The sequence below is a fragment of the Uranotaenia lowii genome, chromosome 1, assembly GCF_029784155.1.
Source record: "Uranotaenia lowii strain MFRU-FL chromosome 1, ASM2978415v1, whole genome shotgun sequence".
Classification (NCBI taxonomy): Eukaryota; Metazoa; Arthropoda; class Insecta; order Diptera; family Culicidae; genus Uranotaenia; species Uranotaenia lowii.
The window spans coordinates 214,151,522-214,223,610 of NC_073691.1; the positions used below are offsets into that span (position 1 = coordinate 214,151,522).

The window sequence follows — 72,089 nt, forward strand, 5'->3', positions numbered from 1 at the left end:
CCGATCACGCACTTTTGCATCTTTCCCATCACTATAAAAGCTGTTCCAAGCTCGTGTGTGTTGCCGCAGCTCTGGTAGATGGCACGACCATCTGGATACGTTTGTACCGTGGAGCCCTTCCAGCATACCTCCTGCAGCGCTACGATGTCGAATTTGCGGCTCTTCAATTCGTTGGAGAGCACGTGGGTACTGCCCACAAAATTTAGAGATCGGCAGTTCCATGTTCCAAGTTTCCAATCGCTAGTCCCTTTTCGTCGCGTGGGTCTTTGCCGATTTCCATCCGAAATTTGTTGTTCGTTATTCGTTGCTTATGTTTTTTAGTAGTCACAGGCTCGCAAGGCCCGCAGCTAACCCCACTATCTCGCAGGAGGACCGTCGTGATGTTGCTGTTTTGGGTCCCGAACACCACCAGGACGTTGTTGCACTCCGCACGCCGCCCCTAACATGGAGAACAGACGCGTACGAGGCCCCCTAACTCATTCTGCATGCGACCAAAGCATCCACCGGGGTTGAGTACCCGATCTCCGCTAAGGTTGCTCGCACCCCAGCTAGTACCACGGGGAGGTAGAGAATCGGAGTTGAAGACAAGAGGTGATATGACCACTACCCGAAGGTTGGGTGTATGGGGTCTCGAGTTGCACATTGTCTACTTCACTAGCCAACTTCAACTTCTACGGCAACGATACGGTGTAGCTTGAATTCGAGCTCAGTCCAACAGTGAGTCTTTAGGGTTTTTTTTAACAAAAAAGTTACTGTGTCCATACTATTTAATTTCCAGACAAACTTTGAATTTTTGCTGAAGTCCATTTCAAATCCTAGAGCCACCAAAATTTACACAGTTGTTGTTGGGCCCAAAAGGAAACCAAAACTGTTTTTATTTACTTTGTTGGCGCGAGCCTGACCAGTCTAATGTTCAATACACTGGTCAAAGATGGTCCAAAAAAGCATCAAACGGTTTTGGGTACCCTTTAAGCCAATAACAACTGTGCAAAGGATTTGACGTGGGCAGTGAAATTATATTGAATTTGTTTCTTTATATACTGTTAAGAACATCGAAAAGTATATCTTGGCCTACTGCATACATCTGAAAACATAAACAAAAATATCAAAAGTCTTGATTCAAGATATTCGGAAATCTAAAAACTAATTGGACTTTCCAGAATACAAGTAAAGAGAACTTGAGTTATCATAACTTGAACATATCCAACAGAGCGAACAATTTTAAAATCAACCCATCAACCCAACAACGAAAAACTTTTACATGGATGCATTTAATAAACGTTTCACACATGCTGCTCCCGAATGAAAATTGAATTCTTTTTGTTTTCCACTCGCAACCCATGGGGAGGGCAGATTTCATATCCATTCCTAGCCAGACACAGTGCAGCGCTTCCATTCTTTGCTCACTCTGGGAACGCTTCTGGGAGCTTGATACATACATAAGTGGGAAAACCCGTAGCCACCTCCCCGATTCGTAATTTTCATTTGCAGCTCCCCCTTCTGCCACATCCATTCTGTACCTTGTTGGCTCCGGAGAAAAATGAGGAAAACCCAAGCAGCGCTAGCAGGAAAACGAGAAAGATGATTGAAATTAAAAACTCTGGAGAAACATTACCCAGCGACCATAATTGAATGCATAAAGCTGAAAAATTTCCCAACGTTTTCCCCAGGCTGGGTGAATCCCTGGAGCGGCCAGGAGGACAACAAAACCGGATAATCGTAATGAAAATACGAGCCCGAAGAGTGCAGCGAGCTGGAATTTCAGTTCAGTGGATAACGGTAATTAACCTCAAAATAAAAAAAAAATTAAAACAAACCCCTTGGTCCAATTGTGTTTCCATCAGTTGTTTTTCTCCCTGCTGGCTTGTGTCATTTGGTCTATTATCGGAGGTCGTTTCAACGAATTAATTTGAGAAAATTAACCATAGCTTAATCATCGAGCAGCAACAGCAAGGGTGGAATCAAACCATTTCGAAATAGATTTACATTCAAAAAACAACAAAAGGACGACTCAAACGACTGGTTCGTCCAAATGGCACCAGCTGTTGGAAAAAATCATATTAAAATTTCCGGAAAAAAGGAAACCAATCCAAATCTGAATGAGTGGCGCCGAAACGGAATGGCAAAGGCGGGGAACGTAATTTCATTCATTACACCCCACCCCCTCGTGTGGTGTTTGTTTTGAACTGGCGACCGACAGGGAAAACCCCTCGGAACACTGGGTAGCCCCTCGATGGCATTGTTCCGAGTAAACAAAAACCACACCACATCGGATTGCTGTGATTGCATTTTCATAAACGTGGGCGAGGACAAATTATAATGGGACAAATAATGGATAGGGTGGGCCGATTTGCGTTCGGTTGGAACTTCGTTCGTACGGTGAAAAAAAGGCTGCGCTCAACCCTAGCAAATGTAATTATGACGTTTGAACGGGAGTCCTTATTTTCTGATTCCAACGAAAGAATAACACATAATGAATGTGAACACGATTTTGAAGCATTGTTGGTGGCTTTTAAAATGCTTTTGGGTGATTGATTAAATTCAAGTGTGCTCGACTTTTTTTTCGAGTTACTTTTGTTCACATTTGTAAACCAGATATATAATTTTTTTAAAGTTTGAGAGATTTTTTCTCAATGGATTTCAAGCATTAATTGATTATTCATCCTGGAAGTTTGGAGATGCGCCTCGATTTGAAATATCAAGTTCCTAGTTAAAAAATATATTTTCAACGGAGTATGCCTTGACTTATGTACCCCATACGTCATTCATTGATTGATGGCAGGCCCACGAAAACGACCTGGTTTAAAATTGTAGCCTAATCTTGATTCTTATTTTGTTGCCAAAGTTCTATAGAATGTTGCTTGAATTTCAGGTGATTCGGTTTGATAAATCATAAAGCACGGCTTTGGTAACGGCTTTGGCGCAGTTTTAAAAAGTACGGGAACTTCAAAAGTGGTATCTACTTCTTATTTATTTTCACGTCACTATCAATTAATAGTGATAGTAATTTTATTTTCGTCGATATTCTTCCCCAATCCAAGCAAACTTTTAACGCAAAATAATACCTTATTTTGCTATCATGCCTTGAAAGTAAAATTTGGTATCATTTTGCGCCAATTCAAATGAATTTTAAAAGCACAGTGCCATTTTTTGGTGTACAATGCGATCAAAATTTGGCACCATTGCAATTGTGCTTTCAAAGTTCCTTAAAAATGGCTTGCCAAACGAAGAATCAAAATACTTTCAGTGTAACCAGAATTTGGCAGATTTGTGCAATCCGCATAAAAAAATGAACGCCAAATATTGAATTGACATTGAATAACCTTTACTAGGGCGAAATTTTATCTAACTTCGTTAGGAAATCATGATAGCAAAACATGATACACAGAAAATTATTTTGACTATTACGTGTCACAGAAACTGCAACCTTTAAAAAAATCAACCTGTTATTAACAAAACCCGTAATTTTAAATTGTTTTCCTTGAAAGTTAACGAAGATTCATTTATTATTACAGCAAATGTCCTGTAAAAAAGTTGTACACTAAAAATTAAATGTCACGTAATTTGTTTTTCGGCCTGTAAAATTATGGTAAATGTCCTGCTCCTTTTTGTTACAGGTCATTTGCGTAATTTTACAGGAAATAATTTTTGCTGTGTGGTTTGCTCAAAATTTGCAAAAAAATAATATTTTTGTTGATTATGTCTAGTTGACTAAAGTCTATGTGAAAAGTGCGTTGTTTAAAAACTAATTTATAAACCATAGAATTGAAAAAAAGAACTTTATCAATTTTACTAAGGTTTAGGAAATGAACAAAAATGTATATAAAGATGCTTCTTCTTCTTCTTCTTCTTCTCCTTCGTTTTCTTCTTCTTCTTACATCAACATGGCCAAAACATGTTGGCATCCTGGGAAATGGAAGACTTGCGTCTTTCATTTTTCTTTTCAGCGTATTACCTGTTACATATTACCATGCATTTCAGATTTTACTACGGCCAGGTCAACCATGTGATGAAAACCGCGAAAGATACAGGAACAAGGGAGGAATTAAGCGTGGAGTTCCCTGTCAAACGCTTCATGTGATATTTTGCTAAAATTTAAACACTATTGGAAAAATTCTGAAACGAATTAGGTTTAAATGAGTAATTTTAAAAAGAAACGATCTCACCAAACTTCAAAGGTTTCCGCTGGTGCTATCTCCCTATTTTTCCTGGTTCCGGTCATCGTCAAATTGGTTGCACTCACATATTCTCAACATAACTGTTCCCTTGATTTCAATCGCCTAACATAAACCTCCAATTGGTTGCTCGCGTTTACCTTAGAACGTAATTAGTAGGCTCTGTCAAGAACCAGAAAAAAGCAAATCGCGCCGAAAGAAAATGTTGCTCATAACTCCAGTTTGTTTTTTTTCGTTCTTCTGCTCGGAGAAATCTACATGAGCATTTTACGAGAACCAAAATTTTAACGGAAGTACACTAATCGATTGATGTACAATCATAAGATCATTAATATTTCTCCAACCGAGACTCATTTGATTTCAAGTATGAAAATCACGACGACCAGAAATAGAATTCCTTTTTTCTATAACCAACGATTGATTTTCTTCTCGCACGATTCGCCGAGCACAACAGAACACCAAATTTGGAAATGAAAAGCATCTATTTCAATTATTTGGATGCTGTTCAATTACTTGTAATATGTATCTTTCTAAACAGGAGTTTTAAACACCTTAAATTCACCAAAATTGATATTCGCGAAAATAAAAACGAGAAAAAAGCGACTTTGGAAAAAAAAAACACGTCCGTTCTCGAGCACGGCTTGCTGCGATCTCCAAACAAAAATTTATATAAAGATGCATTTATTTACTTTAGGTTCGAAGGCTTAAATAAAGCCAATCCAAATAATTATGTCAACTCAAATGAAAACAACTTTTATTATTGAGCACTAGAGTGCCCCAAATGACCCGATATTTGAAGAAGTTATGTGCTGCAGGCTTAAATTGACCCTAGACCTGGTACAAGGTCTCATGCCAAATTTGGGCCAAATCGGAACACGGTAAGAGGTTGCTCAACGAGCTTGAAGTTTGTATAGGATTTTAAGACATTTTGTTCGGAAGGAACATCAAAATCCAGTTTTTCATAAATAACTTTGGTCCTCTTCGGCCGACTTCTTTTGAAAATGGTTTTTCTCAATGCCTAAAGTATGAAAAATATTTCAACGGAAGACTGCATTACGATGTACTAGGCCTAGGATCTATTAAAGCATGCATCGCATAGAATTTCACAATCTTGAAATTTTCCATACAAATTTGGGGAAGTCTATTGGGAACCTTGTATATTTGATAATTATTATGTTTTTTTTAATTTCATTTCCATAATATTTTTTTTCTACTAGAAAATCAGGCTGTTTAGAAAAGATGTTCCAATCAGTATCTTGTTTGTCGACAATGTTAGGGAAAACATCCTTTTGTGAAAATGAAGTTTACCCCCTTGGTGCCTAATTTTGCTATTGATGATTTTTTTTCCAAAATATGTTTGAAACTTATTTTGATCTTTACTTTGAATTTCATAAATTTCAGGATACTCTAATGATGCCTGTTTTTGCCTAAATTCAACATTAACTGTGGCACTAAGCTGATGTTAGTTTTTTTATTTTTCTACAAAACGCAAGCGAATGAGCCTTGCTGATACCTAGATTTGCTGTCTTGGAAAAATCTGCAGCTAATGATGCTATCATTTTGCTGTTGACTCCTTATTTTCGTTATACTTTGCTAAACAAATTTGAATATTTTCATGATGCCTTTGCCTGTCCAGCCTTTGCCACATTCTGGATACTGAGTTTGCCGTAGAGTCGCTGGAGCTCGTGGTTCATACTTCGCCTCTACGCTACGTTCTTCTACACGCCACCAAAGATGGTTCTTAACACTCGTTGCTCGAACATTCCGAGTGTGCGCAGGTCCTACTTGAGCAATATCCACTTCATTATTGAAGTTGAAGTTTTGCAAAACCTAGCATATGATGGCTGTTCTGGAACGAACGAGGCTCATTGAACCACCCTAAAGTTAGAAAAGGCTCAGTAGCAACATGGCGATGCTGCGCACATTAACGGCAGCAATGCGCGCCAAAACATCCGGGTTTTCCTCGGACACGAAGAGGATTTTCCCAAAGGTCGAGTCAAAGGTAGGTCAATTGTTTCCTAAGCTCGATCTCTTTTTCCAACCAACCAGCAGCGAAGACGGATCACGGTAACACTATCAGCGGCCCGTGCGGCCTGAGTCAGAGGCCCGAGCGGCCAAGTCAGAGGCCGGAATGGCCATAGTCGGAAGTCCAAAAGGAACAAGTTTGTGTGGGAATAGCGTCGTTATTGTAACTAGTTGTAAGTCGTCTATACAGTCCACTAAAGTTTGTAATGTTGTGTGAAAGAATGTGTACGGTATTCATTTCATTGACGAAGGTTTGATGCTATCAATCCAAGCCAAGGGGCGATCATGAACAATGGCTCTGAAGATCGGGATCTTAACATCTGGTAACCCCGAAACAAGTTGTTGCTTTTGATAGAAAATATAAAGCGGATTAATTCATCAGAACATTTAGAAAGCGATATGAAAAATGTTTTGGTCAAAAGCTTAATATCTGTTAGGAAATTAAAGGAAAGGACAGGTTTAGGTCTTTATTGTAGCATAGCTCTGATGTAATTTAGGTTTATTTAAATTCCTTCATAAAAAAAAAAAAAATAAAAACATCTAATAACACTGAAATCAATAATTTTCAGTAAGCTTCATTTATTGATTATTTCGGCATCGCATGAGATGAAAATTTTTAAAGCGAAATCAAAACAATAACTTTTTCCGAATAAATTGTCTCTTTTTCAAAACTCGGGTGCCGAATTCTCTTATTAGAATCGGCAAAAAATTTGTCAATCATTTCGACCAAAAAAGAGACTTAAAAAAATACGGTAGTTTCGAATTTGGAAGGATAGTTGCAATTTGACACACCCTCTTGTGAATCAATTCGAGGAATTTTTGAAGGAGTTTTAAATCAAAACTGAATGTTTTTTTTTTTCAAGCATAAATAAAACCGTTCACCGCGTCAAACTTTTTCTTCAAAAACTCAAAATCAATTTTTTTTCGGTGATTAATTGGCCGTTAATCAGTTATCATTAACTGATTAGGCTAAAAAATGATTATTTTCCGATTTCTCAAAGGTCCTCTACCTAAAACTTGAGGAGGTAATCTTATGAATTTTCATATGATTTAAACAATATAAATACTATAAAAACTAAATTTGATCCCTTTTTTTTTTTTTTGTTTCGATTATAGTCGTTTTACCATCTTTATGGCATTCGCGACTTTATCAACGTTACAGTTGGCGGATCGATATTGAAAAACTTATCCGGTACAACTGTGTTCGATGTTTACTCTTGGGCTCGAACTCGCGGACATCGGCTCAGGAGACAACAGACTTGCCAACTGAGCTATATCACAAGCCCATAAATTTGATTCCATGGAGTGAATTTTGTTTTGCAAATCATGAACTTCAGATGCAGTTATTCTAATGCGATTTTGGGTATTTTGGAATTTTCAATTTAAGAATCACAGTTAACATCATAAATAAAATAACAAAAATTTCTGTAAAATCAAGGATCAAATTGAAAAACAACTCATTTTAAATTTCATGTCCATATTAAACATTTTTGTCGTTCCGACCACTGATTTCGTTCCATTTTAAAGCACAACCAGTTATGTATTTTATTTTAAAAGAAGATTTTAATTCCAAAAAATGCTTCAATCAGATAAAGGCAAAGCTCGTGCACCTAGTCAATTGCAGTCCTCCAGTAGAAAAAATTATTCAAAAATGGATGGTATTATTGAGCAGCTCGGAAACCAATCAGTTAATATCGTCGAAAATATTAATAACGAGATCAAAAAGTTCGGATTTCGGAGGCTGACTGGTAGAGTTGGGAAAAAGCTTCCAATGCAATTCATTTCGATTGAAAAATTCCATTATGAATATCATTAAATGATTCGGCGCTTGATCCGATGGAAGAGAGAGAAAGAGAAAAATAGAGTTATTCAACTAGCAAAGCAGAGCGCGGAATTTCGTTTCCGTTTCAACGCCCCATGACAAATAGAAATGCAAACAACAACACTCTGGCCACCTTGCTGAGCAAGGAGCGAGGGAATTGAAATTTTTTAATCAGTTAAGTAACACTCTTCCATGATTTCTGAAATTCCTGTATACATTTAAGAGCAGAAGGAGGCTGCCCTCCAACATCATCCCAGCAACAACGATTCGAATAGTGAAATGCTACCACCACACCGGTGATTATGATGAGATGCTGATGATGATTACCTTCCGTGTCAGTTCGTTAACCGGTCGTTTTGAATGTGAATTTTTCTCCGCTCAGCCATGTGCGAAATTTTGCCAGCATTTTTCGCGCGCCACTGCCGACGAAACAAAGAAAAGTCTCAATAAGAGTAAAGGTGTAAAAATATTAGTAGTTCTGGAGAGGAGAAATAAAAGGTGGTATCATCTGGATTACGATTACACGGCAAGCCGTCCTGCAGCGGAAAACGCGATACTTACTGAAAGGTGTGAAAGCAACACCTCGGGCGACGTTTCATGAATGGATCACTTTTTACAATTAATTTGACCAACAACGGTTTCGCTTTCCTTACACATCAATAAACGAACTGCACATTAAAACTGAGATATCCATTATGATTAATCACTTTTTTATCCTGATTATTATCTGAAAATCCACCAGTTGTCAAAAAAAAATCTTACCCCTTTCCCATGTAATTATAAAAAACAAAGCCACCCGTCATAAATCTGATATTGTTCCAAGCTGCCCCAAGCTTTCATTTCATTACAGAACATTCGTCGTAGCAATCGGCGGAAAAACTCATTTCTTGCAACGAACAGGAGCCATCTTTGATTGTACCGGGGTTCGTGTTTTTTGTTGTTGATTTTCGGGGCACAAAAAACATTCGCAAAACTGAAAGATGATTACTTTACCTTTGCATAACAACAACAACTGCGGAAAACACCCACTATTCTGTCTCGCTTTGCCTGACGTGGTCTTCTGCCTCGTGTTTGTGGAACCCAGTCAAGCCACGTGGGAAGCAGGGGTGGAACGAAACGCCAGCAGTATTTTCCGTAATTCTGCCGAGCAAACGAGTTTGCGTTATTGTTTTGGAAAATGATTAAAATTACTTCATATACGCTGACAAAGGATGCGCACGCTGTTGTTGATGCTATTTGTTCGCTTGCAGGGGAAAACGAAACGAAATAAAAGAATGAAATATACCACCTTCCTACCTTCCTACTTCTGTTCCGTGCAGCTTCATCTTCTGTGACGGTTGGTGGAAAACCATTCTACCTTCATCACTGTGAACCACCTGCCACCCTTTTTTCCATGGCCTCCTTGGCCATGGGGATTGGAATAATGATTCCGTGTATTTCACTTTTAGTCTCGGTGGAACGCCTGATGAGATTGTGTTATGATTATGAATCCTGTTTGGATTGTTGTTGCCAGAGTTGCCGTTGTTTCGTGCTCCCCATTGAATTGAAGGAAGGAAGGATGGGTACTTCCACTGCATCATCTGTGACTATTTTTGTTAGCTGGAGCTTCGTTGAACGTTGAGATCGTACGATTACAGGTTTGCCAGATTTTATCATGTAACCTGTTTTTGAGATCAAGTATCCCGAGTTTTGATTCCCATCCTTGAATTTAACGATCTAATTATTTACGATTTCGAATCTCACACATATTTCAACTTGGGTGTTAAATGTTAATCTTAAGTTGTCCACGTCATTTATTTAGTCTGTAAAGCCTAAATCGGCTAAGACGGTGTATGTCTTTTATCTGATCCAAACAATCATTTCATCACATTTTTCAATTTTTCTCAGGGATTTTAAACCAAGTTGCTCATCATTTCATCACGAATACCATATTTATCCTAACAAAAATTGAAAAGTCAAGATGTTGACGCATCTTATCTAGAATAATTATCTAATTTAAAAATGAATATTTTCAAATGACTTGTTACATACATATGTACCAAAAATTACTTTAGAAAATCTAACTTTTTGTTGGCATCCCTGATGAATTCCGACAACATTTCACAACAAAGTAAGCAACACATTGTTGGAACCGCTAGTTTTTTTTTTCGTTGCCTCTTCCATTGCATCCCACTCCTTCTGGTGGCATGGATTTGATTCCATTTTCCGCAAATCCAACTCTATACCACCCGCCTCGACGTCACGGATGTCGAGACTAGTACGAACAGCGTATTTCTACGGCTCAGCCCAGCCAGCCAGATTCGCCCTGGAGGCGGCAGCAGATGAAAATGAGAAAATCTTATCCAATCATGGAGCTCCACCAAAGGGAAAAACCGTGGAACACAACTCCATTTTATATTGTTTGGCCTCGATGGGAAAGAGGAGAGCAAAGCTGTGTGGGTTGAGAGTAGCGGGAAAATATGAACTGTACACAACAAGTCGGTACGGGAATAATATTTTAAAATTATGTTGGCATCCCATGTTTCCCGCCTGCAGCAGCAGCAGCAGCAGCCTTCACGTTTCCTCCCGGTTTGCACGCGTTTTCATAATTTACAAATGAATAAACTTTTTATCCTGACAAAGGCAGCAAACTGATGCGCACCGGATGCACAACGAGTTGTGCAGTAGCGATAGATCCTGAAGGACGAAACTATTTCAGCACAATTTTCTGAATTAATCAAATGAAAGTTGTTTTTAAGTTGATTAAAACATTTTTTTCTAATTTGGTTCACGAGTGATCGAAGCAAGCCTTGCTCGGAAACGGTCGTGTTTTTTTTCGGTCGTCGCGTTCGATATTTTCGTTGGCAATATCTTACAAAGAGAAAATATGGCGAAATGTTTCGTTGCATTAATTTGTAATGTGTAAAAAATAGAGTCTCCATAGAAATCCTTTTCTGGTGGTGTGTGAAGTAACGAAATATGAGAGTAGAATTCAAAATCATCGATACATTAACGATATATACGGGCCCAGTTTCTTTTTTCGGCTGCTGTTGTACGTTAACTCGATAAAGAAAATATGTTTTATGCAGTGTTTTCGAGGTTCCGCGAATCAAACGAAGTGCTTCCTACTGGCAGTGCAATTTAGAAAAATGTTATTCCATATAAAAAATAATAATAAAAAAGGAAAATTTGGAACGGGATGTGAGAAAAATGACCGCTGCAATTCGTTGGACCGAAAAGCTGTTCATCACTCCTTGGACTTTCACTTGTGCTTTATTTGGTTTCAAGTTCAAGATGAAGCACACACTTTATCCTGTTGAATTGTTGAACGGACGCGTGAAGTGCCGAAATCGGTTAGGATGTGTTATAAAAGTGAAAAAATTTCAAAATGAGTGTTCTGAAATGAAAGGAAAATGTGAGGAGAAAAACTGTGAGCGCTGGAAAAAGCTAAATTGGCGATTTTTGTTTAGCTTGGTTGCGCGATATAGTAGTACAAACCACTAAAGTGCACTGTGTGGAATTGAGAAGGGAAGGAAAATGATGGTGATGATGGTAGTTATCTTAGAGCTAGAGAAATGCCAAGAAATGGAAAACGGAAGAAATATTGACTAGATTAGTGTAGGTTACAGAAACAGAGTGTGGAAGAGGAAAGAACATGTTTGCTGTTTCGGCTGTGCTACATGCTGATGTCAAGTTGGCCACAAACCCTGGTGATTTTAAAACTTGGATTGCTTCGATTATATTTCCTGAGATTTGCCGTGGGAAGTATATTGAAACGACATAAAAGCTAAGTATATTTTTCCTATATGTACCTTAATTTACCATTGAGAGGCCGGGGCTGGGGTTATTTTTTTCTCATTCTGAACTATTGACACAGATTTGTATCTTAGCACAGTGTGGCAATGTGGGAAGGTGAGGGCACATTTTCCTTGTGAAACAATCTTCAGAATACATCGTGTTGTTAAATGTTTGTTCGTGTTTACGGTGCTGTAAAATGATGGTGGGGGGGGGGGGTGGTTTTTTTGATATTAATTATGTTTTTTGTTCTTCTAATATTTCTTTTCAAGAGCGAGCAAAGGCGCTATATCCAAGGTCAAAGACCAGAAATGGTAGTGCATTGAAATCCGGAACTGTCAATATTTATTTTTATATTAACTAACGTGAATAATGAACTGAAGTCGAATTTTTTTTAACATAATGGTTCTTATTAAAAATTTTCAAAAATTTGTAAGTTTCTTACTATATTCATATTTAGGGTTTAGGATTTCTATGCAAAAAAAACATCATTTCCATCCCCAGAAGGACGAATTCCTCGGATCACCATCAAGGAGCACAGGAAGTTTAACATAAGTGCTCCCAACGTTAGAATCTTAGTTGTAGCAATGGAAACGTATGGTACTGTTGTCCACGTTTCTTCTTCCCTGTGTTCCTGTTGTCTCTGCGTCCAATACTGCACAGTGGGCCCGGCCAAGTTAAGATGAGTAGTAAATGTACTTTTACTACTCACCGGGATGCTGACAAGATCTGGCTGTGTATGTATCATAAGCATAAGCATAAGCATTAAAACATTTTTTTCTAATTTTTTTACTGAACCAAACATGAAGGTGTAAAACCGAAGCCCAGAAAAAAGAGTCATCATTATTAACGTTTCACTATTTTTGCGATTTGCAGGTTGTTCGATTGGACAGGACTTGGTAGGCTGTGGCCGAACCTGACAGTTGGTATTTTTTTTTCGGGCAGAAAATCAAATCTTTTAATAGTGATAACTTTATTAGAAGAAAAATATTTTGACTGAAGAAGCTGAAAGAGTTTTTTGAAGCAGAGCGAAGAAAGACCGCAAACTTGTTCTAAAATTTTGTTAGTACAAGCAAGAAATCGGTAACCAGAAGGGAGTCCCTTGATTCCTATAGACGCTTCCCGATTCTCCAAAAAGCATCTGATGTGCCCTTTCTAGTGATTGAACTAAAATAGCTGTAGAAATTTTTTTGTGAGATGTACCCTTTTTAATATTTATTTTTATAATGTTGTGTTGTGTACATTCTATAATTTTAAATATCGTTATGGATTATTAGGCACATAAAAATGACCTTACGAACAATAATGCTAATGGATGCGTGTCCAAAATGACCAGATTATTTAGTTATAATGATTGCTGTTATGATATTAAGCCCGTTTCAATTAGAATTGGAACATACATACTTTAGCTCATATTGTGGTGCTTATGCAGGACGGATTTGCATGTATTAACGTATATATTTTGTTTCTCTAAAAATCGACTGTACTTTGTAAACAATCAACATGGAAGCTGAAAAAAGGGTAAAAATGTGCACAGATATTTGGAAAATTACCGTATGGTGCGCTATCGGAAGCGTGGTAAGATTTTGAAGACGATTAAGGGGAATTCCAATCTATCGAACCGTCGGTGTGCACCGCCTAAAGATCCGTTTTACAGGAAAAAATCGAGAATTCCTTCGAAACCGTGACGAATTTTATCCGTGTAATTTCTAAAAATTATAAAGAAAACTCCATATTTGAATAAAAAATATCTTGAATTTAATAAGAAATAACTGAAATACAAGCAATTGTTTTTCTTCGGTTCTATCTGAAGCAAGCTTAACTTTTAAATTCCAATTTTACAAATCTAATTCATGATAAACAGTTTGATGGGTGTTATTTTTTTTAAATTTAAATCGTTGGTATTGAACTCCTCATTGCGAAATCAGAAAAGTAAGGCATGAAATCGTTGGTATTGAACTCCTCATTACGAAATCAAAAAAGCAAGGCATGATATCTCAACAACCAAGAAATAAATAGGTACGCAATTTTAAGTTTAAAATCCAAACATTTTTGGAGCGAAAAGTTACCTTTCTTCATTTCTCAGTAATTCAGAAATCAAATTGTATGTTAGATTTTATCAGATGTTTAAGTTTTAATTTAAGAGACCATATATTGTAAACTCAGCTTAAGTGATGTAGAATTGTGTGATGTCCGTTTGAAGTTTCTAGTAAAATCCGTTTGGAATCATTTAAAAAGAACTATTCACTTTACGCAAATTAGCATGGTCTCAGAGCCATTTAACTAGCTACTAACCACGATTTTTTCTAATAAATAGGAGAAAAATTAAGTGTAAGCAGAAAACTTATTTTGAAAAAAATAGTTCAATAAATTGCCTCTTGCACATTATCTCATAAAAATACCAGAACATAAATTTTACTGTGTTTAAAATATCAGCTTGGAAGTGCTTTTTGCAACTCCGTAGCAAAATATTTGTTTTAAGAACAAGTTCTCTGGTGTTGGGAAAACGTGATAGAAATGTCACTTTTAGCACATTTAAAAAAAAATTGCCGTGTAAAAATGTTTTCAAGATCTTTGGGCGTTGTATTTTTTTACAGAACTTTTTCTATTTCAGCCATATGTGATAGAAATATTGTTATTTTTGCATCACAGCATGCGAAAATACAACACGTGTTGTAAAAAAACTTCAAGGCCGCTGATCTTGAAAAACTTTTTGCATGGTAAAGTTTCCAAAATGTGCCAAAAGTGTCAAAATTTCTACCACTTTTTCCCAACACCAGTGAACTTACTCTAAGTTACGTAGTTTGTTTTTGAAAAGGCCTGCTTTTTCTACCGAAAAAACAATGTTAAAAAGTATTACTATCAAATACAGCGGAAGGCCTAGTCGCCGAAATCCGAACTGTTAACCAGAACCTTGGCTAGGTCCAAGTGAAGAAGCTGATTCCGGATCGTCTACATTGGAGGTCTTTTACCACGGCCCTACGCGTCGGAGAATTGACGTGGGATTATTAAGTGAGTAAGTACAAATTACGAAAATACATATGTACTCACATTAGCCATTCTATTACTTAACAAAGTTCTTTAGCAGTAAATTTCCTCAAAGCTTTTTGTGAATAATACACAAATTTTTACATACAAAAAAAATAGGGCCCAAGATTAGGATTCACTTGTGAAAATTAAGATTTACTTGTGAAAACGTTGTTTAAAAATTGTGCAAAACATCAAGCATGAGTTTTGAACCTAAACAATCTATTTGGATCTCAGTGCCGGGTAATTGTACAAAAATGTACAAAAATCGATGATTACTGGAAAGTTTCCTGCAAAACAAAATGTAGATAGCCAATTTCAAACAAGAACTAAAGAGCTCTGCTATTAACTAAACGTGCTAGTCGAATAAAATAATAATAATCTAAAAGAAAGAACTCAAATTCCTATTGAGCAAAGACAATTATTACAGTTCCTCATAATCAATTATGATTGGCTTCCATTAGCTCCGCCCTTTTTTCATAACCACTCACCCGAGGGGCAAACATACGAACGGTTCGGAAACCAACGTGGATATAACAATAACGTCAGCCAGATAATGAAGATGATAAATAAAAACCGCAAATTATCTCCTCACACAACACCGGTCGTCGTGGCACCCTAATTTTCGTAACCGAATGAAAACAGTAGAAGCGAACAGGAGGAAAAAAAAATGGTACATCCTCACAAACAACAATGGCTGATTATCGCCACATTTGGGTGCGATGAGTTTGATATACCAACAGTTAGCATATCGTTCTCTGTTTCATTCAGGCTACCAGCACCCGGTGAAAGAAAAGAGACGGCAGCCAACCGCAGATCGGTATCATGTCGGAAAAACAACAATAGGAGCGCAAGCGCTAAATGAAATTATATTTTCCCAACCACGCGACATGACTGGCTGAGTGGGTGGCGAAAGGACTGGAAGGAGGCAAATATAATCAAATTAGATATGCACTGGCGCGCTCTGGGTTTCCATTTCTGTCTGTTGGTCGGGTCGTAGTTTTCTTGTTGGCTCTTTATTGCTTCTTACTCGCTACTTTCTCGATCTCGTTTTACTGAAATCAGCTGAAATTTAAAAGAAAATTAAGTGAACTATCCTAGGTTTAGAATGGAAGCTTTAGATATTTCCGGCAAGACCTTAAAATATTGTTATAGGTCTTATATAGTACAGTGGCATGATATTCACGGGGTGCATGATTTTGTTTATGAATTCTCGCGTGAGCTTTCATTACGTCGTATGGAACATCTTAAGAATTCACATAACACTGCTGCAAAAGTTATCAAAACAACTTTAAATTTTGTGTTTAACATATAGAATATGTTGTCAAGGCTACAAATATTCTAAATGGAAATAAGTTGTGACTAGTTTATGCCAGTTTTTGTATTTTTACATAATAAAACTGTTCGTTTACCAGTTGTTTCATATGACGTAATGAAGCTCATGCGAGAATTGTTTATTTTTTAACAAAGGGTAAGTTATGAGGGGAAAACTGTACAAGAAGCACCAGTTAAGCATAATCGCTATATACAGCGATATCATTCATATAAGAACCAAATTGAAAGTTTACTACGATTTAGGGATCAGATTTACGTGTTATAAAAAGAAAAGAATATGATAAAAACACGATTTTGACAATATTTAAAAAAAACCAAAACAGCCAGAAAACTAGTGAACAGAACGCACCATACCGGAAAAGTGGTGAGAAATGGAACAATGATTAAACGGAATGTAATAATTGAAACATCGAATGTTTAATAACATGTTCATCGTATTTTTTTATCCAGCCATACTTTGGCAAAAGACCATTTATTATTGCTAAACTAATCGATTTTTTTTATTCATACAACGAAAGACATCGAAACCCGGATCAGAAAGGCCCGATTTGCGTTTGCGAGTCTCCGAAACATCTGGCGGTCACGCCAGATCTCTCTACGGACCAAAATCCGAATCTTCAACTCAAACGTCAAATCCGTATTGCTGTACGGGTGCGAAACTTGGTGCACATATGCGGTGACGACGCGAAAACTGCAAGTATTTGTAAACCGCTGCCTGCGGAATATCATCCGCGCTTGGTGGCCTGGCAACTGGATCTCGAATGAGGAACTACATCGCCGGTGTCATCAAAAGGCGCTAGAAATCGAGATTCGGGAACGTAAGTGGAGATGGATTGGGCACACGCTGCGAAGAGATGAAAACGAGATTTGCAGAGAGGCGCTAGATTGGAATCCAGAAGGTCATCGAAGAAGAGGCAGACCCAGAAACTCTTGGCGGCGAAGCCTAGCCGCTGAAATCCGAACCGTCGACGAGAATCTTGACTGGGACCAGGTGAAGACGCTGGCTTCGGATCGTCAACAGTGGAGGTCTTTTACCACGGCCCTATGCACCGGAGGATCGGCGCGGGATCATTAAGTAAGTAAGTAAGTATACAACGCTTATTTAGCTTATAAAATTTACTTATAAGTCATGTTTATCTTGAACAATGCTATTTAATATTTATAGCTTTTTTGGATTTTCTAGTATTTTTTTTCTTCATAAACCTAGAAAAAATTTAAGTTATTTCGAGTAACCACAACAAACAATGCTCTATATCGGGTGACCAACCAGTTGAAAAAACGGACCAATTCGAATTTAAAATCCTTTTGGTGGGCCGTACTCAAAATATCACTTACTAACAATTTGTAAAGCTTCATGGATAGTCATGGATAGTCATAGAGAAGTATGAAAATTAAACTTCATATTTTTGTGATATCAAATGTTTAAAGAATAAAAACTAAACAAGGAAAGAAAAAATGAATTCGGGTATTATTTATTGAAAAAGTTGAAAAGGAAATTTAACACGATTTTTCAGCGGGAATTGATAAGGTGTATCACTTAATCTTAGTTAGTTTTTATGGAAATTTATTGATTGATTATAACTTTTTGCAAACATTTGTTCTTCCAAAAAGAGACATCTTTTTATTAGCTTTTTTTTATCAAAAACAAAAAATTGTCAAGGCTTTTGTAATGTTTTCATTGAAAAAATCATTCCAATTGTATTCTGGAGTGATATTTTTCTTAAGGAAATCGCTCTCTTTTAAGCGATGGACTTTGAATTTTTACACAATTACTCAATGTTTGGCATGATTTCTCTATGAAACTTCTGAAAATAGTCGTCTCAAATTTCAGTCAAACCCAATTTTGCCTTTAACTATGATTCATGTCGATTAGAATGACATGTCAATCATGTCGACAAGAGCTCTCATTATTCAAGAACAAAAATAGTGCTCTTGTTAATGTTTTTTTTCTGCCAGCACTTGTGTAATTGATAATCTGTATCCTTCCTATTTTTATTTGTTCTCGAGATCCGCTTGCATTTTTTTTTTCAAATTTTAAAATGATAGTTGAATAAAATGGAAAAAATGTCATCTATATAAAAAATAAGCTTCGATATTGTGGTTCGCGTTCTAGTAAAATTGCACTTTTACTTTGAAAAAACCCAAGGAATGCTAGAAAAAAATTGACCATGACTGTTGGGCAAGTTACAGACATGCCATTTTTTTTTGGTTTAGTGTAGACTAGTGTTTTATGAAAATCTATCGAAGAAAAAAGACGAAAAAAATAAATGAAAAAAAAGCTTCAAGCTATGTATTGTGGACATCGAAGCTGACTAAATTCAGAACTCAAAATATTCAACTCTGTGAAACTCAAATGTTGATCCCATACGAGCTCCGTTTTACATTCGACCGATTATACTATTGAAATTATTATTATTATTCATTTTGATTGGCCGTCTGACAGGAACCTGTGAGAGGAATTGAGCCTCGATTAATTGAAAAATCTCGACATTTTGGCAGAAACATTGATTAGCTTATAAGAACGACTCCATTTCTTGACCTTCACGTAAAAATAGGAAGAAATCCCACGAAATTATTGCTAATAACACTTAACAGTAGATGCTGGAGACATCTTTTATCGTTCCCTCGTCTAAAAATATATGTTTCAAACTTATTTCTTATGCTTAAAAACTCCCTTGTACCAAATTCTTTCAGCGTACAATTAAAATATAGACGTCCTCTTTTGTCGACCCCTGACTCGAAATTTGACACCTAAGATCAATTGCCCCCTCTTTAAACTGCCATGTACAATATCGGAATGTCGCAAAAACAGTGAAAAGGTAATGTGAATGACCCATTGTGTCGACTCCTGACCCAAAATTGGATAATTGAAATTAGCTGTTCTGATGTTCCGATGTATTAAAACGTCAATATCACCGAAACAGTATCTGTGTTATTATATGGACGACCCGCTTTTGAAAGGGTCTTCTGAAAATCTATAAACATTTTTCATCATTTCTGGTCCAAATAAGCATTCTTGCCAAATTTTAGCTCTCTAGGTCTTCAGACAGCTGAGCCCATTGAAGACAAATATGAACAATGTTTTGAAGATGCCCCGAATTGAAAAACTTTATAAAAAAAAGATTTTTTTGACAATGTTTGAAACAATCGCATAAGCACAGGGGCTAAAAAATTTTACTTTCGGTACTTTTCCGATCGTAGTTTTCACACACTTTTTTTCCTTTATTTTGAAATATATTAATGCAGACTTATAACTAAATTTTCATCAAATTTTTGTTGAAATTGTTCCACAAAATACTAATATTTTTGTACTTGTATGAAAAGCGAATATCGTACATATTTTTTGAATTGTTTTCGTTATTTCCAACCCCGTCCCTAAACGGGGTCCATGTTACATCTCTTCTACCAAACTAAGGATATTTTTCTCCAAAAATCAATCCAGAATCTTGGTAATTCATAGACTTAACTGCGAATCATTTTTTTGGATCGAAAAACACATGGATCAAGGTTTTTTGAGGTCATTAAGTTGATGTTTTTTTTTGGAAAATAGGTCCATTTGCAGTTTTCTCATGTTTGTAAGCTTCTCTTAGCAGTCACTTTTGACAAATGCTTGCCAAACATTTTTCATCACTATGGATTGTTAGATTAAAATATTTCGAAACATTCTGCGAAAAAAGTAAGCAAAAAAATGATAGACTTTGGTTTTAAACCGATTTTAGTGGTCCCCGTCTAAAGACGGCGCTAAGCACTAGAGGAACGGGCAATCATTTTCAGATATCATGTTATATGAAATAGGTTGGCAAAAAGAGTCGTCTACTTTTACAGTTCACTGTCTTTAAGATAATGACGTTGCCATGCATTTGGTAGTAATGAAAAATTTATGTCGCTACTTTGATAGTTCTAGTACATTTTCCGCTAATTTCTTTTTTCAAAATCTGCCTGCGACCTCATCAAGTCTATTCTTGACCAACGAAGTCAGGTGGTCCGTTGCAATAGTAGCTCGCCCACCGAATGCCCGCTCAGCGATGGCTCTCCACAGGGGTCATGCCTAAGCGCACTTCTGTTCAGTCTGTACATCAACAGTCTGCTCTCCTCTGGAGATGTCAAAACCAACTGTATGCAGATGATCTCCAAATCTCTAATTCCAAACCAGTAACTGAAATAGATAGACTGATGAATGCTTTTAAAGATCTTAGGACACAATTTATTGTATAATTTTTAAATCAGGGTTCTAGATTTCTTGTGGCAAACATACCAAGGCCTGTTACCCGGCTATCTACAACAACCCCTGCCAAAAGGGAAGCTTGAGAGGTCCGGAGCTTCATTATTCTCAGGCTCACCATGTCGAGTAGGAAGAGTTTTGTGGTGCAAGGTGCATCATGTTGAAACGGGTTTAACGAGTGTTAATGTCAAAAAATTTTCTTCAATTTTATTCTTGATTTTTTGTTGAATAATTTTTGAGTTTTGACAATTGTCTGGATATTGCCCGGATTTTTGGTCGTCAATTTTAATTTGATTTTACCAAGAGTTTATATAAAATTGCCCGAATTTGTCCGACCTGTATATGTGAAGAAAAAAATCTGGCAACTTTACCTTAGAGACAAAACTCAAACCTACCATGCCAGTTTTAAAAGAACTGTTGAAAGTTTTTATTCCAGTCTAAATGTTTTGTGATTATGTTGATTCTCCTGAAATTTTTTTTCTTCATTTTCTGTTTAACCTTATGTATTTCCAAAGAAGGCTATCGTTACTCAATTAAATTACAACTACAGTTACAATTACTATTAAAAAATACATTTCGGGGTTTTAAGGAACGAACAATCGATTTAGATGGTTATTGTATTTGTATTCGAGTAGCAAAATGGGTCATTCATAATAAGTGTTTTGCTATAATGAAGCTATTATGCATCGGATTTATGCTATTATATGTTTTATATGTTTTATGCTATTATGCATCGGATTGATAAGCAAAATTAAGAATTAATATCAGGAAAAGGGTCGTCCATCTAAAATATTCAACCTATATTGTCGGAATAGATCGGTGTGGCACGGCTATGCCAAAAATGACGCTCAAATGCATTGGGTCGATAGAAAATGAATGAATGAATGAACAGGAACCAAGTGAGAAAATCAATTTGTTTTGGGTATTGAGTATTGGATAACCGTGAAACAAAAAAAGAAGCGTTTTTGAAAAATTGTCGTGAAAATGAAACGGGTCAATGTGCAAATAGCAAAACAGGTCTTGGAAAAAAACGGTACGACGTTTAAGAGGGGACTCGTTTTTCGATGAAAGTTTTCTCGGTTAAATTTAATATTAGACGCATCATTGAAAGTCATTGATTACTTGGTATTTGAAGAGAGAAGAAAATGACTAGAAAAAATAGTAAAGTTCGATAAACTCTTGAATTCACTAGAAATCATATCGATAAGTCTAATAGAGATAAAAGTTTTTTTTTCAAATTTACAAACACTTATTATTTTTTTTAATTAAATAATTGAACTACGTTCAATGCGTTGATAATGTCAACTTTAAAAAGATAATTAATCAATCATTCAATTTATCTACGTTATGCAACAACAAAGCATGCCTTCATTCAGCATTTCCACACCCTAGCTCGGGTAACTAGATGCCAGGAATCCGATATAGGAGGGAAAAACTGCACACGGCTGCTGATGCTGCCTAGCTTTAGGAGCTGATATTTGGAATCCGGAAGGACGAATGCACAAGTGGCACAACAAAAATCCATTCACTGGAGAGCGAGCGGAAAAAACAAAAAGAACGCGAGAGGGAGAGGGAACATCCGTTCGGGTAAAACGGTTTGGGGGTGGTTTCGGTGGCATTGTGGGCTGGGAGATTTGCATCAATTTTAAAAAGGGATGTTTATGATAAAAATCATCAGTCCTTTTGTAGGCTTTGAGCAGGGCGGTTGGTTCCTACTGCAGTTGGATTAAAACCGTTAGAACCTTCACGATCGTAACTCGTGTGGAATAAGATAAATTCTGTGCAATTTTGTGACTCCCATCTGTTATAGGCGATATGGCTGGACCGTTTATCTCGCCACTTCCGGGGGATTTGCTGACCGAGTATATGTTCGGAAGGCGCCGTCAGCGTAGGAATAGAACCACTTTCACACCGCAACAGTTGCAGGAGTTGGAGGCACTGTTTCAGAAAACGCACTACCCGGATGTGTTCCTGCGGGAGGAAGTGGCCCTAAGGATTAGCCTCAGTGAGGCGCGAGTGCAGGTGAATTGAAGAGTTTGAATGTTGGTCGCACGTGGCACAGTGGAAATAGTGAATTCAGAAGTTATTTGTCCTTAGCGGGTTTTCAATTAACTCCAATATGGATTAGTGGAAACGGAATTTAGAATAAGCATATCAGTAAACGATTCATCTGTTTTTTTTTATATATATTGAACTCGATATTTACGGGTTAAAGAAAATTGTCACGAAGTGAATTTTTGTATCACATTTGTCTATCAAAAGTAAATTTTGAAGTAAAGATTTGAGTTAAATTTGTCATTATATGTAAACCACTTTTGTTGGAATCAATACAAAACAAAGTCTTTGCATGATAATATGAAACATAACATTTTGATATTTAAGGATATTTCTCTGATGATGTATTTATTAAAATGCGAGTAATCATATTGTGATGTCACAAAGTTTAACATTTTCCACATTTACTCCCTTAATTTAAACGTTTCGAAGCTTATGTAATAAAAAAAAGTTTATAAAATGAGAAATTATTAAAACACTTAAAGCTATGGGCTCAGCATGGTCAGAACTACTCAGAACTCAGAAGTAAAATAGATGAAATTTTAATTATTGCCTCAACATAACATCCCGAACAGATTTTTTTTTAAAAATGTGGTCTAGAAATTCGTTAAATAAAACTCAAGGCTGGTATACATTTGCAGTTAAAAACGTTTTTTTCGGATTCCCATAAATTCGTAGCTAAAATGTATCACTTTTTTTATTTAGCTTTAAATGTTGCTGTGAAATTCCTTCTTAGATTTTTTGTGATATAACGAAAACACTTAAACCTAAAAAGGTAAAGTTGAATTGATCATCTTCTGTGAGGAATAATGACTGAATGAAGGTCCCTAATTTGCTTCAAATTTGTTTTGGGAAATTGATTGCAAACAAAAATTATTTTTTTCTAAATTTGTGCTATCAAAACATTTAGAAATCCTGACTGTTTTGATAGCACCTGCTCCCGGAATTATCTTTGAAAAAAATGATTTCATGGAAGAGTTCAAGTAGGCGTTGCCTTGCATGTACGTCAAAATTATCGCTCCGTGTACTTTTGTTTCCAGACATAAGAAAACAGCATAGAAAATATTAATCGAACATCGAATCCAGCTGCGACGGTGAGCATAAATGTGAATAACCCAGTGGATATTTCATACACAGGAAAGATGCGAGAAGAGGCAAATCGGCTTCAGAAAATTCGGTTGAAATAGGTCCCATCATCAAAACAGCATCATCCCTGTACTGACTAAAGTTGCACGGATCCGAATCATTATTTGTTGAAATCAAATCTTTTTCACGATTTTAAGCTAAAATTTCATTATGATTTATAAAAGTCCCCCAAGAAGTGAAATGAAATTTTTAACTTCTCTTTTATTGTTCCAAGCTTCGGAGTTTTCAACAAACTTGTTAAAATTAAAATTTTATACAACTGTGTTCCAGGTGTCTTGTTTCAAAAATGATTACCTATCTTCCGATCTATGGCCTAGTGAGAAATATCTCTAAAAATTAGTTTTTTTTATTTTAACTTTTTTTTATGTTCTTCGGCCAACACGCAGAAAAATTAGATCAACATAAACTCGGATACAAGCGAATACAAACGGTTTTACCTATATCTTGTAAATAAAATCTTTATCTCCCATTTGTATCTAAAGCGGGCTTCCGAAAATTATTAAATGTTTGTCAAATTTGGCGTGAGTTAAACAACTTTGTGGAACATGTAAAAAAAATCATTAATGACGGAAAAGGTAATGATTGAAAAACTGAAAAAGAGCTATTTTTGTTAATATTATGACCATAACTCTGGAGAATTACATTTTACAAACTAAAAGTGTTCAACTAAGTTTTGCATTTTAATGAGTTGATTAACTTTGTGGAACATGTTGAAATCTTCAAATTGACGTAAAGAAGTTAAGATTTAAGCTGATTTTTATGTGATCTGATTTTTAGATGTTTTTTTTTCTTCATTTAAGCCTGTAGGTCGGAAGATAATCATTTATGTTACTTGATACTTGGAAAAAGGTTATTTAAAATTTTATTTTGAACAAGTTTGTCGAAGCGTCTAAAGAGCTAGAACCATTAAAGAAAAGTTAGACTGAATCAAAGCAATCGAAAAATTCCCTTTAATTCAACCTCGGTATAAGAAAAGTTCTGATGCCGGTATTTCTACAGCTTATACCGTGGTTGAATAAATGGGAATCTTTCGATTGCTTTGATTCAGTAGAACTATTCAACCAAGTAGGCTCACAACACGCAATAGAGGGAAAAGTTAGAAATTTTATCGCTCTTCTAGGAGGGATTAGAAAAAAAAATTATAGAGCTTATTTTACTGAAAAACTTCTCCGAAGACAATATCCTAAAATGTAAAAGAAAAAAGTTATAAGCAACAATCACGTTTTTTGCATTTTTTACCACTGTGCAATGAATGGCCCTAACAACTGAACTGTGCCAAATTTCAGCCCAATCGGGATTAAGTTAGATGTGCCTTAAATAGCTCCAAGTTTCAGTTTTTTTACCCTCAAAAATTGCCTAAGGGGAGACCAAAAGAAATCGAAATAATGGGAATTTAAATTTTTGTGTCAAATGGCTCAAAAATTCATGAACCGTCAATATCTGGTGTTATCTAAAAAAAAATTGACCAAACTCGACGGAAAATCAACAAAGACTCAGTAAGTCGATTTTCGGCAGAAAATCAACAAAGGCAAGGTAATATGATATCTCGACATTTTATGCATTTCGAAGACATTTGCCATCAAAATTAAAAATTCGGTTTTTACAATTTCTTTTAGTCCCCCCTTAGATTTTGCACAGGTCTGTGTTTTGGATCAACCTAATAAATGTATATGGTCGGCTTGCGAATTTCGCCATGACCCATTTGGCAATGCCACCCTAATGTTTGTCAATACTCTATACGGAGACCAGGGGTAAAACGCCCACGTTTAGAAGAATGTTTTACAATACGTAGATAGAGAATGAAATTAAGTAAAAGCGACACATGTTTCGAAAAGGGGATTGTTTTTCTTTCTTTATGAGAAATTACAAAATTGGTTACAAAATTACAAAACTGCTTATCGATCAAGTAATAAAAGATCATTTAGCGAGAGTTTTTTGTTTGAAATTTCAGTGGTTTGGAAAAAATATTAGAACAAAATTTTATCAAAAGAGCTTACCTTCAAACAGGTTGTACGAATCATCTTTCAAGTAACTTACATCCTAGTTAAATAAAAAAGGTTTGAATCCGATTTGTGTAATGTGCAGTTTTGAGATTTTTTCAGTGTTTATCCTTGTGCTTCTTATTTCAATGCAATACTCGTTTAACCCTTCATTTCATGATTTTTTATTTTTTCTCGAAAAAAATTCTCAAGAGTGTGCAATGATGAGTACATGAAGGGAAAAATAATGAAAAAATATTATTTTCACATATTTCTGTTATTTAGCAAAAATATTAATTGTTGCAAATTTGCAACAACATGAAACGGTTATACCTTTTTGTTCTTCACACAAGATAATTAGAAATATATGCTAACTCCTAATTTCTTTTGCACTAATCATAGTTTTATCATAAAAACTTCGTAAATCTAGATTTTTGGACACCGTGAGAGTTTAGAATTTAGCTGGGGGTAGCTATGTTTGTTGTTAATCCACCATGGGTGCACGGATTCACCGCAGTTTCTGCCTAAGTAAGTGCACATGCACATGCATTCTTCGATTATTAAGTTCGACAAATTTCCAATGCAGCGTACATCATACCCGGACCTCATGGCGTCGTATGAACTGTTATGGAGTGAATGTATTGCGTGTTTTGATGTAGGTATATTTTGGAAGAACAAGTCAATCAGGTGGGCTAGTTTAATTATGGGTATTCCGGCATCCGTGTACATACCTGGCCAGCTGGTAATTGTTTGAACATTCTTATTATAAAGTCAGATATAGGATGAAATACATCTAACCTGTCAGTCTATGATTTTGAAAAGAATAATTTTTTTAACTCGAATTTGAAAATGATTTAATAATCTTAATAAAGAGCATTTTTCGTCGATTCATTATTAAAAGCCAATCATACTTTAGAAAAAACAATGAGCATTGTATTATGTATGTATGTATGTATGTATGTATGTATGTATGTATGTATGTATGTATGTATTATGTATGTATGTATGTATGTATGTATGTATGTATGTATGTATGTATGTATGTATGTATGTATGTATGTATGTATGTATGTATGTATGTATGTATGTATTGTATGTATTATGTATTACTGGCTGATTTGTTTGCTTTGTAAAATAAATCTAAAAATCTTATTTAATTAAGTTAAAAGAAATTGGAAAATTCCTTCCCTTAAATTTATTTATTGTTTAGGATTTCGATTTTACTAATAATTTTCTTTGCTCATATCCTAAAAATAAGAAGAAAAATCCAACTATTGACAACTTGAAGGGATAATCCTATTTACACTAAAAAGCCCAACGTCGAGAAAAATCGGTCCAGTTGTAGTTTTCATATAACTTGTTGGCCTTTTCTGAATTTGACCTTCTTTATGAAAAGCAGAAGGAACTTTTCACTGAAATACCTCAGTTTGCAAATGGTTTGAATTATGTATTTGCTTAAACATTTGAGCTTCTAAATTCTACATTTTTATAGAATTTAAGTTACCAATGTTTTGAAAAAAAAAACAATCAAGTGGAAAAAGTTTTAATGCTAAAATTTTTCAGTTTTTTTTTCCGCTGACGACGTACAATGCAGTGTTTCTTTGCAGTATCTTTTTTATCCGCCTAGATAGCGGAAAACACGAATATTGCCGTAAATTTGGCAAATATAGATATATAAAAAAAGACGATGAGCCTTCGAGTGTTTATACTTATTTAAAAAGTCCAATTTTTATTCCATAGGTATGGTTTCAAAACCGTCGGGCAAAATGGCGCAAACAGGCGCGTCTGCAACTACTTCAGGATGCTTGGAGAATGCGTTGTCTAGGGATCAGCTCGCCTCAGCTAGTTCCAGGTAAATATCCTCACATTTCTCTTTTCCTCAGAAGAAATCTCAGCAGGATGTTTTTCTCTCAACCAGACCCTCAAAACATCACTGGACCAATGGACAATAACAATCAACAGGGCAAGAAATCCGACGATTCGCCATCAGCCAAAGAGCCAGAATTCACCCTGATGCATCCCGCTTTTCAAGGTTCAAACAGCGCCACGCCCACTGGCAACAACAATAACAACAATAACAACAACAACAACCATCCCCCATCTTCATCACTTCCGGATGCCACCGACAAACGCCAAAATCCACCAACTACGGCATCCTTCAGCGCACCAAACATTTCCGGTAGCTACCCCGCGCTTCCGACGGACCTTTCGATGGCCGATCGCGAGTATCAGCGCATGAGAAGGGAGGCTGCCCTGGCGGCGGACGATTCCGGAAGTGATCTCTCGGATGGGTCGGAGGAAATCGATCTGACCACCAACGGGGGTTGTATCGATTATTCTAGCAAAGCTCACTAAAAATGGAACTGATGGGTTGAAGTGTGTAAATATTTACTTATAACTACTGTTTGATCGCGATCTTAGTCGGTAGTGGCAAAATCTAGTCAGAGTTTGTGTTTTCAGGATTTCTAATTTATTCATCTGTCGCAGAATAAAATAAATTTAGGATTATTAACATAATTGTATGTTAAATTGAGAAACAATGAACAAGATTGTGGCGTCACTTTCTGGAATCTGTAGATAGCTGAACATTTGGGACAAAAAACAGAAAAAGTTTCAACCAATATGGTTTTTCAATTTTTTTAGTTTCAATGGCTTACACTAATGCAATTAACCTTTCCCTTCAGCGAGGTGTAAAATAGTGGTCGAGGCAGAGTTTTATAGTCGAGTTTAAGGTAGGTTTCATCATCCATGATAACACAACCCAATTTTTTGATCAGAAGTTTGTTTGCTTTTTGCTGCTTCTGCTTCCGATGGGTCTGAAGTCCAATTCTCTCTTTGGCACGCACAACGTTAGTCGATGAGGTACCTACTTAGTTTCTTAGCCACATTCCGAAGAAGATCAATCCCTGTAAGTTTCATTGTGATCAGCGAAAAAAAAACTGAAAAGTGAACGAGTTCAATGTACATATGGGTCATTCCTTGTAAAGGGTGCCCTGCGAAAAAAAAAATCTGATCCGATATTTGCCACCCTTGGTCGGGTACAACTCGCTATGGTCTATTATACAGGTCGTCAAATTTAGAGAGAGACTTGCCAATTCCATGTCTCTTCACCCTCTCTCCATTTTTGTAAATTTTTGGAAAGGTATCTGTTCCGGATCGTCCCAACAATAACAAAAAACTTCTAGTGGACTGTATAATAGAACTAGTTGGGCCGACCGGGGAACACTTCAATCACTAGCACTTAACTTAGTGCAACAGTTCACCTTCACTTTGGTTGCTATTTCGGCTACCCAATTGTGTCTCAGTCCGTAACTGTGATATTGATCACCTGTGACATGTATTTCTTCCGATATTTAAAACACACGACCGATTTTGGGGAAGTTTAACTTTATTCCCAACTGAACTTTGATTCCGAGCCGACGGGGGTAAATTAATAAGACCGATGTGTACCGTGCGGAGTTTTCTGCGAACTGATTTTATTGGTAAAGTTAACATCGCAAATGCATGAACAAGATCAAACGATCGGGTCGCGAGAGAGTGAGTTCTCAAGAGAGAACTCACTATTTAGTTCAGTCGCTGGGGTGGCCCTTTGGTTTATGGCATCTAGTAATTTACGTTCCACAACATGCCGGCCCCCTTGAAACCAAACGGGTTTCAACATAAATTGATACAAATTCATTCATAAATCTACAAATTAATGCACCAATACCTTAAACACTAACGTTATATAAACCAAAATTCAAATCATAAAAATTAATTAAACATTTCCAATGCACAATTTGACAAACAGTTTGTTCGTGTATGCTACGCAGACGACAATATAAACCTATAGCAGTTTTCGTCTCTCTGGGGGACTGGATGGCAACTCTGTTTGCTAAGCGTGCGTCTTTTCCAAGTGTAGAATTAAATCGTGTATTATTGATTTAAAATATAGTGTTCAATAAAAAAAACTAGTTTACAAGGCAGAAAACAGTGCCTGGAGTTAATTGTGACTGAAAGTTTTTTTACAAAACATCGTGACTAGTCAGAAATTGGTGTCTTAATTATCGCTACTAGAAGAATTTCATTCGTTCCATTTCCATCTGTTCCGTAAATGAAGAAAATGGATTCGTGTTGCCAAACGAAAAAGTTGTGGAAAGTATAAGTAACGGTAACGAGAGAAATTTAGTGAGCACCCTGTTGAGTTATGGAACGCAAGGAAAGCGTTCCGTAACGCTTTCGTCTGTCAAATCAGGAGATGCGTGAAAAAAAACATACAATGAGAAAAGAAAGATGGGAAGAACCAGGAAAAAAAGATAAGTACAAATTTCTCTTACTTGAATTCACTCTAATCTCTATTATACCTAATTATTTCGTGGTCTGATTACAAGTTCTCTGGAGCTCTATACGGATTAGGTAGATGGTGTATCGGAATTTTCAACGACACAAAGCTAATAGACATAGGAAGATTGTATTTTAGATTCGTGTGTTAAAGGGTTTGATAGAAATGGATGTAATAACATCGCGCACTTTGATGTGTATAAGGTTCCGGTCAAGCGGCGGGTTGCGGGTCTGTCAAGCTGTCAGGAAGGGTTTAGGAACATCTAGAGATACTCGAATAACATTGTGGGTGGTGGGTGAATCGTTTTGGCACTAATGATGCGCTATTCGGCTAATATGTACTGTACCAGGGATTGACAACTTTTTATTCAAAAACCAAAAATCTCAATTATCATTGAAATAACAAAACCATATTAGCAGACTGTTCGAGTTCGAATATAATAGTAATAGTGTCGAATATTAAAGAGTTATTGAAAGTTTGGATCGGAGCATTAAATTAAGATCTGTAACTTAATCAAATTCTGATATTCTAGATTTATTCTAGTTCTAAATTTAAGATTTTATCGGCGTTTTATTTTTAATTTTCTTATGAATCAAAATTGCAAATTTCAAATTCTTTTTAAGATCTTGATTTGAAATACAACTTGTTAGATGATCTTTAAAAACCTTATCAGATCCCAAATTGAAACATCATAATTAATTAAAAGTGAAATCAAAATGTTAAAGTCATTGCACAAATTTACATATTGCTCTACATTCAATTTCATTGATTCCTTTTACTCTACGATTAAACTAAATACACTTATTATGAGCTTTCCGATTATCACGTCATTGTGTTTGTTCCTTTTTAAAATATTCAAATTTCATTTCTAAAATACTTCTTTTACATTAATAATCAAGTCCGAAATCGTATTGTTTAGTATTTATTCCAGATTATTGGTATTTATCGGATAAATATATATTGTTTTCTTTAAATAATTTTAAACAATTAGTTTTTAGGTTGATATAGTTTAATTTTGGAGAATAATATAAGCAAAAATCTGTCAAAATCATTGCCAAAATTAAAGCAATGCAAGCAAATATTGTTTTGTTTTAAATTTTCTTAATTTCATAATCAATATCATTTCCTTGTTGTTTTCAGCTTCTATATCATCTCACAAGTAAATTGCAAATTAGTCAAATAATCATCTTACTGCTAAATAATTTGCATTAAAATTTCATTCTAAATTTGTTACCTGATATCATCGAGAAGGAGCTTTCAATAGTTTAAACAGATTATTTAATCTTTAATAATGTAATTGTTAATATGATTTTATTTCAGATAATGGTTTTTTATCCCAATCATTTCTGTTGAATTAAATGTATTTATCCGTTTTTTTTACCCACAACAACTAGGTATTTGAACACTTCGATTGTGATAAACCAACATCGATTATTACGGTTTTGTTTTGATTATCTCAGACCACCGATTATATTTACAACAGCATTATATGGCAAATTTATCATCCCGTTTACAAATCTTTTTTTCAGTAATATTTTAGCAATCGACATATATTTATTTTTGATTTCAGTATCAGTGTGAATAAGAAAAATTAAATTGACATTAATAAAAACTCTTATTTTTATAGCTCAAAGATATTACCTTTAAAAGGACAATTGAACACTGAACCCTCGGATCCCAACTGCAGCATATACATAAATTTTAATACATATATTAAATTTTTAAGTTTATGTTAAAGAATTCATTTTCAGGTGATGAAACGATTTTAATCTTTTCTTAGAGACTTTCAGGGTAATACAATTTTTTGTTTTGTTTAAACACACGTTGAGTGCGGCGGCTTACGTTCAACCCTGCTGAAGCATAATGGGCAAATGGTTAGCAGAATCAAATTAGTTTTTTTTTCTTTTTAATAATATGATAGTTTATTTCAGCTGTTCAACAAAAAAGCGATGTATGTACCCCAAATCTTATCAATCGTTTTTATGTTATCTAAATAAATGTTATCATAGTAAATCTTTCAACAAAAATTTTGGAAATGTATTCAGATTGGCCGTTTAGCTTTTTGGCATTGCCTTTATAAATACATTTTTTTTTTAATTTAATCCATCTTTATTCAAAGTAATATATTGCCTTGGAAGGACGAAGTTATTTCAACATGTAGCTATAGGATATAACTTATACTTTATCATAAGCTTCCGCTGATTTGGTTTCATTCAACAATGTATTAATTATTAATTATTTTTCAGCTGAAGAGTTCTACTTTTTTAATTTTTATTTCACTATCTGCTTTGTTCATTGAACAAAAATGATTATATTATGTCATACCTTTAATAATTTATTCTTGATGTTAAATGAGGTTCTCAGGATCAGGGTGTAAGTGGCAATTTTAAGTTAAGTATACCTAGATCGAATTCAATACAGAATCATCATTTCAAAAATCGTATGAAAGTTTTTTTATACTTACATGGTGCCAAGTTTTAGTAAAGCTAACATGTTGAGTGCTGCAATTTACGTTCAAGCATGACTGGCACATGAGGTATATAAGGTTTTCATTTTTTTGCAATTTAATATTCCATTTCAGCTTTCCAGCAGAAAAATAACAGTCCACAAATCGTGCGCCGATATATTATTGATATATTTCCCAGCGGTATGTCGTCGTTTTCAAACTTTTAAAATTGACAAAAAAAAAACAATTGTTTTTTTTTCATAATCAAACATGATAACCAGTTCATTGTAACATTATTGTGTAATTTGTTTTTTTTTTTGCATTTACAGTCTCTTATTCTGTCCTTTATTATTAATAATTCATGAAAACAGTTGAACTAGTTTTATTTCATTCCAATCTATGTACTATTGCAACTATATTTAAAAATATATTATAAAAATAGTCACAGTTAACATAGTATTATCAAACGTTTATAGGTATAGCTGGATGGCGTCGAAAACATCAAACTATTTTAGAATTTTACGGATTTTAAAATTGAATCACAAGCAAATTAAACTATCAAAATTTTATGAATAACCTTTTTACACCGAATTATTATTAGTTTATTATCTATCGATTATTGTTTCCAGCTCCTCTCATCATCAATTAAATATTTTTAGTATTTATTCATATTTTCATTTTCCACCCATATAATATTCATTTGTACTCATTATATTTAAAATACATAAATAAATCTATCTTTAAACTAAATACGAGTCCATCTTTTGTTGGACATATCAGGATACTAATTTTATATAATTAAGCAATTATGTTCAATTTTTACCCAGATATGTCAACAATAGGAGATGGAAAGTCTAATCATAATTACATGACCCATTTGGTGATGCGGTTATGATTAGGCGGGGCTTATTGACAAGGAAAGTTACCTCGGAATGTGCAGCTAGGTCTCTGTCATTCTGAAATGGGTTTCTGGAATTTCAATAGAGCTAACACCACCAGCACCCGCAACTGAACAATTTTAATCCAATTGATTAATGTTGACTCTTTTGCATAACATACCTGCCAGCTCAGGGGGTCGTTGGTTGGAACACACACACACACACACACATAGCAGTTTTCGTCTCTCTGGCTCCGCTCGGTAAGGAATAGACGTAAACAATGAGCACACTCGCTTGTGCTTCTCGTTGGCTGGATCCAATGCTTGGTGGTTTTAGCCGTGCGATGAAAACAAAGGCAAAAAATGATCCCGTATGCCTGTTGGTAGGTACGTTTTGTGATGATTCCGTCTGTCTCTTGCTATTGCTGCTGGTGTGGATGGATGCGATCAGCTGGGTTGAAAATCTCTCGCTTTTGTTTCATACGGTTCATACGTTTCGGGTACGATCGGTGGGTGGTGAAACAAATCGTGCTGCTGTTGGACTAGGTATCTGCTGCTGGGTTTCGAGAGGTTTGCTGAGCAAAAATTAAAATCGCAATGTTTGGCCGAAAATTTATCCGAATTCCGCAGGTAAGTCGCACATCATTAGGGAAGAAAGCAGCTGATGATTTTTTTTTTTTCAATTTGCTTACTCAGGTGCTGCTGTGCTGCTTTGCTAGAGTCGATGAGTGCTCTCCACTGGGTGGTGCATTTTGTTTCTCGCTGCTGTTGGTCGGACCCATCACTGGCTGGTGAACAGCAACATGGCTCAGTAGGACATGTCGATTTTCAGTAAGACGTATATTGCAAAACGCACAAAAAGTTTTGGAATTTGATTTTTTTTTCTTGTAGGCTGCTCGATAGGTGGATGCGTTGCATGTCCGGAACCGGAAACCGATGATGGTCGACGAGCTTTCCAAGCGTTGGGTGGAGCAATCGGTAGGTGAATGTGGTTGCTGATGACCGTGTTAATTGGCAATGCTTAGTCGATGTTACAACCCGTCGACCTTCGACCAGGAGTTGTTACTCGACAATGCGATTATTCCACGAAGTTCATAGAATCATAGAATAGGTTGAAATGTTATGCTTGACCAATAAACCGATGTTAAAATGATGAATCTTGTTGCCTTGCTTGCGTTTCCGGTATCGATGCGTATGATGACATAATCAATTAACTGTTGAATGCCCTTAGATAATCTATGATAGTTTGAAGTCTTCCGAACTGCTGTTGTAAATTGACCAGGTAATTACTGAAACTTGAAGGTGAACATGATGTATCCGGAATTCGGTGCCATTCCGAAGTGGTTATATATCGAACTGTATGTAAGGCCGGACCGGACGTGTGATGCATGGCCCGGCCGGAAGTTAACGATGATGACCGAACTTGAGCGATTCAGATAAGGGGTTGCAGGTTGCCTCTGACCGTTGAAGGAACCGTCGTGTTGTCAGTAAATGGAATTTGACCAACCGATAACCGGATGCGTAGTCGATATCACAACCTGTCGATTTTCGACCAGAGGTTGTAATTCGACAGTTTGGCCGTTTCTTGTCCGACCGATGACCAATGATCAAAGTGTCAACCCATCGATCTCCGACCAGAAGTTGACACCTGACCGAGTGACCGTTGTTGTAGCTACTGCTGCTTCCTCGGACCAATTATTGAGCCGGTGTTGTCGTGGTAAGGTCGAAATTGGGTACTGACTGTAATTGTACCGATGCCGCAGTGTGGTGATGGGCCGCTCAAAAATCGGAAATAGCCGTTGGTGGGTCATGATTCCATCGGAGGTACACGTGACGAGTTCATGAAAATATTCAGAAGGACTTTAGTGTTTCTTAGGACATTCTTTAGTTACATGCTCCCTTCTACCGAATTTTCAATACTGACAGAAAATATTCTGACATTTACAGACATAAATACTGACACATAACGCATTTCTGACAAATTTCAGACTTGTAAAACTGACAAACAGATTCTGACTTTTATAAATCTGACAAATTCTGACTTTGAAACTCTGACATGTTTCAATTTCCGACTCATTTCAACTGACACGATCATTTTTGATCAACTGACATATGTTGTCGACATAATTGCTATCGCGGAAAGAAGGTAATAAGGTTATGTAGATGTCTCGGTCTAATGTTCTAATTATCACGTTTGTTTTCTTGCCCATTGACTATTTTCTTTAAAGTAAAGCATTCAACCAGAAACTTTGAGCTCATGATTAGCTCCAACAACCGTTACATTGTCACCTATGACAATGTCTGCTGTCGCCCCTCTCCAGTGCTTTCCTTTTCGTCGATTTTAGACCGCGAGTTGTACCGTTTTTCGCAGAGTGTGTTGTGTGCTGATGGTTCTTCTCGACGTCTGCACTGATAGGATATCGATGCAGACGGAGGCATAGCATGTGGGACATTTTAGTCATTCTGACCAACTGGGTCCACCGTCAATTCTTCGTTCGACAAACGACGATTGAGGTGCGACACGATGAAGCAAAATTTCGAGTGGTTTTGCAGTTGTGCTGTCCGATTTCAGCTCGTATACGAAGCGATCTTAAATTTGGACCAATGGCGGTTGGCCTTCGACGAATTTGTTCTACTCGCAAATCTTCAAGATGAACTGAAGAAATTCCAACAAATGACCGAGTGATGCGAGTTACTTTAGGACCGTCGTCTGACTGACTGATTTTCTGACGTAAAAACTGACATAGATTCTGACTGTTGTACTGAATGGGTTTCTGACCGATTTCCGATAAAGTTCTGAAAGGGTTTCCGAATGGTTTTCTGAATGAGTTTCTGAATGTAGTTCCGACAAGTTTCCGCTTTGGGATCTGAATGTTTTTCTGACTCAACCAAATGATTTACTGACAGTTTTGCTGATCGATTTTCCGACATTTGTTCAGACAAAATCTCACGAACGTAAGATAGGCAGTTGCGTAACGACCGAGACGTAACCTGTTTCGTGTGATCTCAACATTTCTGGAGATTTAGTTGATTGCAATACTACTAGAGGCGTAGCAAAACTGTGAACATAATTGCAACGTTCTTGCAATCGTGTGATTTCGAAAACGATTTTCAACGCGAATGATAGCAGTCGACAACAAAAAAACTGACAAACTCATACTCTGTACGGGTTACTGACTGATTCCAAAGTGTGCGAAAGGTTATCTGTGGTGTACTGTGGGTAATTTGGTGGCTCGAGTGCTTGAACAACTGGGTACGAGTTGGTGGATTGACGAGTTGATCGATTTGGTGTGTGCTGAGTTTGTGTGCTTTCTCTACTTTGGTTCGTTTCAAACTGATTGGCATTATCGGGTCTGTTGCGCGTTGGTGGAACGGAGGAGGAGTAAGATGGTGAGTGAGGCCGAGAGAAGTAGCGAGGACTTTCATAATGCAAAAGTGTGTGGTGGCATTTTTGACAGGAACTTCTGGTACAATCTATGGCATAATGTCCAGGTTGCAAACACTTAAAACACAAGCGACGTTTGTGGACTTCCGAAAACCGTTCTGACACAGACCAACTCTTCAACGTCCGACACTGGACAATGTTATGCTGACGATCTCCACACATGACGCAGCATTCTTGAGGCTGCGATGCCAAAAAAGTTGTTGTGTTTCTCAACCGTCGATAATCTGGCTGAGGCGAACTCCTATCCGGCTCGAAGGACCAAAAAATGTTCCGGATCGTCCCAACAATAACAAAAAACTTCTAGTGGACTGTATAATAGAACTAGTTGGGCCGACCGGGGAACACTTCAATCACTAGCACTTAACTTAGTGCAACAGTTCACCTTCACTTTGGTTGCTATTTCGGCTACCCAATTGTGTCTCAGTCCGTAACTGTGATATTGATCACCTGTGACATGTATTTCTTCCGATATTTAAAACACACGACCGATTTTGGGGAAGTTTAACTTTATTCCCAACTGAGCTTAGATTCCGAGCCGACGGGGGTAAATTAATAAGACCGATGTGTACCGTGCGGAGTTTTCTGCGAACTGATTTTATTGGTAAAGTTAACATCGCAAATGCATGAAGAAGATCAAACGATCGGGTCGCGAGAGAGTGAGTTCTCAAGAGAGAACTCACTATTTAGTTCAGTCGCTGGGGTGGCCCTTTGGTTTATGGCATCTAGTAATTTACGTTCCACAACAGTATCATTTTTAAAATACATATCCTTAGGGTCAGAAATGGTATAAACGTTATAAAAAACGCGCTGTTAAGATGTTATTAAAATCCATTGATTAGGAGAGAATGGGGATACTTGATCCCCTTTCCGTATTATCATCTAATCTATTTGGGAAAAAATAGAAACTCACCGTCTTTTACATTTTGTGATAGCCCTATTATTCAAGGAGCCCTGTTCCGTAACGTAGGTAACGTTAGGTAAGAATTAGGTTTGTTAGTATCTCCCAACCCTAATAACTACACTAGCGCAAGTATTACTAGCACAGGAGTTTTCCTTAGGACTATTTTACATAGATTGTTTCATTCGAAATACAGCCAGCAAATAGAGTACATCTTTCTTCCTTCAAATAAAGAGTTTTTCGTATAAGAAAATTGTTTCTCCAATAAATAGTTGAAGAAGAGCGAATTGTGTTTCCCCCTATATTGACCCGGAAAGCATTCCAATCATCGTGACCCGAAGTGATCAGTTAGTGGAGGTTAACGTCACAGGTGGAAAATTGGACATTGACCCAACATAATTTTGGTGCCGTGACCAGGATTGACCTGTCCCCGTTTTTGGTCTAATGACTACCTGTGAGTTAAGCGCTTAAGACATTCGCCATTTCCAAAAGCTATTGAATTTGAAAGCTATTGAACGAACCTATTGTGTGACCCTGTTGTTAAGCGTTATTGTGTGAACCCATTGTACAACCCTTTTGTGTGACCCGTTGTACAACCCATTATTGTCCTACTACTTTATGCGGCGCTTTAAGTTTGGCATTCCAAGGATTATTTGAAGGAGCTGGCTGAGAGATTTTGAATTCAAGGCATTAATTCGAATTAAAAAAGGTGATTGAATTTCCATCAACGTCCTAGAGTTTTGTGGGTGCTTTTAGATTTGTTCTTTACCCTAAGCTACCGGTTGAGCGACAAACGTGGAATCAGTAAGGTGATCCAGTACAAGTTAACGAACGCACTAAGTCGGTTTCGGTCCCGAATCCTGACATTAGATCCTGCGTATGGACCAATAAGGATTACTGACGAAAGGAGATCACATCCAAACGATTCCGCAAGCTCCCTCAGTTCAAGTTTTATGCTGGCTTTCGCTGAGGTTTCTGTTACCAGCTCGAAGCAGGCGAACCCGAGGATTTATTGATTTACAAGGCATAAATTTGCCTTGGTCAGATCTACGACCCGCCTGTCAAATTAACGCTGGTGTCTACTTGTGTATCTGCTGCCAATCTGAGTGAGGCTAGGCCAAAGAGATTCCGCTGAATTATTGAATTTACAAGGCACAACCTTTGCCTTGGTCAGGTGAGCACCTTTCCAAGTTATACATTTGGTAGCCCCAGTGCTTCCTGGTTGTTTTCTCAACAGATCTACGACCTGCCTGTCAAATTAACGCTGGTGTCCGCTTGTGTATCTGCTGGCCAAAGTGATCCCGCCGAATTATTAAATTTACAAGGCACAACCTTTGCCTTGGTCAGGTGAGCACCTTTCCAAGTAATTTACTTGTTAGCGCCAGTGCTTCCTGGTTGTTTTCTCAACAGATTTACCGGTAAACGACCATGGAAGAAAGCATGCATATCCAGCAGCTTCAATTCCGCAGGACGACACTGCTTGCATCCTTGTCGCGGGCAGAACAGTTCATCCACGATTTCAGCGAGGAACGGAACAAGCCCTAACCCTTAGCAAAAATCAAGCCAAATCCAAAGATAATAGGTCCGTTGGCAATTTTTGACCATAAAGGACGAACACGAAATTATTGCGACACATTCAACAGGGCATAACTTTTATACAATTGGGTAAAAATCATCCGAATTTTCCACTTTCTCATTGATGTGTTTTATTTCATGCTCTCAAATTCGAAGTCGTGTTTTTTGAATCAACGAAAATGGAGGTGAACTAACGCGATTCGAGAAAACAAATTCTTTTAAACATTTGGAATTTCCTGACCTGTCGCACCGGCAGTTGGGAAAAATCTTGAACATTCACCATTGTTCATCAAGTATTTAATGTCGTGAGACGGTATACTATGATAATAAATAAAATAAATATTTTAAAATTCAACGACGTTAGGGAGGCTGGAAGCTAAACAAATATTCGAAAAAAGATTAGAACATTGGTAACCCGAAAAGGTTCCCTTGTAGATGCGCGGCCAGTAGAAGTGAATAAGATTTCCCTCGTTAAGTTTGTTTTCCAAACAGAAATAGGTAGTAGAAACAAAAAAGAGAAGTAAGATAAAGGGGATGACGTACTTTTTCCCAAGCATTGGTCTTATCTATAGAATAAATATTATCAAAGCATTGTCAGATAAATGTTAACCTAATGTACGAAGGGCTCCCGTTAAAAAACCTTAGCGCAAACATTTGAGATAGATAAGATTCAAAATAAACTCGAACTCGCAGTCCGGTGCTTAGTAGGTACCTAGTGTCGAGTTGAATGAATTAGTTCTGTTAGGTGACACACATTCGACTACAATTAATCCGTTGATTGATGATAAACCGCAGGATGTGTTGTGTACATTTCGAAATGATTGTGTAGGTACTTGTAGCGGGCTTTCACATCAGGTTACTTGAACAGCAGGTGGCCAAAATCGGATACTATCGAATAGGGTGCTTCATCATGTCACAAATCCGAAGCAGCTATTAATTATGAATTTTTATTGATACTCTCTATAGCGAAAAAATATTTACAAAGAAAAATAAGAATGGAATGAGATTTTATTTTTAAATATTAGCTTTTCCCAGTTTGATAAAAAATTATGAAAAACAAATTTGAACCACCTCACAACCTCTTTAGGAAAACGATGTAAGAGTTTTGAAGAACTGTTGCTTCGGCGCATAGTTCAGTATGGATCCAAACTATACCGGCTACAGTTCAGCTCCGAATCATGAAGAGCTTCCCGCTGTTTCTTCCCTCTCAATTTGCATTCGCTTTTTTGCTGCTTAACTTGCTGCCCGGAATAATTGTCTCCAGTAGCGCCAAGATAAGGTCAGTTTGCGTAGCGCTTATCGCGTTTCTTAAATTATTTACATATCGGTTCCTTTTGATTGTGCATTTGTTACAGTGATAGCTGGCACAAATTTAGATGCTCAAGTGATGAAAAGTGTCTTCGAGTGAACGTCGAATATCTGGCGAAAGATGAAACTTATTACGATTCATTGAACGAATGCCGGCTTCTGTGTGGGGAATACGGTGCATTGTGGCCGATTCCTTCCGGATTGGTAGAGCGAGGGCAGAGCGTGGAATCGTTTCTACCCCAAAATGTGCGATTTCGATTGAATCCTGCAAGTGCAAACGACCAAGTTCGTGAATATGTGGACGAAATCCAACACATTTCCATAGCTAATCTGTACCGAGAATGTGGCCGGTACTGTAATTATAGTTCCGGAACGATCGTGCAAGTAACGTTCAAAATTCAAACGCCGGAAGTCACTCTCACATGGTCGACTGACGAATCTTACGAGATTTCTATCGAAACTCAAAACGGAATTGTAGGAGTGACCATAGTAGCCAATACCGTGTTCGGGGCACGCCATGCTCTGGAAACCCTCTCGCAACTGACCACGGCCAGATCCTATCCGGATGGAAGCTCCCTCATCATTCTGTCCTCAGCCTACATTCAGGATGAACCTTCCTATCCGCATCGGGGATTTCTCTTGGACACGGCCAGAAATTACATCTCTCCGAAAGCCATCAAGCGGCAACTGGACGGAATGGCTTCGTGCAAGCTGAACGTGCTCCATTGGCACATTACGGATTCGCAAAGTTTCCCCCTACAGTTGGTTAGTTTTCCCCAGGTGACGCGATTGGGGGCCTACTCGGAGCACCAGATCTATACGCAAGATACGGTCCGGGAAATTTTCCAGTACGCACGCTTCCGAGGCATTCGGGTTATCCTAGAATTTGATGCACCCGCTCACGTAGGTAAGAATGAGAAAAATCTATTTTTTTTTTTAATCTCAGCGAAAATCTGAAATTTTGTTTTTGTATAAGGCATTATTTTTTATTTCAAACAATCTAAAATTAAATTGATAGTGGATCTGTGAAAAATGTGTAGCATATTTCAAAATATTTCTGAGTTTTGAAAAATAACAGAAAATTTTGTCCATTTGAGCAATTTTGACAACATTGACATTTTTGACAATTTTGACAATTTTGACAATTTTGACAATTTTGATAATTTTGACAATTTTGACAATTTTGACAATTTTGACAATTTTGACAATTTTGACAATTTTGACAATTTTGACAATTTTGACAATTTTGACAATGTTGACAATTTTGATAATTTTGACAATTTTGACAATTTTGACAATTTTGACAATTTTGACAATTTTGACAATTTTAACCATTTTGACAATTTTGACAACTTTGACAATTTAGACAATTTTGACAATTTTGACAATTTTGACAATTTTGACAATTTTAACCATTTTGACAATTTTGACAATTTCGACAATTTTGACGATTTTGACAATTTTGACAATTTTGACAATTTTGACAATTTTGACAATTTTGACAATTTTGACAATTTTGACAATTTTGACAATTTTGACAACTTTGACAATTTTGACAATTTTGACAATTTTGACAATTTTGACAATTTTGACAATTTTGCCATGTTGACAATTTTGACAATTTTGACAATTTTGACAATTTTGACAATTTTGACAATTTTGACAATTTTGACAATTTTGACAATTTTGACAATTTTGACAATTTTGACAATTTTGACAATTTGGACAATTTGGACAATTTTGACAATTTTGTCAATTTTGACAATTTTGACAATTTTGACAATTTTGACAATTTTGACAATTTTGACAATTTTGACAATTTTGACAATTGTGACAACTTTGACAATTTTGACAATTTTGACAATTTTGACAATTTTGACAATTTTGACAATTTTGACAATTTTGACAATTTTGATCATTTTGACATTTTTGTCAATTTTGACAATTTTGACAATTTTGACAACTTTGACAATTTAGACAATTTTGACAATTTTGACAATTTTGACAACTTTGACAATTTAGACAATTTTGACAATTTTGACAATTTTAACCATTTTGACAATTTTGACAATTTTGACAATTTTGACAATTTTGACAATTTTGACAATTTTGACAATTTTGATAATTTGGACAATTTTGAAAATTTTGAAAATTTTGACAATTTTGACAATTTTGACAATTTTGACAATTTTGACAATTTCGACAATTTTGACAATTTTGACAATTTTGACAATTTTTGCAATTTTGACAATTTTGGCAGTTTTGAAAATTTTGACAATTTTGACAATTTTGACAATTTTGACAATTTTTGACAATTTAGACACTTTAGACAATTTTGACAATTTTTACAATTTTGACAATTTTGCCATGTTGACAATTTTGACAATTTTGACAATTTGGACAATTGCGAAAATTTTGACAATTTCCACTATTTTGACAAATCTGTCATTTGTTTCACTTTTGTCATTTTTGAAATTTTCTATAAATACTTATGTTTCTCTTAAACAAAAAAATCCATCAAGTTTTTGTAAAGCACACATAAGTGTTTTGGAATCTGATAGCAGATTATCAGAAGTTTTTCATCAGAATTTTAGAATGCTTTTTATTTTCAACCCGTTTTTTCATTTTTAATTTCCGTTCTAGAATTTTAATTTGAAGATGTCATTCAAATAATCAATACGAATAAATTTTTTTTTGCTCGCAGGAAACGGATGGCAATGGGGTCCCTCGGCCGGACTCGGCGATCTGGCTGTTTGCATCAACGAGCAACCGTGGCGGAAACTGTGCATCGAACCACCCTGTGGCCAGTTCAATCCGGCTAATCCCAACCTTTACAATGTACTCCGAGAAGTCTATGCCGATCTGGCCGCACTCATTTCAACCCAAGATGATCCGGGGGCAATTCTGCACATGGGTGGAGACGAGGTGTTTTTCGGCTGTTGGAATGCTACGCAGGAGATTGTCGATTATCTGGCCCGGAAGGATAAAAATCGAACCGTGGATGATTTTCTAGATTTGTGGGGAGAGTTTCAGGAAAAGGTATTGAACTTGTGGGATCAAGCCCGAGGTAATGCAACTCCTGTGCCTACGATTCTTTGGACAAGCCATCTGACGGATCCTGCCGTGATTGAGAAATATTTACCCAATGATCGATATATTATTCAAACGTGGGTTCCGAGCAGCCAGGAATTGCCTAAAGAACTTCTGAAGAAGGGCTACCGGTTGATCATTTCTACGAAAGATGCTTGGTATTTCGATCACGGATTCTGGGGCCTGACCAGCTATTATCAGTGGAGGAAAGTGTACAACAACAAAATTCTGAGAGATCAAAAAGTCCTCGGAGGGGAAGCTTGCATCTGGACGGAGTTCATTGACGAACATTCTTTGGGTATCTAAAAGTCAATAGCTTATCCTTGAAAGCAGGAATGTAAAACTGGTTCATGCAATTTTAGATTCTCGAACGTGGCCCCGTTTGGCAGCAGTGGCCGAGCGCCTGTGGTCCGATCCTCAGCTGGACGCATCGAAAGTGGAAGGACGTTTCTACCGACATCGTGAGCGACTCATAGCCCGGGGTCTCAATCCGGAGGCAGTCACTCCCAGTTGGTGCGTTCAAAATGAATCGGAATGCCAATAGGAAATCTGATTGAGGGTGCCGATTCCAATTGGAAACCGAGAAAAAGCTTCAACGAGCCATGTTCGAAAAGTCTGCCAGACTGTGGGAGCGCGGGTTTAGCAGAGAGAAAAACGCAAAAGTTTGCGTTTCGTTCGTTTTGACAGCTTCTCCGCTCATTCGCTTTCGTTCGGCAAAACTGCAAACAAATTGCTTCTTGTAGGTAAACAACTGTAGTTAGATTTTCGTTCAATAAACAAATATTTTGATAGAATAAGCGTAAAAAAGTTGTTTTATAATACTGAAACTAAGTGCCTAGGCATGGATAAATATGCCATCAGGGAGCTGATCGGCGAGGGTTCTTTCGGGAAGGTGTACAAGGCGGACAACGAAGAAACGAAAACGACGGTCGCGCTCAAGATCATCAGCAAGGTAATTATAAAGTTTGGGTCCTTAGACGGCTCACACCAGAAAAACTATCATAGAATGGATACCAAGTCACTACGGAACCAGCTGTAATGACTTGGCAGAGAGCATAGCTAAACAAGCAGTCATTATCCCCGCATCCCCCAGAATTGACAACCTGCTGTGTATCAACGATGGGTTCTGGAAAGTTAAACAAATTGAGCTTCAAACAACCAACAATTTGCCAGCTCCGACCAGAAAGAAGAAAATTCCTGGATCCTTGGAGAAAATTTTAACACTTTTGAGACCTGGCTCAATCGATGTAGTATTAGTAAACTGCCATTTGAAAAGTTGATTGAGATAATCAAGAATCATTTCCCAGATTCATAAAATGTTGCAAACGTACAAGTAAACTGTTAATTTGAGGAAATCAATAATTCAACGAACTTAAATGATGAACGAGGTGTAGGGCAATTTTTTAAGTTTCCTGGGACGGATGGAATATTTACAGGTCTTATACAATAGGCGAGTAGGAGATATCTTATATCAAAAGCAAGCAAACTTGAACTTTTAAGTCTGTATGCTTTAAGAATACCTCTGTTACAGTATTTTTAAAGCTCATAGAAATAAATGTTCGACTTTTGAAACTTATGGAAAAACAAGTGGGTTGACACAGTAAACTAAAACTAAAAATACAAAACTCTTGATTTTACGAAACTTATGCCATATTCGTTTTCATCTGGTGGAAAGATGGTTGTGCACCAACTGCTGTCATCTTCATATAAAAAAACGCTTTGACAGCACTTGGTGCACTACCGGTGCACCACCAGAATGAAAACGAATATGGCATTAGTGTTTTTTGAAGAACATAGCAGGCCGTGAGTCCTACTAAAACGAAAGCAAATAAAGCATTACTTGCACTTTGAATTAAATTCTAATAGAAATGCAATCGTTTCTTTTAGCGTGGCAGATCCGGCCGGGAGCTCAAGGGCCTTCGGGGAGAATGTGAAATCCAGCGCAACCTCCAGCATCCGAACATCATCCGGATGTTGGATTCGTTCGAAACGGAAAACGAAATCATTGCCGTGACGGAGTTTGCCGAAACCGATTTGCACAGTTTGCTTCGGAATGGATCACTCGGAGAGCCCGAAACTCAGCGTATCACTTACGATCTGGTGTCCGCTCTCTATTATCTACACTCGCATAGGATTTTGCACCGGGACTTGAAGCCGCAAAACATTCTTATGGATAGGAACAAAACGGCAAAGTTGTGCGATTTTGGATTCGCACGCAATATGACGATGGGAACACATGTGCTAACATCGATCAAGGGAACCCCTCTGTACATGGCTCCTGAACTGATGGAGGCGAAACCATACGATCACCATGCGGATCTGTGGTCTTTGGGATGTATTATCTATGAAATGCTTGCAGGGGAGCCTCCGTTCAGTTCCACTTCGATGATTCACCTCGTTCGACTGATCCGCAATCAATACATTAAGTGGCCAAGCTTCCTGACTGCCAACTGCATCTCCTTCGTTCAGGGTCTGCTTGAACGGGATCCTTCCCATCGGATGCCCTGGACCAAAATCATTAACCATCCATTTGTGAAGGGACATATTGTAGTTCTTAAGGAAGACATACCTGAATCGCCTTTCACAAATCCTCTAACAGCATCCCAGAGCAATGAGAAGAAAAAACAAACCAAACGCCTGATGTATGGGAAAACTTATGATTACAAACAAACCGGGGGATCGAGGCGAGCACCGAAAGCAATACGAGGATCGAATGAGGACGATCTTGCCTCGTCCAGGGATAGTATGAATGTTATCCTGCAAAGTGATATGGAGTACGTCGAAACGGATGCCGAAGAATTGACAGCGGTTTCCCAGGTCATCCCAGAAAGTGATAAGAAAGAAGATGTAAAACTTACAAACCCTGAAGATTTCACCATTGAGTATCATCATCCTCTAGGAGAGAACGCTGAATTTGTTCAGGAAAATCCCAACTTGGTCGTGAACAGCTTCAACGACAACTTTCCGCTGCTCGATAGGAAAGGTCACAAAATAATTTCAACTGATGAACTAGCGACCAGACTAAACCACATGCACCTCCACAATCAATCCACCAAATTCAAATCTCAAGAGCTGGAGCGACGAAAGCTTAGCCAAAACATCGATAACTTCTCGATCCGATTAGATCATGACAAAACGTCACAGTCCATGATCAAAAAATCTACTGAAGTTGCATTCGATATGGATAAAAAACCTGAAAAAATCACTCCAACCCTTCTTCCTGGCTGGGATTCGTGTGATGAATCCCAAAACCCGCCCATCGAAAACGAAGAATGGTTAGTGTTTCTCCAAAAATCGATGCAAGAAATCCTGGATGGTGAGCTTGACTCACTTAAGCAGCAAAACTTCGTCAGTATTATTGTGGCCCCTTTGCGGAACTGTCGAGCCAGTGCCAAAGTTGTCGAAAACGTGGCCAATCTCTTAAGTCTTCCACTAGCCATCGATGCGCCTCCGGCCCTCATCCACGACATTCTGGCCGTGTACGCTGAACTCAAGCTGGTTCCAAACCTGGTGTACGCGTCTAAACTCCTGTGCAATAAAAAACTCAGCGCTTCGAACAGTGACAGCCAATCTTCTCCGGCTCCTCCGCTAACCCGATCGGACTCTTCGATACGACAGGTATCGTCCCTGAACAACGACGAGGTAAAAACCCTGACGGCAGTGTATGATCTGATCTGCTTCCTGATCCACTCAGGGGAACAGTTCATCAATCAGTTCTGCGATGCCATCGAAATTCTCGGCGTCAAGGAGCTGTTTGTGAACTTCATCAACGCCGTTCGGACCAACGATGGCTATGTGCGACTCAGCTGTTCGATCCTTGCGGTGCTGAGCTGTGCCCTCCGGGAGCTACCGGAAAATGCCGAAATTGTCGAGCAGATCGTGTTCCACGAGAACGTTAACATGATCCTGATGCTGAAACATCGGGACGCCATTCTTCGGTTGGTTTGTCGATTTTTTTTTCTATTATTAAAAATAAAAATTATTCATCTTTTACCTATAGACATCGGACGTGTATGCTGCTTCGAGTATTGGCCCGATACAGTTGTTTGGCGCTGCTGAAACATTGGACCAGTGATATCAAGGAATCCCTTGAATCACTGCTTGACGATCAGGACCGAGAAGTTAAAACGGTAAATATATATTGACATCTTTCAATCTCTAGTAACAGTGAGATATTTAACACAATTTTATGTGTTTCTTCATTTCTAGGAAGCACAATGTGTGCTGGATGAGTTCCAGTATCTCTCATTTGTGACTGCAGAGACTGCTTACTGAGTGTTATTGAAAAGTGAACATTAAAAGTATATTTTTTAAAACTTTACCTCTACCATTTACTCAGTGACGCTTCGAATCTCAATTTGAAATTATGCAGAACTGAATGAGATTTAGTGCTCCAAAGGAACTTTCCTCAACACTTACTTACATACTTTCATACCATTGAAATATTCTCTGACAAAAAAAAATCATTTTTTTTTAATTTTTTTTTTTCATTTCAATGTCCTAGCTAAAAATTGCAATCGAAACAAATTTCAATCGATTTTATATTTTTAATCACTTATCATTCGGTTCTTTTTAAATGCAACTTTGTTGAAATGTTGCCATCGAAACATTGTAGACGGGACAGCCTTGGCTTGACCTCAAAACAAGTATGCCGACCGATCAATTTCTAATTTCCAATTTCCAAAAATGAATTTTCCCACGACGGTTTGTAGACCAAGTACCTCCTCGTTTGGTCTAAATGCTCCCGTTTATTAGTAAAGCACCCGATAGCACGTCGATAGAAAGGTGCAAATTTTCTGGTTTCATCCATCGATTGCTGGTTGAAGCCTTGAAGCAACGAATTCCGTCTCGCCTGCTTCGATTCAATTAAGGAGATTCAAGCCTCCTTTTCTCCGCAAAACAGGTAGTTAGGTTGTGAGTTGTAAAAGTAGTAGGCTATACGGATCGTAGTCACTTGACCACTGGATGAGTTGCTGATGTTGATGAAGATCGTCTCGAGGCGCGACTTGGACCCACCATAATCTACATCAAGGTCAATGACCGCTTTCTCACAACAACAACAACAACGACGACGACGACAGCGAGCTCGATAACAGGCAACCGGCTGCGGGTGGACCACAACTCGTCACCAAACGACTTCAGGTTGCTATAGCTGTGGATGTTGACGACAACACCAGTCATCTGCACCAGCCAGCAGAGTGGAATCAAGCAGCACTGGGGAATCGGAGGTCGGAGGACTCGAAAACTGGCTCGATAATCGCACTGCGGAAGTAAATAAAGCACCAATCAGCAGGGGTGTCGCGGGTGTCGTCTAATCGATCTTATTCATTTTTGATGTTTCAAAACATTTTTCTAATTGAACGAGCAGTAGTAGAAGAGAGTCCTGGAACTCGTTGGATTGTTCCAATCAATATTGTTCGTATTGTTTCGATGCAATTCACACATGATCGCCTGGCACGGAAGTGTTTCTAAAAAACACGGTGAATAGATATGTGGAAACGGCTAAAAAATCCAATGATGTCAAACAAATGCGTGCGTAGCTATTGAATCAACGCCTATTTCTGCAGAAAGTATTGTCTATAACTTCAAGCTAAAAAAAAATTAATTAATCAACGCCTACTTCTGCAGAAAGTATTGTCTATAAGTTATAAGAAATAACAAGGAGCTTGATGCCCAAAAATATCCGTCACTTTACTTAAAGCCACGAAATCGCTCCGTTCAATTTTGACCAGATTTTCCTTTTGTCGATCTTGAAAGTTACAAAAATATAAAAGAAAGAGTTATTTTATCGTGAAATTGATCTTCGTTGTACCCTGGGTTCACCCCTTGTCTTCTACGCTCTCACAATCAGTAAACACGCGATCATATGTTTTCATAATCAACAATTTAAGTTGTCGCAACATATGCAGCACAAGGGGCGGACCGTGCGGTTTCGCTGCGGAAAAAGAAACCTGAAGAGGTAGAGAGTAGAGAGGAAGGAATCGGTATATCGATACGAGATCGTACGGGAAGCTCTGGGGAGGTAGTAGGCTGTAGGTGTTCCTCTCATCTGGTGGTTGGCCTACTATGCCCGACGTGAAACGAAGACGCGTTCAAAGAGGACGATGAACGGGAAGCAGTTTGAGAATGTCACACTCGAACAGGAAAAGAGCAACACCACACTGTATACAGGTACAGGTACAGGTAAGCTGCTGAGAAAATCGCTAAGCTTTCCCGGTTTGTCATCGTGTGGTCGATGGAGTTCAATCTCATTTTTTTTAGTAGGTGGTGTAACCGTACTATCAACTCAGAAACTCATGCTGAGTCATGTTACGTGCCATGTAGGTACATTTACATACCTTACCTTGAACGCTCGTTCAACTTGGCCATTCAACCAACCAGGTAGCCAGATAGTCAACTAGCAGATCAGCCTCAACAGCCATCGCATCCACAAGTTGGCCTCCATCAACATCTCACCATCAGCAAACGACAACGACGACGACGAGTCCATCAGAGCGATCCAAGTTGGGGCTCTTTGTTTGTCTATTTTGCTCAGCCTGCAATGCACGGCCTCCTTAGACCTCTAGGTTGCTGCTCGATCTGGAGATGAAGAGGAGAAAAAAACAAACACCCGTCCATCAAGCTACCATGAGGATGCAGTCGGTGCAGTGGTGGATAAATGGTATCTATGGCAATGCAACTGCCATTCGGGCGTAGTCAAGTTTGAAGTACCACTTTTACACCGGTTGCTACGATTACGGAAAAGAAATCATTCCATTTCCTGACCCCCTTGCGCTTCGTGTCCGTATCGGAGTGGTACCTCACCTCACCATACCGCAATATGGTTATGGGAACTTGACATTTGCCGGATTTGGATTCTTGGATGGATGGAAGGCGTAGAGCGCAGTCCAGTTCCAACTTGGTGCTTCACCGTTGATTAGCTGAAAACTTCAGTTCTGATGCATACATTTACATGTAATTTTCCATGAAAAGGCTAAGATTCTATATTATTTTGCAATTTTATTCCAGCGATGGTGTTAAGTTGTAAAATCATTTGTTATGTAAAGTTTCATATTTTTTTTTATCTGACTATAACGTTTTTCAAATAGCTTTATTCCAAATTAATTAAACTTGCTATTTAAAGATGAATATTTTAACAGAATACTTATGATTAAAATTATCCATACTTAAATTTTGTTTCGACTGATTCTCCCGACGACGGGCGATGATTACACATTTAGCTCTATCGCATTATTCATAATCGATTTCCTGCAAAAGAAAGTTTTATTTCAAAAATATGGCATTGGCCAGGTTGAACGGAAAATTTATGAAAACTGCCTGCACTGGCGTTCGAAAACAAAACGAAAATAGTGAACTGATGATGACGCTGGGTTTTGCATGCAGTGCTATACAATTTTCATTGAAAAGGCAGTGATAAGGCATGATGCGAAAATCCCGAATGATGCGATCCTGATCCCGAACAATAATTAAAGGTTTTTTATTATTTTTCTTATCTTTGTTCATGTTTTTCATTATGTTGACATAAAAACAGTAAAATAATAGAAAATATGAACCGGCCGAGCCCACTGTGGAGCAGAGAACTCAGAGACGTCAGGATCAAAGGGATAGAAGGAGCGTGTACAACCAGTACCATGCGCTCCGAGGGGCAATGTGTTGGAAGCACGCTAAAAAGTGCTGCTTGTTGATAATAATAGAAATATCGGCCATCCTTCAGGAGCTGGAAATGAGCTATTTTGTACACAGAAATCACCAAATTGAACTAGAGTATGTTAGAAAGCTTGGCGCTCTACGTTATCTACGCTAAAAAGTGCTCCATGTTGATAATAATAGAAGTATCGGCCATCCTTCAGAGGCTAGAAATGAGTTATTTTGTACACAGAAATCACAAAATTGAACTAGAGTATGTTAGGAAGCTTAGCGCTCTACGTTATCTTTTTAAAATTAAATTTTTCAAGTTATCACATACTATTTTTAATTTCTGCATACCTTCATTTCTAGACTTAATCCAATGATAAAGCACCTTTACTCGGTCTTGGAAGTGATAAAGAATAGAAGAAAATTTTAATAGAACACAAAATTTTGTTTTAAATGGTTTTAAAACCATTCGAGTTCTAATGACATTTCGAGTTTGCCTACGATTTTGTCTTGCAATTACATCTGACTAATGACATTCTCTTCAAAAATTCTTATTGAAATGTATCAATCAAAACTACACAGAAAAAAAATCTGAATCCTTAACAACACTGAAATTGGAAATCTTTAATGTTACATGACATAGAACGCGATTTATTAATGTAAATTTACAGACTAAAACAAGATTGAATCCTTAACAGCACTGAATTCTAATGGCATAAATATTACTTGACACGGAACGCGATTATTTGATGGAAATTTACATCACATATGATGTAAATAAAAAGAAGCATCACATATGATGGAATTTTCAGTGCGAATTGAATATTACACGTCATTGATATTTACATGTCTTTCAAATTCCACACGCCTGTAGATGTTTACAGGCGTGTAATATTCAACTCGCACTGAAAATTCCGTCATATGTGATGTTTTTTTTTATTTACATCATATGTGATGTAATTTTACAACTTTTTTCTGGTCACACAGAATTCTTAACAGCACTGAGATAGAAATTTCTTAAAATTACACGACATGGAATGTTATAGGACATTGAATTAATATTCAATGAATATTTTAAAACACTGAACGCGTTAATGTCATGTAAAAATACAGACTGTCAAAAACAGGCACACACAAATGTCATTAAAGTGTTAAGTCAAGTCGTGCACCATATATAATATTTTATAATATTTTATTTGAGCAGTTCTCCCGTGAGTTTATCGATCTTGCTGGTTGGTGGAGATCTTTGATGCGGATCTGGAAGTGGCTCCACGTTATTAAATTTAGGATCCGGTACTTCGGGGAAGAAAAGAAAAGTATGGATGTAACTCCTAAAGACAAACAAAATTTGTGACATAAAAAATTTTGCCGTTTAATAAAATGAATTATATTAATTATAGAAAGATTTTATTTTTTATTAGGAAATAAGAAAATTCCATTATTGAATCATATAAACGATAAATTAAATAAAATAAATTCCAATTGGAAAGTTTTTATTCCAGTATTCAGTGATTTTATAATTTACATCATTTTGATTTTACACGTTGCAAAATTTTACATCACTTTTATTTTACACGTTGCAAAATTTTACTGGCGTGTAATTTCCAACTAGCACTGAAAATTCCGTCATATATGATGCTTCTTTTTATTTACATCACATGTGATGTGATTTTACAGATTTTTTTCGTTGTGTGTATCAGCAACACATGATCATGTTTATCTTAAAACTACAGAATAAAACAAAATTTATGAAAATTCTACTTAGCTTTGAATACAACTGCTGATGACGATTATCTGCCGATAACGAAAAACTTCGCAGCTCCATTTCAACGCTGGTGTAAACACAAAAGTTACGCTTTTCTCCCAAAATACTTGGAAAGATCGCAGCAATCATGCCGGTTTGCCGGTAGCGAAAAATAATCATCAATTTTTCGCAAAGTAAAATACATTTGAGCCCACATGTTTCTATAAATTTCTTCCTGATCTTCTCCAATTAAGTATTGCTCCTTTCCTCCACACACAAAACACTATTTTCGCTATAATTTTATCGCTTATGCAAAGTTTGTGACCGAATAATTTCGCTTTTTTCACTTTTTGCAAACATTTTGCCACCGAAAATGACGCTCTCGATAATATTTTCCCGAATACCTACTTCAATTTTTTTTCACATACATTAGATTCCAATATTTTTCCAATATATTTCTTAAAAGTTATCAGGAACCAATTAAGCGACACAAACCATTTACTTGGACGACACAAACCCTTTCTTTGGACAGCTCAAATTTCTCCAGCACGAAAAAACACGTGCTGTCGGTTCTGCAAACGCCTACTCGTCCAACGATGTGGTAAATTTTACTTTATTAACCTTCCAAAGCTGTTCGCAAAATATTCGTTTCGAGAAAATTTGACCAGTAGTTTGGCTATCTGCTGGCCGAAAATGTTAACCGTTTTTAATGATATTAAATTCATTGAGCAGGAAATTTATTCTGATTTCCTAATATTATTAAATAAAGTAAATATGTTTCACCAAGTTATCGGTAGTTGGTTCCAAATTAAAAAAAAAGTCACGAAAAAAATATTATTTTAAAATATTTGATCATTTCTGACAGCTTTGCTGTATTTAAGGGTTTCTTTAATTTTCGTAGTTGTCAAGAAGAAATCTATCCGGCAATGAATGAATATTTTAGAGTCCGATGAAAATTTTGACCACTATCCCGAATTTTCCCGGTAGAAAAAAAATCTTACTTAAAAAAATTACATCCAATTTTTTCTTTGCTTCGCTCTATCTCATTTCTCAATGAACAGATTTTCAAAACTCATGTTTTAAGTTTTTTGTCGTTAATTTGATTATCATTTTCATAGAACATATTTGATCTTTCAAAAATCTCAGTTCTTCGGTATATTGGAAAGAAGATCAAGATTATCTGGTTTGCGTTTCGGGCCATATTGACCCGAACGGCTTTGGAAGGATGAGAATCTCATACAAGTGACTTTTATTAATGTTTGATAGAATTTCGTCTTGCAAAACTTTCATAAACATTATATTGAACTCTAGAAATAAATAAGATTTATAAAAAGCTTTTCCGTAAAGTTAGTGGGACTGTTATTACGTTGTAATGGTTTTTTTTTACAATTTTCTTCGATATTTACGGCTCATAAAAAGTAAACTTTATGGAATCATTTATACACGAAATATACCTAACGGTATTCCGAAATGAACATAACTAAAAGGGTTAAAAATAATCAACCCCAGGTTAAAATTTTCAAAACTCTAATTTCTTATAACTGAGTTTTAGTTACATGAATACAGTTTTATGACTATAAATTTAGCACAAATTCATTAATAAACAAGAGATGCAAACCGTTTGCATTTATTATAGTTAATGGAAAACGAAGTTTTTTTGTAGGATTTTTCTTTTAATATTCTTCACGTTGACTTATATTGAAATTTTCAGCCATTTATAATTAACAAGTTGTTTCATATCCTTGTGATGTGTATCAATAATTCTGCATACTAACAACACTCAAGTGAACCGGTATTTTTTGGCAACTATTTGGACCATCGTTTTTACCCATTTTTGCATAGCATGTAGTTAAAATTTGCCAAGTATTCGAATAGTGTTATCGACGGGTTCAAAAGTTATGCAAGATACGATATTGGGCTTAAACCAAAAATGTAATTTATATGACGTTTGCACACAAGATAAGTGTTTGCATACTGAAATCGTGTTTTGCTTTTAATAATAATCAATTACAGAAGTATGAACTGGACAGCACATCCCAACAGCTTAACTGATCCTGATGTCCCATGTAGGACGCAACCCATCAAAAACGACAACAAAGAGGGGAGACATCAAGTCGCCTCCGATCCGCCCACTTGGATGCAATGCCGAGGGGCGCCTCGTTTTCTTAAAGTGACCTGCAAGGGGCAGAAGTTCGAGAGACGTGTGGCGCGGTGTGTGTTCTGTTATTCCAGAAACGTGCCTCCAACAACTGCATCAAACTGCTTTTTCCGTTTCTCTCCCTTTCCTCCACTAGGCCACCCCACTCTGTGAAATTGTATGGAAATTCATTTTACAACCAAATGCACCTCTGGCCCCTCCTCCCCTTGCAGTCAACTAGTTTGAGCCTACTTTGATGCGGTCGAGCGGACGCAATCAACGAAATGCGCCAACATAATAGTGAATAACGACCTTTCACATAATTATAATAACTTAATGCTATTATCTATTACACCTCCGCGTGCCGCTAAAGAAAAAAAAGAGAGATGCTGATAGGCGTAAACCATTTGGATGCTGTTAAGTGTTACATCTTCACCCCGTCGCCTTTGTGGGTCTTGCCGGGATGGTTTTTTTTATTTCATTCTGCGGAAAAGGAACCGGTTGTGAAGATCCGATGAGGTGGACGGCGAGCGGGTCTGTTTGAATTGAATGCCCCGTGGGATGTTAATGGAAACATAATTCTTCTTCCAATCAGAGCGGAAGATCTCGAAGAAAGGGCGCGCAAGGGAATTCTGCACCCAAGTGTGTATAGTCTTCTATGGCATAGGCAATCGGAGAAGCTCTACGAGCAAGCAACAAGAACAAGCTCGTAGAATTTGCTCCGCGTCGTCGTCGTCATCGTCAGCCGGTCGATTGGTCGTTCAATAGAGCATGAGTAAGGCGAGATGATCTAGGAGGCCATGGATCATGCAAAGAGCAGCAACAGCGGGGAAATCCACGAGTCACGCAAGAAAACAAAGAACACTTAGCACAGCGTGTGGAGGAACGAATGCTGATGTCGGTGGAGCAGAAGAGGAAAGAAAGACTACAAAAAAGAACAAGAAACACCGTGGTCCCGGCCCCTGGAGCGCGTTTGGAGCGGTAGAGAAAAAGAAGAATAGGGTAGAAGAAGGCGAGGTTTTTGTCTTTCTCTCTGTTTCTTGGTGTCAGTCGGTCAGCCGCGATCCCGGAATCTAGAGCAAGTTTATGCAAGGGTCAATGAACTCGCTCTGCAGAGCTGTTGCTTCGATGTTGGAACTGACGAGTTTTTCCGGGTGGGACGTGTTTATTGGTTGACTTTTCAGTCCAGAAGGTAGCCAAAATTGATAAAATAAATTGTTTTAAAACATTTAAAAATAATTACGGAATTTATCTAGTTGGACTCTTTTCCATTAAAATTTCTAAAAATTCCACGAGTACTCCCAAAAAAGCATTACATTTTGGATAGCTGTTTGAAATGACTCTTCAACTCAGTAAACCATTACAAAACGCCAAAAACCGGTGAAATTCTCAAGGCGTCAAACCCAAACTCGCCTATTATGGTAGTACAAGATGGAAATAGGTAATCCCCAAAGATGACGACAAAATAAAACGGTTCGTTTTTATCGGTTGAACAACAAGCACACACACATACAGGTACACACTCGCCCATCCCGCAACATTTCGCGTCCGTGCAATGGATGGCCTACTATCACCAACCGAAGTCGAAGCACTGTCGCGGTCCGCCCGAGGGAAGGTTCATTGACCCGTGCTTCGCGGCCTCTCCGGTTGACCCATATTTTGGATGCGAAATGTAGAACACTAGGTGACAGAAGAGAGAATTTACAGCCGGGATTTCGTAGGGGCCAAGGGACGGAGAATCACAGGGGAGGGAGAGGCGCACGAAGACCGGCATCGGCGGGCAGCCCACACGAAGAAAGGAACATAAAAGAACGGCTGACTCGTCGAACCTGACTTGGGGCTGGTTGTTCTCCTTATGATGGGTGTGAGGAAAATGCCGGATTTGGAGGGAGGAGGAAGCAGAATGAACATAACCCGGGAGTGCTTAATCATGCTAACTTCAGACCCTGGCATGAAGCACGTCATGAAGTGAAAAGCGAAAATTTAAACTAAAATGATTGAAGTTAGTGATACAAATTTTTGGAAATGACCTTTTGTGAAACAAACACTTTGTTTGGAACTTTTTACGTCTTTTGAGAACGATCCATTACATTCATGGAAGAACGAAGCTATTCCTAATGTTCAAAATTAAGTGCAAACTAGTAGGCTGATTGTGTGATCAGAAACAGAATTTTAATGTTAGACAAACTTTATCTTTTTATCATTCTTTTCAGAAAATTTGACTAATCTATAATTTTCAATGGATTTTAAAGTGATAATTCACATTTAAATTCACATTCAAATTCACATATTCAAATATTTTAATTTGAAGTCTCTTTCAAAATCAACAACTTATTTCTATAGCTCCACGCTTTTAGTGAAAGACTTCAATTCCTGCAGAGGTAAGTAGGCGACGAACTTAAATTTAAAATCAAATCAACAGGTGTGCACATTCGTGAAAAGGTCCAATGTAAAATATATTTTCATTGATTAAATTTAGCGATGGTCAACAAAACCCGCAGCTTGAAGCGCCAACAGTAAGTCCCATTAATGGCGTCAACTCGGAAGCGCCCTCGTTGGCTGAAATTGAAGCGACAATCAAAGACACGAAATCCAACAAAGCGCCTAGGATCATGCAGTATTTTTTATTACTCCCCTCACGATGTTTCATCACTCCGAGGGACAAAAGAAGGATTTGAAATTTGTGCCAGTCTTATTAGAGGCCGTTAAAATATTACGTAACGCAATTTCCGGTAATTTTCAACCTCCCCATCCCCCTACGTAACACATTTTTAGCAGATTTTCTACCAAAAATTCCCTAACCGTAACAAGCTGCTATACCCCCTCCCTCCCCTAAACGCGTTACGTAATATTTGAATGGCCCCTTATTATTTCTCAATTTTCTTGTTAGTAAATAGAGACCAACTGTATTCATCGGATTTTTCTTCTGAATTTTGTTTTGTTCACTAAGAGTAGGCGTTGCCTTAATAGCAGCGCACGCGTTTTTCATTTCCTTGTCCGTTAAAATTTTGTATTTTTTATAATTGTAATAGTGAAAATTATTGAAAAGTCGTCATAACAGGCTTCCTTCAAATAATATGAAGATTTGTTTTACCAGAAAAATTTTGATACCATTTTTTAAAACGTGCACTTTTGATTTTGCAATAATCATCAGTAGTCGTGAAAAATTTAATTTCTAAGGCAGTCATCGTTTGGTTGTGTTTTCTATTCAATGTGATAAAGATATAGAAGTAAAAGAAAAAGGGATATAAATTGAGGATTAGAAGCGGAAATGCGTCTAGGGTTTTTATTTCTGTTCAAATGATGGTGTAAATGCATAATACACCCTATTGAAAGTGACTTGTGAAAACAAAAAACAAAATGTTTAACCTGAGTGAAAAAATCAAAAATGTGACGAAAAAAGAAGAAGATTAGTGCATTATCATAACTCAGGCTTGGTTCCTCACATGAAATCTATTTGCAGGCTTTAGATCTTCTGACCGTATGGATTATGGAATTTGTCGAGAATGGAACTTATTTTAGAACCCATTCCATCTGTTATTTTTCTCCACCTGCTGGGCGGAAATCAGCTGCCGTGAGATAAAACAGCTCAAAAAATGCAATGATTGCTGTGATTGACAGAAAAATACCAATTTCCAAATATGTCTTGATCCAGGATATTCAGATAAGTAGATGTTTCACGTTAAATTTTTTTTACACTTTTGGTTGAGAAAATGTAAACAAAGAATTGTTCGATCATCAATCTTACGAATTAAAGTTTTAACAGAAGAGTAATGATTGATTAACTGAAGAATTTTCTATTATTAGTTATTTTAAGATGTTTCTTTTCGATCAAAAACTATTTTGGAGATTTTCGAAAGGGGATGTTTTTCAATATTTATTATTTTAACTTCTTTGAAATCTTGTTTACGTCGAGTGTGTTTAAAGTATTGTTCCATCAACAACATAAAAATAAGAAGAAATAATTTTTGAAAGAACGTATTATTATGTTATTAATGATATTTCCCGCGTAATCATTTGGAAGCGTAAGTTCCAAACGTCTTCGTAGTACTTATTATGAATCATGTTTTTTCTGTTCTCTAAACTTCCAATTTCATGTGCGAGCAAAGGCGCTATACCCCAGATCAATGACCAGAAATGATGGTGCACAAAAATCCGAAATACACATAAAATGTTTCAAAACAAATATGTTTTGCGGGGTATTCATACATGAAAACTTAGAAAATACATGTGTACAAATCATAAATTATAAGCTCTGTAAAGTTATCTTTCATCGTTCCAGATTACTGTGCAGATAAACCTCATTTCCATCCACAGAAGGACGAACTCACAAGAAAAAACACCAAGGAACAAAAACAATTCTACCATATGTGTTCCTAACGATTATATTTTAAACATTTTATAGTCATGGAAATGTATGGTACTGTTGTCCAGGTTTCTTCCTCCCCTGGTTCCAGCTGTCCAATACAGCACAGTGGGCCCAGCCGAGAAAATATTAGTAGCAATTGTTCTTTTACTTCTCACCAGCAGCAGACAAATTCTTGCAATGTTTGTATCATAAGTATAAGCATAAGCATAAATTTAGTTTTGTTCACTTAACATTTAATAAGGGTTGTGCAAACCAATAACAAAAATAGATAGTTCTTCTTCGTTAAATCAACTAGGGCGACGAAAAATTCTGCCCATAAACCTTCTCGGGCGGAAGTGAAATGCTCGAAAGTGGGCCACCTTTTCCCAACGAATGGCATTCTTTTCCGTTCCAGCTGACACTGACCGATCCGATCGATCGTTCTTGAAGGAGGAGCCACACGACCATACACCAAAGTCCCTGGAGCAAAATTGTACCCTTTTCACTTGATGCATAGGTCAGGTGATAAGTGGTGGGTACCCTTTTCAATTTATTTGTTGTCTACTTTTACCGAAGTCAATTTTCTCGAATAACACATTCTGATGGACGTGTGTGATCTGGGTCGACACCACGGTGAGAATTATGGCTTGCAAACCGTCAATCATTGGTTGTGTGTTTTTTTTTTGTGTTTTTACTCCAGACTTCAGAAGTGAGATCAAAACAAAGGCGCGTCCATAAGTTATGCTATGTTTCACATAGCATCGAAGAAAATGTTTCAGTGTACAGTAAGTCATGTTTATTGAAAGTTTAAAACTTTCTTGGAAGCAAAGGAACTTGAGTTTATCGATTCTAGTTAACTTTGTAGCTTTATTTAAGGAAGCATTCCGGGAATGGTCTTTTCCCTCAGGAATTGTGGGTCAAACCTGACAGGAAGACGGCAGCAAATGAAACCGGTTCGTCGGAAAAAATTGCGCCCGGTTCTGGTGTTTGTGCCATCGATGCCGTCCTGTTTATAAACATTTTCCTTCCCAACCCCCACACATATCCCGTCTTCTGCTTGTCCAAGCTTCGTTACTGGAGGAGCCCCCAGGGCGGACTAATTAAGCGAACCTGTCTGGACCATTCGAACCCTCCTCTGGGTCGGATCTGTCTCCTCGCTTACGCATTCTCTCGATTGCAGCAACAACGGTACATGTGCGTTAATCGAAGAAATCCACTGACCTTGTTTTTTTATAAACTTTGTCGCGAAAAAAATGGAATACATTTTAAATATGCAGACAAGCTCCAAGAGATATTATCTGGGTTATTTTTCTTGCGACAGAAACCCGTTCCTGGGGAGAATGTGTGGTGTGAAGCACCCCGGGATTAGGCTGATGCTGTAATATAACCAGACGAGCTTAATTTTAGCACTAATTGAATTGCCAGTAATCAGCCCAGTTTCAATTGATCAGTTTAATTGGTTTGTTTACCAATCCAGTGTACATAACCTCTATGCCGTTATGCTGAACATAATTCGGAAAATATGCAAATCCAAACTCATGTAATTTGAATTTAAACCATCCATCAAGAGATTTTTCGAAATTCTGTATGGTGAGTATGTTTGTGTATACAAGCTTATGTTTCTGAAGGGGCCCATTATACCCCAGGGCAGTGCTCAGTTGGCCCCATATACTCCATAATTTTTTATTAAAATAGCTTCAATGATCTTCATTTTCATTTCCCAGTTAGATATGAGAAGATTTTTTACTTTCTAAACAAATCAACTATTCAATGAAATTCACACATTGAAGCTTTTTTGTATAGCTTAAAGGGTGATACGGTCAAAATTTGGTCAAGGGAAAACGCGTGTAAATCGGTGAAATCGTTATTTAAAAAATCAAATTAAATTTCTTTTTCAAGTTTGATTAGTATAAAATTTAGGAAAAATATTCAGTTAGGCTTTCGTTTTTTCAAATCCGAATTGCCGGGCCTTACGCTTAACCCCTGCCATCAGATTTTGTACAGCCACCTTGTCCACCTTCTTCGCCGCAGAAAGCCAGTTTGCCTTGAAATGCTGCTCGTCCTTAGCAGTTTTTTTGGTTTCCTTTAGGTTCCGCTTGACAATAGGCCAGTATTTCTCAATTGGGCGGAGCTCTGGCGTGTTGGGAGGGTTCTTGTCCTTGGGAACCACCTGCACGTTGTTGGCGACGTACCACTCTATGGCCTTTTTACCGTAATGGCAAGGTGCCAAATGCGGCCAAAACAGTATGGAACAACCGTGTTTCTTCGGGAAAGGCAGCAGACGTTTATTCAAACACTCTTTCACGACCATTTCTTGGTTGACAGTCACGGAAGCTATGAAAATGCAGCTTTTCAAGCCACAGACAGATGCTTTGCCAAACCAGATATTTCTTCGCGAACTTTGACAGTTTCATGTGCTTGAAAATATCTGCTTACCTTTCCCCTTCCTTTTGCCGTATAAAACTCCTGTCCCGGAAGCTGCTTGTCGGCTTGTCGGCTTTGACGTAGGTTTCGTCGTCCATTACCACGCAGTCAAACTTCGTCAACATCGTCGTGTACAGCCTCCGGGATCGCGCTTTGGCCGTCGTATTTTGTTTATCATCACGATTTGGAGTCACTACCTTCTTGTAAGTCGATAGTCCGGCTCGTTTTTTGGCTCGATTCACGGTTGTAGACGATACTCCCAGCTTATTTGCGGAATCTCGGAGAGAGAGGTTAGGGTTTCGCTTGAAACTACCGGCAACTCTCTTTGTCGTCTCAGCTGCTTCGCTTTTCGATTTCCCCCTGATCCAGACTTCCTGGCTGTTGACAATCGTTCCCCAAACACTTTAATTACATTTGTAACGGTTGATTTGGCAACTTTTAGCGAATTTGTCAGCTTTGCGTACGAGTAGCTCGGATTTTTGGGATGCGCGTGCAAAATTTTGATGCGCTGTTCTTCTTCCTTGGGCGGCATTTTGACAACTGAAGATTGAACTCCAAAATCAAAATAGGAGCAACATTCTACACACACACACACGCACACCTTCAAAATGAGGGGTGTTCAGGTTTTTTAAATGCAAAATTGAAAGAAATACTTCAAGTTGATATTGACCAAATTTTGACCGTATCACCCTTTAATAAACGTCATTTTTATACTAAAAAATGAAGCGTTAATTGCTAAGAATTACTGGAATTTCTTGAATAGTACAGATTTTATCCTCTTAACACTATACAGGGTCAGAAAACTCAAGTGCTCCATTGAAATTATCAGATAATTTTATCAAAACAAAAGCTTTTTATTCAATTCAAATAAATTTGACTTCAAAATGAATCATGTTTTCAAAATCCATTTGGGAGATTCGATTTTTTCTGTCCTAGTGCTAAACCGCTTCAGAAGGTCAATCGCATTGCATCTTCTTAAATGCCCGCAGTGGTTTTTGTAATATTTTATTCCAGGCTTCTGCTAGATGGCGCTCAGAACTTCCAAATTGCCATGTTTCATAGAACAGACTTCGGTCTTCAATATCCACCACCTATACAGTCAAGTCCATAAGGTTCAGGTTAAGGGAACACATCGGCCACTCCGAGATCGAAATCAACCCTCAAAAAATGTTGCACTCAAAAATAAAGATTTTTTTCCCTTCGGGAACCAATGTGAGGTCCTGCTTAAACTGAAATCTTCACCTTTTCGCGGTGCTCGGTGGATTTTAACCCGGGAAGTACGGCTAACGGGTGCACAGGTTCATGATCTTTCTGGCAACCAAAATCTGTAGTACTGTTTTTTCACAAACCGCTGCACTGTATTTTTCGGTAGAAAACACGATATTCTCCTAATCAGCTGCGCCTTTGCTCTTTTTACCCGTTCTTGCTTTTATTCTACCGGAAGGTCTTGTAACCTTTGGACCTTGTAAGGCTCATTCTTTCAGGGCGCATGATGATCTGCACCGAGATAGGTGTCACCACTGTAGCTTGACGACCCTCACCATATCGTTTTTGGTACTTCTGATCTCAAGGTATCTTATCCATTTAAACTGAAGAAAAATTATAAAAAAGAAAAACACTTATCTTAATGAGTCTTCCGAAAATAACCGTCTTTATCGGAGGAAGATGATCCTGGGCCAGTCCGAAAGACGTAGCGCTAGTCTATTAGACTCAGTCAGTGGAAACAAAATTGGAATTAGTGAGTTTTCACGATTTCTTCTACTTCACTTGATTCACACGACTTCTCATAATTACTTAGCACAAATTTCAATTTTTCGTAAACAAGTTCCTTTTCGAGAGCCAAATTTTGCAGCAGAAAAAATCCCGTTATTAACGGTCACAGCCTACCAAGTCTTAACAGAACCACACGTGATTATTTGAATATGTGCACGAACTTTGAATGGAGACTATTGAAGGTTGTGTTAATTTTTGGCTGAACTTTATGGAAAATAAAGTCTATAAAAATCCACAAACTGTCTTCATGTACAGGAAAAAGTTCCACGAAACTTTAGCTGAGCTGTATTCGAAATTAAACTTAAAACTCTTATTTTTGGCTGCTCACTTACAGCGAAGTTAACCATTATTTTATCATTTTTAACTTTTTCCTGTTTTTTTTATCCTTGACTCCATGTTTCAAACAACATATTCCCTATTTCATTTGAAGGAACCCAAATTTCAAAGTTTTCACGTTAGTAGTAATAAAACTGAAAAGAAGGAAAAAAAAACTTCAGATTTGTTTAAGTTCTCAGTTCTGATTTTCGAACTACGCCCGGAAAAAAAATATTAAAATCGAGAAATTCAAATTGAAAGGAAATTTTAAATGATACATGTAAAATGTTAGTCTTACATAACCCCTAAACTTGGACTGAACGACATTTTCTAATATCCAGTTACTTCAAGCCGTTTCGACTGCAATGCTTCCCATACTTAAACGGCTGTCTCCACGCTTAGCAAAAGTCACTTCTTTCTTTCCTTCTTTCTTTCCTCCAACGCGCCGTTACACAACTAGACAATCAACATACACCGAAACAAGAAACCGAAAAAAAAATTACCAACCACAAAATTGGAGAGGATTTCGGTAATGTCACAATATGACCACATCACAGACAAAAACCAATCGAGCGCTTGCGAGCAAAAGTTGTTTCCCCATAAAACACTACTGGATCCGTGGCCGGGCTGTTGACCCATTCGCTGGCTGGTCCCCGATGCCTGGTCCGTCAATCAGGTCTCCCCGAAAAGTCGACCGAAAGAAGGTAGGTAGGTTGCTTAAATATACAAAAAAAAGCATTATGAACCAGACACGACGAAAAGTTCAACGAATCCTCCACCAAAACCGACCGAGACCAGATCCAAGAGCGATGAGGAGGAGAGTTGGATTGCAAATCGGAGCATTGCCCTCGTCGTCCAATGCATATACTCAGATATCTGTCCTATGTATACGTCGCGGTTACGTTATGAGCTTGGTTATGCTCCAGCCTGTTTTTTCGGCGGAATCCGAGAGGCCGAAAAATAAGAGCAACAGCTAGAGAGGAAGAAGCAGACGGCAAGGAAGCAAACAAGCAAGTGGGACCACAATCGACACCACCAGCATAAGAAGGGTTCACTGGGGGTTACCGAATAATGTGCTGCAGTGGAAACATGATGATAATGATCATAAAACGCAACAGCGCATCGCAGCGTCAATCTGGCCGGAGTTTAAAGCTCAACAACCTAGTTGTGACCAATGAAGATGACGAAGAGGAGGAGGAAGTAGAAACGAAAGAAGAACAAGAGACGGTTCTTATTTGAATATCCCATCCCCGAAAAATTGCCGAATCCAACCAGCTGACCGGAGAAAGTCTGGGCTGGAAATTCGTGAGTTCATTAACCGAACGTTACCTAAAGCCAAAGTCTGCGCCAAGTCTGTGTGTTGTGGCCGTCGTCGTCGTCGTCGTCGAAGAAGGAGGCGGAGGCGGCTGCGACGGTGGCGTCTCGGTGCCTTGCGTCTTGTCTGCGTCCTTTCTGCCACATTTAGATTCGATCGTCATCGTTCGTTATCCGGCGTGGCCATTACCCGACTGGCCAAGTCGCTTATGCTGCTGACTGCTGACTGCCCAAATAGTGGTCGCAACGCCAATCAGTCGCACTGTTGACTCAGATGCGATTTCGGTGGGCAGAAAGGCTACTTAAGAATACTCTATCAAAATGATTAATAGACTATTTATATAAGCTTTTTTAAGTAAACACAACAGTGATATCGAGTATTAAATTTAATAAAAATATATAGAAGACAAATAGACAAACAAGACAGACAAGATAGACTAAACAAACAAGAAAGACAAGACAGACAAGACAGACAAGACAGACAAGACAGACAAGACAGACAAGACAGACAAGACAGACAAGACAGACAAGACAGACAAGACAGACAAGACAGACAAGACAGACAAGACAGACAAGACAGACAAGACAGACAAGACAGACAAGACAGACAAGACAGACAAGACAGACAAGACAGACAAGACAGACAAGACAGACAAGACAGACAAGACAGACAAGACAGACAAGACAGACAAGACAGACAAGACAGACAAGACAGACAAGACAGACAAGACAGACAAGACAGACAAGACAGACAAGACAGACAAGACAGACAAGACAGACAAGACAGACAAGACAGACAAGACAGACAAGACAGACAAGACAGACAAGACAGACAAGACAGACAAGACAGACAAGACAGACAAGACAGACAAGACAGACAAGACAGACAAGACAGACAAGACAGACAAGACAGACAAGACAGACAAGACAGACAAGACAGACAAGACAGACAAGACAGACAAGACAGACAAGACAGACAAGACAGACAAGACAGACAAGACAGACAAGACAGACAAGACAGACAAGACAGACAAGACAGACAAGACAGACAAGACAGACAAGACAGACAAGACAGACAAGACAGACAAGACAGACAAGACAGACAAGACAGACAAGACAGACAAGACAGACAAGACAGACAAGACAGACAAGACAGACAAGACAGACAAGACAGACAAGACAGACAAGACAGACAAGACAGACAAGACAGACAAGACAGACAAGACAGACAAGACAGACAAGACAGACAAGACAGACAAGACAGACAAGACAGACAAGACAGACAAGACAGACAAGACAGACAAGACAGACAAGACAGACAAGACAGACAAGACAGACAAGACAGACAAGACAGACAAGACAGACAAGACAGACAAGACAGACAAGACAGACAAGACAGACAAGACAGACAAGACAGACAAGACAGACAAGACAGACAAGACAGACAAGACAGACAAGACAGACAAGACAGACAAGACAGACAAGACAGACAAGACAGACAAGACAGACAAGACAGACAAGACAGACAAGACAGACAAGACAGACAAGACAGACAAGACAGACAAGACAGACAAGACAGACAAGACAGACAAGACAGACAAGACAGACAAGACAGACAAGACAGACAAGACAGACAAGACAGACAAGACAGACAAGACAGACAAGACAGACAAGACAGACAAGACAGACAAGACAGACAAGACAGACAAGACAGACAAGACAGACAAGACAGACAAGACAGACAAGACAGACAAGACAGACAAGACAGACAAGACAGACAAGACAGACAAGACAGACAAGACAGACAAGACAGACAAGACAGACAAGACAGACAAGACAGACAAGACAGACAAGACAGACAAGACAGACAAGACAGACAAGACAGACAAGACAGACAAGACAGACAAGACAGACAAGACAGACAAGACAGACAAGACAGACAAGACAGACAAGACAGACAAGACAGACAAGACAGACAAGACAGACAAGACAGACAAGACAGACAAGACAGACAAGACAGACAAGACAGACAAGACAGACAAGACAGACAAGACAGACAAGACAGACAAGACAGACAAGACAGACAAGACAGACAAGACAGACAAGACAGACAAGACAGACAAGACAGACAAGACAGACAAGACAGACAAGACAGACAAGACAGACAAGACAGACAAGACAGACAAGACAGACAAGACAGACAAGACAGACAAGACAGACAAGACAGACAAGACAGACAAGACAGACAAGACAGACAAGACAGACAAGACAGACAAGACAGACAAGACAGACAAGACAGACAAGACAGACAAGACAGACAAGACAGACAAGACAGACAAGACAGACAAGACAGACAAGACAGACAAGACAGACAAGACAGACAAGACAGACAAGACAGACAAGACAGACAAGACAGACAAGACAGACAAGACAGACAAGACAGACAAGACAGACAAGACAGACAAGACAGACAAGACAGACAAGACAGACAAGACAGACAAGACAGACAAGACAGACAAGACAGACAAGACAGACAAGACAGACAAGACAGACAAGACAGACAAGACAGACAAGACAGACAAGACAGACAAGACAGACAAGACAGACAAGACAGACAAGACAGACAAGACAGACAAGACAGACAAGACAGACAAGACAGACAAGACAGACAAGACAGACAAGACAGACAAGACAGACAAGACAGACAAGACAGACAAGACAGACAAGACAGACAAGACAGACAAGACAGACAAGACAGACAAGACAGACAAGACAGACAAGACAGACAAGACAGACAAGACAGACAAGACAGACAAGACAGACAAGACAGAAAAGACAGACAAGACAGACAAGACAGACAAGACAGACAAGACAGACAAGACAGACAAGACAGACAAGACAGACAAGACAGACAAGACAGACAAGACAGACAAGACAGACAAGACAGACAAGACAGACAAGACAGACAAGACAGACAAGACAGACAAGACAGACAAGACAGACAAGACAGACAAGACAGACAAGACATACAAGACAGACAAGACAGACAAGACAGACAAGACAGACAAGACAGACAAGACAGACAAGACAGACAAGACAGACAAGACAGACAAGACAGACAAGACATACAAGACAGACAAGACAGACAAGACAGACAAGACAGACAAGACAGACAAGACAGACAAGACAGACAAGACAGACAAGACAGACAAGACAGACAAGACAGACAAGACAGACAAGACAGACAAGACAGACAAGACAGACAAGACAGACAAGACAGACAAGACAGACAAGACAGACAAGACAGACAAGACAGACAAGACAGACAAGACAGACAAGACAGACAAGACAGACAAGACAGACAAGACAGACAAGACAGACAAGACAGACAAGACAGACAAGACAGACAAGACAGACAAGACAGACAAGACAGACAAGACAGACAAGACAGACAAGACAGACAAGACAGACAAGACAGACAAGACAGACAAGACAGACAAGACAGACAAGACAGACAAGACAGACAAGACAGACAAGACAGACAAGACAGACAAGACAGACAAGACAGACAAGACAGACAAGACAGACAAGACAGACAAGACAGACAAGACAGACAAGACAGACAAACGTTTGGTTCTTTCTGTGAGTCATATGCAATGCAGTTGTGCTGGTAGAACTACTCCATCGATCATAGCTCGTATCATTGCCAATCGTGTTAACATCTTATGCCAATTATGTTAAAATATCAAAAACTTATTATTGGATAAAAGGCTGAATTTTGGGCGTAGACAAGGAAAATAATTTACCTACTGGATGATTCATCCCAGAAACAAGAATATTAATAAAATTCCTGTGTAGGAAACCTGGGTCAATTGGAGAACGAAAGTTAACTGTCTTAGTCTTTCTTTCCCGATGAATCAAGAATTTGATTCTACTCGCCTACCGAAACAATACTGTTGATCATACGCAAAAATAAAGTTCAAATGATCTATAGCTAATTTACTCACCTTCAATAGGCAAAAAAAAAGTGATTTCAAAATAACGTTATGCAGTCCGAGATATTGGAATAAAAGTACAAGTACGTTTTTTATTTTTCCAAAATTACAGATTTGGCGCGCAACTCAAAAACTATTCTTCTGAGATTTTTTGATTTTTATTTTTGGATTCAGCGCCCGATTTTACATTAAAAGTGATCTTCAGCTTACTCAGTTAAAAAAAAAACTGTAAACTAGTATTACATATTTGTTGAGATGATGGCGACGCGGGGTCGCACGCGTTTATTTTTTCGCTGACAGTGAAAACTTTCTTTAAAATAAATTTTTAAAGTGATTTTCAAATGAAATTGAGGAAAAAAGTTACCGAGAGTTAGCTAAGTGGAATCCCAATAGTACTTACAGGACGTTTTGAGGAGTTTTTTTGTAAATTGAAATGGAATCAGAGGATTTCATTTTTAATTTGATTAAAATGTTGTTTTCCGGTAGCATGAAGATGAAATGGTTTCTATGCATTCTCAATTTGGGGGAGTCGAAATATTTTCGTACGAGTTTTGAATAGTTGGAAAAAACAGGTGTTTTTGGTTGCAGTAGTGATTTAGCTACCAAGCTGTGTCGCTTTTTAGTGTTTTTTACTATGAAATATTGCTAATATTGCTGGAAGTTGCCTCCAGAATTTTTTTGTGATGCCGTGTGTGAGTTATGAATTAGGACAAGAAGAGAAATGGTGAAATCGAAGAAGAAAGTATGGTTGCTGTGATGTGTTTCTTGTTGGCTTCCCTTTTAATGGAATGGTTCACTTTCATCAATCGGACAACTACATAGACGTCACACGGATGATCACATTATGCTGATATTACCAAAAGCTAAGTAGAACCATTTTCATTAGGTCACCTTGTAAGATTGAATTACCTATGAGTTTTTAATGTGGTTTAGACGAGATTGTTGTTCAAGAATTTCAAGCGATTTCATTTGCGCTCCAATAATAATTTTACAAAGTTTTCTAGAGCTTTGTATAACACTTGCTTTTTTGTGTGACTATCCATCTTTCTTGCTATTTTTTGAGCCAATCTACTTCTATTTTTCGTATAGCAAACGGATCTTGTGTGCGTTCCATTCCAAATAAAGCAGAAAGATTTTATAGGCTCACAACACTTTTCATCATTATGTGAAAAGTGGGTGGGTGTTCAGGGGGTGTTAAAGGAACCTGGTTGTATTGGTTTAGAATGATTTGAGAAGCGGAAGTGTTTGAGTGAAGATGAATGAGATACCTAAGGGGAGCGATTTCTTCCGATTCTCAATTTTAATGTAATTCATACTGTAGATGAAAAATTTAATTTTGACTGTATACATAAATTTCTTATTGACATTTTCACAGGTTTTCATTTTTAACACCACTTTTATCGTACTGCCGAACAACGTGACATTTGATTTTCCAGAATTTTGCTACCTTTTATTGATCTGATAATTCTAGTAGATGCCAACCGAATTGAATAAATACCAATACTGGAATCATAACGCAGAACTAATGATATTATATATTGCGCGCAACGCACGTTGTTTTAATCATTGATATTAAATCTAATCATAAATATTAGTTTTTAGTATGTATTCTTTTTGGTGCTGAAATCTTTTGGAATGGAAAAATTCTAATGATTTTGGTGCTGTATTAATAATTTCTCTGCTCTTTCAATTTTTTCAAAAGCGAGCAATGGCGCTATAACCATGGTCGATGACCTGAGATGAAGGTACAGGGATCCAAAATTAAACAGTGTATAATGGTTAAAGAAATTTCTTTAATTATTGTATTGTTAAATTTGGGACTCTCTGTAGAAAAACCTCATTTCCATCCCCTGAAGGAAGAATCGCAAGGCCCAACACCAAGGAGCATAGAAATACCTTAGCATCTATGCTCCCAACGAATATATATCAAATGAACATGGGAACGTATGGTACTGTTGTCCACGTTTCTTCCTCCCCTGGTTCCAGTCGTCTCTGCGTCCAATACTGCACAGTGGGCCCGGCCTTGTAAAGATGAATAGTAAATGTATTTTTACTATTCACCGGGATGCTGACAAGATCTGGCTGTGTATGTATCATAAGCATAAGCATAAGCAAGCATTTGTTGAGATGATGGCGACGCATGGTTTTTCGTTAAACTGACCAAAGGACAACCCATCTTATAGGTATTACATATTTGATGAGATGATGGCGACGCATGGTTTTTCCTAAAACGGACTAAGGGACAACCCATCTTATAGTTTCCATCTAGCGTTTCGCTTTTCTCTTGATTTCGCGTTTTTGGGGAAAAAGGTTATGAATTGTTTCTTTGAGTAAGATTGGCCGCAAACTCAATCACGGTCTTTCTTTTACGGTATAACTGGGTGAGAGCTCGTCTAACGGCTCCAACACCATTGGCGACACCATAGTACCGAACAACGAGTCCCTCCCGTTTTGCGACTTTTCTCGGGATTCTTTTTGCCTTCGGGGCGGCTTCAAAAGGGCCAAAGTACGGATCTACTTTTCACCGACTCTTCGACTTCTTCCCAAACCGGGAATCAAAAAGTATCTCGCGGCCAAGTCTCATTTAGCCGGCCACACCGAGAAGAGTTAGATGGTCTGGCGTCGAGGTTTTGACAATTTTGACGATTCTTTAATTGAAAAGTACGGTTTTTACACCACTTTTTTACATTTTTTGTGGTCATAATCTTGAGAAAAATAAAAAAAAAATCCTTATGTGCTTCTAACTTCAGCTTTCTTGGATACTAAGTGAATTTTTTTAGCATACCGTAGCTAGTCTACAGTCTTTTTCCGAAGCATGTTTATGGATTTTTTCTTAGACTTTGAATATTGAAGACTGAAGTGTTGAAGCTGAATATTGTCTGAG

At 37.7% G+C, this 72,089-nt stretch overlaps 3 protein-coding genes across 5 annotated transcripts; all 3 read left to right on the top strand.

Annotated features, from left to right (window-relative positions):
• Nucleotides 1–22,065: 22,065 nt before the first annotated feature.
• On the top strand, nt 22,066–30,440 carry LOC129747280 (paired box protein Pax-6). Of its 3 annotated transcripts, none has more exons than XM_055741424.1 (4): nt 22,066–22,114; nt 22,191–22,402; nt 27,301–27,412; nt 27,479–30,440. In XM_055741424.1, the coding sequence occupies exons 2-4, from the start codon at nt 22,196–22,198 to the stop codon at nt 27,913–27,915; spliced, it is 756 nt and encodes a 251-aa protein (XP_055597399.1). In that variant the 5' UTR covers nt 22,066–22,114; nt 22,191–22,195; the 3' UTR covers nt 27,916–30,440. The 3 variants fall into 3 exon arrangements, with proteins under 3 accessions (XP_055597399.1, XP_055597390.1, XP_055597380.1); XM_055741415.1 differs by having other exon boundaries at nt 22,069–22,132; XM_055741405.1 differs by having other exon boundaries at nt 22,072–22,402.
• A 9,791-nt stretch (nt 30,441–40,231) lies between these two features.
• Nucleotides 40,232–44,072, top strand: LOC129739870 (chitooligosaccharidolytic beta-N-acetylglucosaminidase). Its single transcript, XM_055731415.1, has 4 exons — nt 40,232–40,401; nt 40,478–41,337; nt 43,135–43,818; nt 43,883–44,072. The coding sequence occupies exons 1-4, from the start codon at nt 40,301–40,303 to the stop codon at nt 44,062–44,064; spliced, it is 1,827 nt and encodes a 608-aa protein (XP_055587390.1). The 5' UTR covers nt 40,232–40,300; the 3' UTR covers nt 44,065–44,072.
• A 243-nt stretch (nt 44,073–44,315) lies between these two features.
• On the top strand, nt 44,316–47,836 carry LOC129739869 (serine/threonine-protein kinase fused). The gene is made up of 4 exons (XM_055731414.1): nt 44,316–44,472; nt 45,408–47,458; nt 47,521–47,650; nt 47,730–47,836. The coding sequence occupies exons 1-4, from the start codon at nt 44,362–44,364 to the stop codon at nt 47,793–47,795; spliced, it is 2,358 nt and encodes a 785-aa protein (XP_055587389.1). The 5' UTR covers nt 44,316–44,361; the 3' UTR covers nt 47,796–47,836.
• The last annotated feature ends 24,253 nt before the right edge of the window (nt 47,837–72,089 follow it).

What these genes read in the sequence shown, in the direction of transcription:
- LOC129747280 (XM_055741424.1), top strand. Translation starts at nt 22,196, where the DNA reads ATGGCTGGACCGTTTATCTCGCCACTTCCGGGGGATTTGCTGACCGAG. An exon ending in TCAGTGAGGCGCGAGTGCAG is followed by an intron (nt 22,403 to 27,300) that starts GTGAATTGAAGA and finishes TTTATTCCATAG; the next exon opens with GTATGGTTTCAAAACCGTCG. An exon ending in CTCGCCTCAGCTAGTTCCAG is followed by an intron (nt 27,413 to 27,478) that starts GTAAATATCCTC and finishes TCTCTCAACCAG; the next exon opens with ACCCTCAAAACATCACTGGA.
- LOC129739870 (XM_055731415.1), top strand. Translation starts at nt 40,301, where the DNA reads ATGAAGAGCTTCCCGCTGTTTCTTCCCTCTCAATTTGCATTCGCTTTT. An exon ending in TCCAGTAGCGCCAAGATAAG is followed by an intron (nt 40,402 to 40,477) that starts GTCAGTTTGCGT and finishes CATTTGTTACAG; the next exon opens with TGATAGCTGGCACAAATTTA. An exon ending in CATTGACGAACATTCTTTGG is followed by an intron (nt 43,819 to 43,882) that starts GTATCTAAAAGT and finishes ATGCAATTTTAG; the next exon opens with ATTCTCGAACGTGGCCCCGT.
- LOC129739869 (XM_055731414.1), top strand. Translation starts at nt 44,362, where the DNA reads ATGGATAAATATGCCATCAGGGAGCTGATCGGCGAGGGTTCTTTCGGG. An exon ending in CATCGGGACGCCATTCTTCG is followed by an intron (nt 47,459 to 47,520) that starts GTTGGTTTGTCG and finishes TTTTACCTATAG; the next exon opens with ACATCGGACGTGTATGCTGC. An exon ending in AGGACCGAGAAGTTAAAACG is followed by an intron (nt 47,651 to 47,729) that starts GTAAATATATAT and finishes CTTCATTTCTAG; the next exon opens with GAAGCACAATGTGTGCTGGA.